This window comes from Zingiber officinale, chromosome 6A, assembly GCF_018446385.1.
Source record: "Zingiber officinale cultivar Zhangliang chromosome 6A, Zo_v1.1, whole genome shotgun sequence".
Classification (NCBI taxonomy): domain Eukaryota; kingdom Viridiplantae; phylum Streptophyta; class Magnoliopsida; order Zingiberales; family Zingiberaceae; genus Zingiber; species Zingiber officinale.
Genome location: NC_055997.1, coordinates 76,760,762 through 76,832,850, shown reverse-complemented (window position 1 = coordinate 76,832,850; position 72,089 = coordinate 76,760,762). Strand labels below are relative to the sequence as shown.

General features: G+C 40.1%; 3 protein-coding genes and 1 long non-coding RNA gene across 10 annotated transcripts; 2 read left to right on the top strand and 2 right to left on the bottom strand.

Moving 5' to 3' along the window:
* Positions 1–12,306: 12,306 nt before the first annotated feature.
* LOC121996638 (chaperone protein dnaJ 10-like) lies at positions 12,307–17,066 on the top strand. 2 transcript variants are annotated; one of them, XM_042550662.1, is made up of 10 exons: positions 12,307–12,480; positions 13,042–13,146; positions 13,653–13,712; positions 14,277–14,359; positions 14,470–14,635; positions 15,482–15,611; positions 15,823–15,981; positions 16,072–16,238; positions 16,438–16,518; positions 16,654–17,066. In XM_042550662.1, exons 2-10 carry the CDS (start codon positions 13,060–13,062, stop codon positions 16,732–16,734), a joined length of 1,014 nt encoding a protein of 337 aa, XP_042406596.1. In that variant the 5' UTR covers positions 12,307–12,480; positions 13,042–13,059; the 3' UTR covers positions 16,735–17,066. The 2 variants fall into 2 exon arrangements, with proteins under 2 accessions (XP_042406596.1, XP_042406597.1); XM_042550663.1 differs by having other exon boundaries at positions 16,072–16,263.
* Positions 17,067–22,153: 5,087 nt separating this feature from the next.
* LOC121996636 (26S proteasome regulatory subunit S10B homolog B-like) lies at positions 22,154–26,926 on the bottom strand. The gene is made up of 10 exons (XM_042550661.1): positions 26,740–26,926; positions 26,288–26,407; positions 24,275–24,411; positions 23,962–24,123; positions 23,682–23,768; positions 23,502–23,588; positions 23,199–23,336; positions 22,822–23,013; positions 22,592–22,690; positions 22,154–22,439 (listed from the first exon to the last, which is right to left on the bottom strand). The coding sequence occupies exons 1-10, from the start codon at positions 26,840–26,842 to the stop codon at positions 22,365–22,367; spliced, it is 1,200 nt and encodes a 399-aa protein (XP_042406595.1). The 5' UTR covers positions 26,843–26,926; the 3' UTR covers positions 22,154–22,364.
* Positions 26,927–27,075: 149 nt separating this feature from the next.
* LOC121996637 lies at positions 27,076–35,151 on the top strand. Of its 4 annotated transcripts, none has more exons than XR_006116127.1 (6): positions 27,077–27,300; positions 27,816–27,895; positions 27,968–28,152; positions 28,249–30,598; positions 34,473–34,680; positions 34,799–35,151. It is a non-coding gene; the product is annotated as an uncharacterized LOC121996637 (long non-coding RNA). The 4 variants fall into 4 exon arrangements; XR_006116128.1 differs by having other exon boundaries at positions 27,082–27,300; positions 27,968–28,321; positions 29,210–30,598; XR_006116129.1 differs by having other exon boundaries at positions 27,076–27,300; positions 27,810–27,895; positions 27,968–30,598.
* Positions 35,152–35,417: 266 nt separating this feature from the next.
* On the bottom strand, positions 35,418–42,941 carry LOC121996635 (DEAD-box ATP-dependent RNA helicase 14-like). Of its 3 annotated transcripts, XM_042550658.1 has the most exons (8): positions 42,347–42,941; positions 41,985–42,137; positions 41,327–41,395; positions 40,244–40,513; positions 39,788–40,138; positions 38,790–39,067; positions 38,317–38,682; positions 35,418–37,331 (listed from the first exon to the last, which is right to left on the bottom strand). In XM_042550658.1, exons 1-8 carry the CDS (start codon positions 42,650–42,652, stop codon positions 35,708–35,710), a joined length of 3,417 nt encoding a protein of 1,138 aa, XP_042406592.1. In that variant the 5' UTR covers positions 42,653–42,941; the 3' UTR covers positions 35,418–35,707. The 3 variants fall into 3 exon arrangements, with proteins under 3 accessions (XP_042406592.1, XP_042406593.1, XP_042406594.1); XM_042550659.1 differs by lacking the exons at positions 41,327–41,395; positions 41,985–42,137; positions 42,347–42,941 and adding an exon at positions 40,948–41,132; XM_042550660.1 differs by lacking the exons at positions 41,327–41,395; positions 41,985–42,137; positions 42,347–42,941 and adding an exon at positions 40,780–41,075.
* Between the last annotated feature and the right edge of the window lie 29,148 nt (positions 42,942–72,089).

Here is a 72,089-nt window from a genome sequence, read left to right as displayed (position 1 = left end):
TGTTTGAGATTAGCCATTCATGTCTGATGAAGTATCAGATCCGTATAACTATCTGAGGTATGGACTTAACAAAGCCCATCTACATGTAATCGAATCCTCACTGTACCAACCTCTTCAAAATACAAACATGAACATCAACCTCACAAATACCAACCACACACAACACAACCTCATATATCGCATCGCAATCAATTGTATCCTGAACCCCTAATGTGACTCCCAAGAGTCTCCAGCATGCATCCGTCACTGTCTCATCCAGTGCACCAAGCCAAGCATCCCCAACATCAATCACCACTATCAATGACCGCCATGTCATGTCGGCTCCTTTCTACCTCATGAAGGAGAGCTCCAATCAGCCATACAGTCATCATTGTCTGTTGTATCAAGCTATCGTAATGCCTCACAAGGCAATCAACTCCTAACAGGTCGTCGGACCCACTTTTAGCAAATGGTCAGCTATCAACGGATTTGTCGTGTCTTTACCACAAGTTGTTTGCTGTGGACTAGATAGATCATTCTGGTGGATCTATGTGTTGGGGATCGGTGGTTGATTAGAAGGGGGTTGAATAGATGTCACCCCCAATTCGCTTACTTTCTTTCTACGCTTGTTAGTTATGTAGTGGAATAATACAAAACAAACAAGCTAAATACTAAAGGAAAGAAAGTAAACCACTAACACGCCAATTTATATGGTTCGGATATAAAGTTCCTATTTCACAGCTGTCCATAAGGTGGATAATCTCGATTCATCAATGGATGACTCCCCGACAAACTCCGACTAGCTCACGTAGCTTCTTATGGGTGGAGAAACTTCACCATAACTCTCACAAGAACTCTTGAGAAGTTAGGGCACCCGTAGACTACTAATAGGGGTTAATCACCTCTATTTCATCTACCTTGGCCAAGCACCCTGAGCTCTCTTAAATAGAACTCGAGAATAAACACTTAGCTGTATTTCCCACCACCAGTCGACTGGTAAAAACATCATATGTGACAACACTAAATTTTTAACCACCTTGGCCCGCTCGGGAAGTCGACTGGTAACAACACGAGTCGACTTCCCTAAATGGAAATATGATTGTTACAACCCAATGACTCGATACCAGTCGACTGATCAAGCGACCAGTCTACTGCTCCACACTGGCTGAGCGAACAGAGACATTCTGTTTGCTCCCCCGTCGACACTAGTCGATTGGTAAACCCTAAAACCTAGGGGTTTCCATTTCGAGTACATTTCTCTCAACACTCGGACCCTCACGACTCACTTGACTGTTCTTCGCAGCCTTGACCTCTTGTTTTCAAGACTTCTTTCTTTGTCTTTCATCCCTCAGATGCATTCAAGCCCACTACTTGTCCCAATGTCATTCTTCGTGTATGCCTCGAAGTGTGCTTTCCTCGGCTCTTGTTCTTGTTGTCTTATCTATAGTTCCTTGGATGCTCCATCCTTCACCGGACCTGAAGCCATCAAGCTGAGTTATATGTGTATCTTGTAAACCTGCATAACTCAAATACATATATCAAATACAAGGATGAACCTAACTTAAACCCTTTTCCCAAACCATCAAAACTCATTATCACACCGGACCATCTTGAGGTAAGATTACTCCAATACTATGCACCCTCATGAGCTTTTTTGGCAAAGCCTTAGCCATCAACGGATTTGACGTTGTCCATACCGCGAGCCATTTGCTGCAGACTAAATAGATCATCCTGGTGGATCTATGCACCCTCATGTGTTTTTTAGCAAAGCCCCAGCCATTAACGGATTTGACGTTATCCTTACCGCGAGCCGTTTACTGTGGACTAGATAGATCATTAAGGTGGATATATTCACTATCCACACCCATGCCTCACCTCCCATGACTCTACTCAATGGCCAAAGTACACGGAGCCCCTCTCTCTCACCAACATGTCCCCTCTCATATATGAAAATTGAAGCAATCTCTCTATACACTCTACCATCTCACTATACTCTCAAGGTCGGAGTCTCACACTCATACATGAATGACTTCATCTCATAAAAAACAAACCGCGAGGCCCTCACAATAAGGCACCTAGGCTCCTCCGCACCAGTACAACTCTAGCAAAGACTCCTCCTAAGCAAGTTCACCCTGAAAAATTCCAAGACATGCCCATGCCTCCATGCAGGTCTCCATAAGTGACGTGACGTCGCTCCCAGGAGTGTCTCTCCATAGCTAACAGACTCTAAGAAGGTAGCCACATCTCTAGGGGGCCCATAAAGCATGTGTACAATCTCCAAAGGGAGCACCAAAGAGAGACCACAAGTGGAAAAGACGTAAAATCTATTTTTTTCTCATTTTCTTTTATAAAACTCACTCTCTCAATACTCTCAAGGATAAACCTCACTTTCCCACAACTTTAAAGGGCGAAAACTCACTCTCCAACAAGAATGACTGCACCTTACAAAATACCACTGAGGGCCCTCACAAATGATCTCCTATGCTCCGCGATAGTGATGTAGCCCCCACAAAAGCTCCTCCTTGGTGGGTTATTAAGGCGTCTGACACAATATCTGATCCGAGCGAGTGTCCAAGGAACAGTAGACATGAGTCTGGATCCTCTTGAAGACATGGTCCCCATCAAATAACTCACTCTCAAACCTCAAGCAATTGCGGGCCTGCCAAATGTTATGTATCAGCGTAGCTATAACAGCATGACGTGCTCGCATCAACATCCCTGTCCCTCGGTAATGGTGCACATAGACCCGCAACATCTGCTCGTATGTCATTATTTTGTGTGTCATGCACAACCAGTCTCTAATAAGGTCCCATAGTTGTCGTATCTGTAGACATTCAAAAAATAGATGCTCCTATGTCTCCTCCTCAATGCCACAGGATACGCAAACCCTCTTAATATCCCTTAGGAACTCTAACCGATCTCGGGTAGGCAATCTATGGTGCGCAAGTAATCATAGGTTAAATTTGTGACTGGGTTGAATATGTTTCTTCCATATTGTCCCTGCCCACGGTACGTAAACTCCAGTATCACAGAAGAAATCATATGTCTGACTGATGTTGTTGCGGCTCAAACCAGGCTGACTAAACCAACCGGCTATGGTCTGCTATACCAACTCTATGGATCAAACTGAAGTGACCATCTAGTCACATATTTGGGCTATCCGCTTAAAAAGCGGAGAATCAGTGAGCTTGACCCTCCATCGCCATATATATGTATCCTGTAAATATGTGTGGTGAACCCATCAAATCCGGAGGGTATCCTTTTTATCATGTATGCGCTATAACATATTGGATAACAAAACAGTGTTCCATGCAGTTAATTCTCTAAACCCCAACTCTCCTTTAGGTTTGCACATCTCTAACCAAGATATGGGGGGATACTTGGATGTTCAAAGAAAATTATGACATAAACTATAAATACGCTCCATAACTCTCATTGGTAATGGTAAATTGACATTCAGTAACATTTCATCCCCTGTTGGATAGACTGTATCAACTGTGCTCGCCCCGCATAGGAAAGGGTGAGTTTCAGCCACACATTGATCCTCCTGCTCAAAGCATCAATCAAGGGGATATAATCCGGAATCTTTAGTCTTTTTGAAGCCAAGGGAATTCACAGAAATCTATAAGGCATGTGTCCCTTTTGGAACATAGTGATGACACTTGGGGTGGAATTTCCAAATATGCTGATGATCCAGCGGTAAGGACAGGGAACCCCCTTTGAGAGGAGTCAACGCCACGTGGAGGTCAAAAGTCAAACGGCCGATCGGAGAAGAGTAGGGTCAACTGGCCAAACGGGTCCAAGCGAAATCAAAGACAACCCGACGAGGAGTCGGGTTTCCTACGCTCATGGTGAACAAGGTCGCCGAGCCGAGCGGGTAGAGGCATAAAACAACATTGTTGTGAAGGAAAAGTCTCAGCCGAGCACGCGACCGGGAATCCTCCCGGTTGGACCAATACCTATGCCTGGTCGGACGATTGGAGACTGCCGAGCGGCTGGACACTCGGCGTGGGAAAAAAGAAGACAAGGGCAAGGGGACATTGGGGAACATCTTCTAACAATAGGCATGTTCAACGATCAAGCCATACGCAGAATCTTACGACAGAAGGTTCTGTCGTCCCATCAGAGAGGTACTCGGACTGTAGCAGTATGGTGTCAGACATGCTCCTCTGGCAAGCTCATACTAAGGTATGGTAAAGGACACGTGTACACCTCGGTAGGCGTGCATACGCCTCCCCACAGCTCTATATAAGAGCCCTCAGACTTCGACGGAGGTACGCAATCTCTCATATTCGGAGTCATTTCATTATTTTCCTCTTGTCTGACTAGAGCGTCGGAGGGTCGTCGCCGGGAATCCCTCCCCGGCCCGACTTCCTTCCAGGTTCGCCTGAGATCCATACGGCCGGTTAGAGATCCACATCATCATCTGGAAGAGCGCCCCGTGCCCAGCGTCCATCGACTTAGCGTTCGGACAGGATCAGCTGATATGCAAAATGGGCTATTCTGAGCCCATGGCACTTGGGGTGGAAATGAAAATCCGCTCGTCGTGTCTGTTGACTTAGTATCCAGGCTAAATATTCAATGCATATCCCAAAGAGGTATGGAGAAAGAGGGTCACCCTGTTGCAATCCTATGACACCTCTGAAGTGGTCATACATGCCACCATTGATGGACAAAGAGAAACGGGTGGTAGTGATTCACTCACGTATCTAAACAATATAAGTGGGAGGAAACTGTAGCCCTGCTAGAGCCTCCAACAAGAAATTCTAATGCACTATGTCAAAAGTCTTCTGGAGGTCTACCTTCATGGCACTTTTGAGAGAAATTCACTTTCTTGTGTAATTCCGTGTAAGTTGCTGTGCTCAATGGATATTATCCGTTATAGTACTCCCTTTAACAAAAGTGGTCTGTGCTAGATGAAAAATATGCTTAGCAACATCTACAAGTATAGAGAATAATATCTTTGAAATTATCTCGTAGAAGATAGTGCAACATGATATAGGTCTAAAGTCCCCAACTCTAATGACTTGTGGCACTTTTAGTACTAATGATTTAAGAGAGCGATTCCATTGTTTGAGAAGCTTTCCATATCTAAAGAACTCATTTACTATAGTCACCAAATCGCCTTTGATGAGGTCCCATGAGTACTTGAAGAATTTAGATCCATACCCATCCGGTCCAGGAGTTTTGTGATTACCAATGCTAAAAAGAGCCTTCTTGATGTCATCTTCCATTGGCATGATTAGGAGGCTTTCTTGCTGTTCCAAACTTAGAGTTTTCCCAAAAGCTAGACATTCGGTTTGGAGAGGTGTCCTTTGGATGCTAGTGTCGAGCAAACATTGAAATGTCTCTAAAAATTCATTCACAATCTCATTCAAGCTTGTTGTGGTACCACTCTTTATTTTCTGTAACACCGCTATTTCTCTCAGTCGATTTGTTCTTTTAACTAAGACATGAAAGTAGGCGATATTCCGGTCCACCTCTCGAAAATATCGACACTTAGCCTTTTGAGCACAGAATAGGAATTCAGTGCTGCTCAATTGATCAACACATTTCTGGACCATTTGGTAGCTTCCCTCAAAAGTACCAATAATGTATCCCAATTCTTGCATTTGTTGGAGCTCCTCTTGTGCCCGGTGTGCCCTTTCTTTGATGTGCTGAAAATAGAATCTATTAAATTGTTTAAATATAGCCTTTAACCCTCACATCTTTTGCTTGAGCCTATACTGTGTCATGCCTTCCCTTGTACCCGAACTTAAGCTAGCCCATTTCTCCTCTACCATAACGTTATATGCTTCATGAGTGGTCCACATGTTGAAGTATTTGAAAGGTTTATTGATGTGTTCCATTTCTCCCATAATGGTGACCAAGCATAGTGGTGATCGAATATGTAACCTGGTGCTAGGAACTCAATCATTCCTCTCATGTCCTACTCTAACCACATCCAATTGACCATGCATCGGTCCAATTTGCAAAAGAACTCATTATTAGACCAAGTGTATGTGCAACCCACTTGAGGAAGATCCTCCAGTCCATTATGCATGACACAATCTTGGAAGTATGTAATATGGTAAGAAGTGATCGGCATACCACCTTTCTAGTCTTCAACTGAAAGTGGAGAGTTAAAGTCCCCAAGTAGTATCTAAGGTATATCTATATCACTACCAAGCATATTTAATCCTTCCCATAGTTTTCTTCTATTCTGTATGGTGAGCTGACCATAAATGAATGTGATCACAAAGGATTTTTGTGTCACTGTGTAAGTGAGGCTTTCATGTAGATATTGTTAGAGTGTATACTAAAAGTCTAGCTTTTTGTATAAATATTTATTTTGAAATAAAAATCATATTGGTCAAATGTCTACATTTATATGTTAAGTGTAGTTGTTCATTTAATTTATATTGAAGATAACATGGTATGTGGTGTCACACAGAAGATCATGTTATAAGTTCCTTATAAATTATAAATAGTTGCTCACAACCAAGATGGAATAGGACAAACCATTGGAATGGTTGTAGTGTAATTTGATATTTGTTTATCTTGACTATAAAATTATACTAGTACACTCTGAGTGTATTGAGTAGGACCATTTGAGGTTGTTCTTTTTATACTGACTGTTAAAAAGAACAAGATCTCTATTATTATGGAAGTATATACTCTTAATCATGATATAATAACAAGCATGTATACTTAATATTTATTTATGTAATTTATCAAAGGGTGTGATTTAGTTCGTTAAATCAATAGACCCGATAAGTTGGGAAATGATATTATTTATATGATGTGTTGTTGATTATAGAATGAAACTGTGTCCTAGTAATTTAGGTTGATAATATCCCCTTGAGGAGCTCATAAGGATTGTCATATAAACTCTGCAGGTGGACTTAGTCCGACATGACAATAAGGTTGAGTGGTACTACTCTTGGAGCTAGATATTAATTAAGTGAGTTGTTACTCTTGGACATGTAACGCCCGCCCCTCTACTACTACTAAAGATGGGACGGGGTTACTTACTTAGAACATGCATACCTGTATATGCATATGAAATCATGGCAGCGGAAGTGGGTTGTCTAAAATTTAATTCGATCATATGCATATGGACTAAACATGACATGTGAACCATATAATCATATAACATAGTAAACATGCTTAACATACTAATCCTTCAAACATAACATGTAACTTGATTTATCATCAACTACTTAAAACATGATTCATGGTATCATAAGCATACCAACATGAAACAATAAAACATAAGAGCATAATCTATCCATGCTAGTTCAAGTAGTTATCAAGCATATAGTTAAACATGGTCCACATAAAAGGTCAAGACATATATATAAGTTCTGAAACACAAAAGGATCTATTCCACCATGCCACTTCCACACACATTCTTGCCCTTCCTGCTGCTCCTCTTAGTTTAGCCACTCTTTTCCTTTTTCTGCAATACAAGAAAACATAAACTATAAGCACATAGGCTTAGTAAGTTCCTTTTTTTCCTACTCACAAAAACCATAACTCATGCATAGTCATAAAACCGTATCATAGCATGTGATAGCATAAAAATAAAATCATATCATATCATGTGAGAGCATAAACATAAAATCATATCATGAGAGCATAAACATAAAATCATATCATATCATGTGAGAGCATAAACATAGAGTAGTAACATTATCATATAAATATCATAGACATATTTTCAAGAGCATCTTAAATAAGCATAAGGGAAACCATATAACATGAACTTGTAGATGCAAGATGTTCTTTTGAAAACATGTATCATGAAATAAATATATGCAAGATGTCATTTTGAAAACATATATCATATACATACTTAAACATAATCTCAACATGAGGGTCCGGCTTGTACCACATACATACATAAATGCGCGCATCCTAAATAGATCCAAGGTAGCTAATCTTGAACCTACTAGGAACTAGGCCCGTTTCATAGACCATCGACCTAGGGGCAACTTAGGAGCTTATCCCTTTTACTAGGCCCGTTTCATATACCATCGACCTAGGGGCGTTTATGGAACCCACCCTTGGTACAAGTCATACAAAAATAAAATAGCATATCATGTTTCTTACATATCATATTTCTTGTCATATCATGGCATATCATGTTCTTGTCATATCATGAAGAGTGCTCTTGATCCCAACTTAAGGGAAGCATCTCTTAGGCTTTTCATCTTACATAAGTCTTTCATAAACATATCATATTCTTGTCATATCATGTAACATAGCATGTTCTTGTCATATCATGAAACATAGCATGTTCTTAGCATATCATGAAGCATAGCATGTTCTTGTCATATCATAGCATAGCATGTTCTTGTCATATAATGAAGCATAACATGTTCTTGTCATATAATGAAACATAGCATATTCTTGTCATATCATAAAGCATAGCATGTTCTTAGCATATCATAAAGCATAGCATATTCTTATCATATCATGAAGCATAACATGTTCTTGTCATATAAAGCATATCATTTTCATACATAGTTAGGGGTTTTGAACTTTCTACAAACCCTAAATCATACTTGGCCGAAACAAATAAGCATGGTCATAGGGTTCTCAAGCAACATAAAAGCATGAAATCAATGTCCTAAGTTCTCATAATTCTTAACATGACATGTGAAGCCTTTAGAAAACCCTAGGTAGCTCCTTAACTTCATCCTTCTTGTCTTGGCCGAAACTTGTGAGCATGGTTCTAGTTTTCTTTTAGCCACTTTAAGCATGAAACTTTTACACTATACATAGCCTAGCAAGTGAGACCTTTAGTAAACATAAGTGAGGTTCTAACCTTAATGTTCAACCTTGGCTGAAACATCAAAAAGCATGGTTCTAAATTTTTCAATGCAACATAAAGCATGGAACTTAACCTAACATTGTATAGGAAATCATACATCATGAGAAAGCATAAACAAACATAGTTTAGGTCTAAAAACTATCTCTAAGCCTTTATATTTTCTTTGGCCGAAACCTAAAAAGCATGTTCTTAAGTTTCTAAGCAACATAACATATGGAAAACTTTATACTAACATCATATAAGGGATTACATGTCATGAGGACTAATAATCAAGCATAGTTGAGGTCTTAAGCTTCCTCTAATCTCTTTATCCCTTCTTGGCCGAAACCCTAAAAGCATGTTCTTAAATTTCTAAGCAACATATAACATGAAAACTTTATATTAACATCATATGATAGATTACATATCATGAGGACCAATAACCAAACATAGTTGAGGTCTTAAACTTCCTCTAATCTCTTTATCCCTTCTTGGCCGAAACCCTAAAAGCATGTTCTTAAATTTCTAAGCAACATATAACATGAAAACTTTATATTAACATCATATGATAGATTACATATCATGAGGACCAATAACCAAGCATAGTTGAGGTCTTAAACTTCCTCTAAAACCTTTATTCCTTCTTGGCCGAACCATACAATAACCTAATCCTAGATTCTTTTTTTTCTTACATTATAAACACATGAAAACATTCGGAACTACTTGTACTGCAGGTGAGGAGGATACTTATTTCCTCTCGCTTGATTTCCTAAGAGAATACCGTTGCTTGTGGAGCTTTTCCTAGAGAAAAATCCTTGGCTTGAATTCGGCAAGGATGAAGAGGAGAGAGTTTAGGTTTCGGTGGGGAGGAGGGAGGAGGAAGAGAGAGCAAAAATGAAGTTTTCCTTCCCATTTTCTTATTTATTCTCAATGAAGGAAGAAGACAAAACCAACTTCTCATTGAAAGAAGAAGAAGAAAACTTGAACTTTTCCTTCTTAGTGAAGAGAGCCTTCACTTTCCTTACCTTTAACTATTTTGTCACTTTCCTTCCTAACAGCACACCCCTACTGGGGCTACTGGTTATGACATTCATGCATCTAACAAGAGGTCCAAGATTTAAACCTTGGTCATGCCTCTTTTTGGTTATATTTTTCTTTTATTTTTGGAAATATTCACATAAGGCTCATTTTAATCATTCATAAATCTATATGAATTATTAGAAATCCTATGGGTGTTACAGGACATGACAATAAGATTGCACATTCTATGATGCAATCTTTATGTGGAGGTAGACGATCGTGGTCGCCTTACTACTTGGTCTCTATCATTACATGTATATGCTATGGTGACAGAATATTCTCTGACGAGTAGCTATTATTTTCTGACAGGTTGTTGTGATTCTTTATCAATGTTATCTCTTGGAGGAAGTCTGATCGGCCTTGTCGTCAACCAATTCTATGATGGGAGACTGACATATGAGAAGTGGGGAGCTTAGTCCTATAAATCCACTTGACACTTTAGGCCGACTGGATACATGTTATGTGCCTCAGCGTTGAGAAGTGGGGAGTTGAGCTCCGTAAGTTCGATCGATTCTTGGGCCGATTGACCATATGGGGAGGTCGTTCCCTTGAAAAGTGAGGAACTGCACTCTGGAAGGTCCGACAGACACTTTGGACCGACCATATGTTATTGTGATTCTTTGACAATGTTATCTTCTGGAGACAGTTCGATCGACCGAGTAGACGATTGACTGTATGATGGAAGATTGACACATGAGAAGTGGGGAGTTTAACCCCATAGGTCCGCTCGGTACTTTGAGCCAACCGGATACATGTTGTATGCCTCAGTGTTGAGAAGTAGGGAGTTGAGCTCTGTAAATCCGACTAGCTCTTGGGTTGATCAACCATATGCAAGAGGTCGTGCCCTTGAGAAGTGATGAATTGCACTCTAGAAGGTCCAATCAGCACTTTGGACCGATCGACCATATGTTGTTGTGATTCTCTGACATGTGAAAAGTCTCCTGGAGGCAGTCCAATCGGCCTTGTAGCCGACCAATTGTATGATGAGTTTGACATGTGAGAAGTGGAGAGCTTAGCCCCATAGGTCTGACTGACTCTTGGGCCGACTGGCTATATGCTGAGAAATGTATTATAGAAGCTGGAAGTTGGGCCCCGTATGCCCATCTTGTACTAGAGCTAACCGAGTTTATACTGTATATCTTGGCACTGGGGAGTGGGGCGTTAAGTCCCTTAAGTTCGACTGACTCTAAAGCTGACCGACCATATGCTTGAGACTTGTGTTTGAAGAATAGGGAGTTGGGCCTCGTAAGTCCGATCGACTCTTAGGTTGCTCGACCATATGCAGGAGGTCGTGCCTTTGAGGATTGAGGAGCTGAGTTCTAGAAGATCCGACTGACACTTTGGGTTGACCGACCATATGCTGAGAATGACTCGTTTAGCTGTGTATACTCTGATTTTGACCGCCACCTTACCTTGACTTTAATTGCTACGTCATCTTGACCCTTGATCCCATATTACCCTCAGGATCACTCGCAACACATTGTATCATTTATGAATCATGTTCATTAGTAAAACTCTTATCAACATGCTAAATAAAAAAAAATTAAATAAGTTTGAATTATCAAGCTTAATAATCAATCAAACAAGTAAAAGTTTTAAACAATCAAATAAGTTTGAAATGAGAGCTCGATAACATCTAAAAGAACCAAGCTCAAACTAAGTTTAAACCAAGGGTTCGATAGCATCTAAACGAATCAAACTCAAGTCAAGCTTCAAACATGCTCAAATTTATAAAAAATAAACCAAGCCAAGCTTGAACAATCATTTCAAACGCTTAGTTCATTTTAAGTTCGGCTCGGTTATCTTATCAAACAATTTTGAACATCATTCGGCTTGATTTTTTTACAACCCTATGCAAAAGTAGGGGGAGGACACTCACAATATCATCCCGGAGAAACACTGGAGCAGGCGGTGTGATCGACGCCGGCGATGGCAAAGAAGGAACCGAGCGATCAAAGGAGCAAAGATGTCATTTCTAAGACCCCCAAGCTTAGCGTACGAATCCTCTAGTTGCAATTTACGGACCAGAGAATGATCCACTGTATGGATTAGTTAATTTTAATGGACTCTATCTATTTATCAGGTGGGGTCCATCAAAATTAGTCAATCAAAAAAACACGGACCATCTTCTGATCTGTAAATTATAGACTAGAGGATCCTGTCTACCAAGCTTGTCATTTTATAGTGAAGAGGTGGACTCAAACTTAGTTTTTCCAAAATAAAAAAAATATTTTATAAGTAAATTTTATTAAATTAATAAAAAATATTATTTAGAACCATTTAAACATTAGAAAAGAAGAAAATTTATATAGAACTATTTAAAAAAAAATAGAAAAAGAACAAACTTTTTTATATCAAATAACAAATGATGCAGGCCAGCGTACTATGTAACGGTCGACAGCGTAACGGAGTATAAAACATCCGATACGATGAGGCTGACGTCCATCCGCAGGTTCCGCGCTTGCCTCAGGTCGTTCATTATTTACAGCATTCGATGCCGATGCGCGTGCCCTTCTGCCGTTGAAGCCTCGTTCACCGTCGCCTCGATCGCAATTTAACTGAGGGAGCTGCGCCGATCTGCTTCCCATTCCCAAGCGGAGGTTCCACCACCTGGTTCCTTGTCGGTATGATGCCTTGGAATAATTCGTAAACAACAATAATGCCGTCGATTTATAGATCAGAACTTCATTATCCAGCTTCATGTTTTTTTTTTTAAAAAAAAAACTTTCCTTTCGTGTTCTGGTATTTGGCTCATTGCAATGGATGATTAATGATTTCCTAATCGCGATTATCTTATCTAGCTTCAATTTTGGATTGGGACGACTTCAGATCGAGGAGTAGAAGAACAAAATTAATCGTGGAACAAGCCCTATTTCTAGATTGGCCTTTTTATTCCTCCTTGAAAAAGAATAAATATTTTTGCTATTAGGAATGCAGTTTTTCGTCTCTTCTCATGGAAAAATGGGCAAATTGATTCTGGTAGTATTTTGGCTTTTAGTAAAGAAAAAGATCTGTGAGCTAAATAAACATTTGGCCTTTCACTGATGTGATGTAAGAAATGCATTAGGTTGTGCCTGCGCTCGCGTAAATCTTTATGTGATTTTTTATGTGGGGAATGAATTGCCTATCTGCGATGAGATGAACTGGTAGCATTTATAAATCCTCTGAAACACATTGTCTTGCAGGTAGGTGGATTTAGAATAATGGTGAAAGACACCGAGTACTATGATATCTTAGGCGTTAGTGTTGATGCATCTGCAGCAGAGATCAAGAAGGCCTACTACCTCAAGGTGACAGAGGCAACATACACTACTACTACCTTCAAAGTCTTTAATTACTTGAGCTTTAATTTCCATAATTGGAAGTGATGCTTTGAGGGTTTACTATATGAACTGTCTTATCATATGACATTCAAATCTTATTTGAAGAAATTAGTATGAGACACGTTTACTATATCAGAATTGTATCCTTTCAAAATTGACAAACCTCTGCCACATGAACAGTATTCCATTCTACAAAATTTTGTAGAATTGAAGTGTTATCGTCAAAGACACAATGACAGGATCATGCCTAAAGTGGTAACAATTCTTGATTGGATCCCCATGATCGAGTATTCATCATGGCAATATGTCCAGTTACGCACCCATGTGTAGACTAGTGGGCATCAATTTTCCTCTCATACATATAATTTGTGGCACGACCTTTTAAACCAAATGCCGATCTTAGTTACCTTTTTGTTTTGCTTTTCTAGTAAGATTACTCTGGCAGATGACATTTTCTTTTAATCATTGTGTAGGCACGAATTGTGCACCCTGATAAGAATCTTGGAGATCCAAAGGCTGCTCATAATTTTCAGGTACTTCAGTTTGTTTTGATTGTCTCTTCATTGCACATGGTTAGAAGTTAGAACAGTATAGATCCAACTAGGGAACATAACAGCCTTAAATTGGTTTCTCTAGCTTGTAATCATCAAATTAAGATTTGAGCTATTTATCAACCAATTCCCTTAGAAGGATTTCCTAGTGTCTAACACATTCATTTAATTTCTGTGAGATGTTCACTATCATATGTTATGTTCCATTTGTTTGGCACATTGCTTCTTCGTCTACCTTGTCACCCTCAGTCATATATTGATCTAACGCATCAAATGTGAAAAGTGTGAAGTGAAACGACGGAGCAGAATTTTTTTTTTATTTGACAAACTCTAGAAGGGTATTTGGCAGAGTTTGCTCTATGAGATGGCATATTTTTAACCTAACAAACTTGTAAGGCAATGCAGCAAACTGCAAACATGATGTTATGCCCACGACAAATTAACCAAATTTGTTTGCAAGTTAAAATTAAATACAGCTAAATTTCTGTCGAGAAGATGCATGTTTGTCATTGTTGTATTATCAATGGAACAAGTTCTAATGTGAAGGTACTCGGTGAGGCTTATCAAGTCCTGAGTGATCCTTCAAAACGTGAAGAATATGATAAGCATGGAAAAGAAGGTCTTCCCCAGTAAGTTCATAACTGCAAAAATTCAAATCAATTACAAAGATTCAAATATCTCGGTTTACAATATTGTCATAAATGGATCTAGAAATGGAAGTATCTTTCATGTATTTCAGAGATTCAATGGTAGATCCTGCTGCTGTCTTTGGGATGCTTTTTGGTAGTGAATTTTTTGAAGATTATGTTGGACAACTAGCTTTAGCAACCATAGCTACGATTGAATCCGAAGAAGAATCAGTTGTCCCTGAAACTCGGAAGCAAAGAGTGCAAGAGAAAATTAGGGTATGATGCATTTTAGAATAACTTCTATACATAATTTTTCTAAAATCAAGATTGTTTTGTGGCATACAGTTTGTTCAAGCCACTTCAAGGCTTATCATGTTGCGTCCAAAAATGTAAAGATTTATTGATTAATTGATGCATGAGACCTACCTTTGTTGCTCATCAACCATCATGACCTTTCAAACAACAACGTTAAAATCATATAAAAGAGGATAATGTTTATAATTCTAGATGTGTTCTCAATCTTTAAATCTTGATTGTATATTCAGATGGATTATTTTAAATCCATCAAAAAGAGCGCGTCAACAATGACAAGATGCGAGCCCCAACCATTTTGTGTCCATCTACGAGGATCTTGTTCTTCCATTGAACTAAAAAGAAATAAAAACAATGGTGCTAACATTTTCTAGAATTGACCTAGCCTTAGAAACATGAAAATAGGACTTCTCTCCTTACATAGTTCACGAATGGCTCTTTTTTTCTTTTTGGCTGAAGCTATCTTTTCGGATTGACATCCCTTCTGCATGCCTTTCGTCGAAGCTTTAATATAATTTTGATGCTGGTATATCTCCTTCTATATTTGAAAATTAACAAAAGAAATGCCAAACATTGCAAAGCTACATCTTACTCAAATCTGGCCATTCATTTATGCTGACTTATTGTCCACCATCATTGGAATAAGAATAGAGACAAAAAAAATATTCCCCAGTTCTGAAACATGCCACCTGTGTTATGTTATTTAGACACTGTCACAAGTCTTTCAAATATATTTTTCTTTTGTTCTGATCTGAAAGATTTTTTTTCTTCCAAATCTCCATCTCAAGGACTTTTGATCTGTTAATGCAGGAGTTGCAAAAACAAAGGGAGAAGAAACTAGTAAAAAGTCTGAAACAGCACCTTCACCTATATGTTTCTGGACTAAAAGATGAGTTTGTAAATTGGGCAAACTGGGAAGCTTGTCGACTATCTCAAGCTGGTTAAGTTTTTCAAAAAGTTTCTTACTCTTAATTTGTTTCTTTGATTTGTTTATTACTCATTTGATCCCTTTAAGTAGGTAAAGATTGTTAATGAAAAGGTAATACATTTTATGGTCCATTAGTATAATTAGTAATCAAAATATTTAGGTAAAATTAGTCGTTAAGCAGGTAACTTAATCCATCTGCAAAGATAATAGTATTTTTTTTCAGCTTTTGGAGAGGCAATGCTTCACACAATTGGATATATATATTCTAGACAAGCTTCAAGAGAAATGGGAAAGAGCAAAAGATACATGGGCATGCCCTTTATAGCTGAATGGGTCCGCGATAAGGGTCATCAGATTAAATCACAAGTTAATGCTGCATCAGGTTCTTCACTGGTTTACTCATTCTTCATTTTCATTATTCAGACAGTATATCCTTCCTTCAACATTGTCCAAACTTTTTTCTGCAAATCAGGTGCTGTTTCATTGATACAACTTCAAGAAGGAATGAAAAAGCTTGAAGGCCGTGAAGACGAAGACCCTGTGAAGATTTTCGAAGGGAAAAAAGATGCGATGCTCAGTTCCTTGTGGAAAATAAATGTGCTCGACATAGAGTCAACCCTCTCACACGTCTGCCAAGCGGTAGGCAGAATTGGAGTAACCACATGTAAACATTTTTTAAAAATAACCACATTCGGATCCACATCTATATGGAATACTAGTAACCGAATTGGAGTAATACACAGAATGAAAAGCTAGTCTTGACGCATTGTCGGTAATTTATTTTTTAAAAACACAATCATTTACTTGTCCAACTAACTTCAGCTCCCTACAAACACAGGTTCTCAAAGACAACAGCGTTTCCAAGGATGTGTTGAAGCTAAGAGCCAAAGGGTTGAAGAAGTTTGGAATGATTTTCCAAGTAAGTGAGAGTTTTGGAAAACAATTTCACTATTTTCATTCTGGTCCAACTGTGTGTTTTTCTTTTCCAATTACTTTGGTCTGTATTTAAAAAAATAAGACTAACGATTGTCCTTATCTCTTTGTTTTTGATCAGGGCGTTAAATCGCTTTATAGGAGAGAAAACAGTCTTCGTGTTGAGATTGGCACGAGTGGAAGTGGTGGCACCGTGCCATGAAGAATAGGTAGATCCTTTTGAAGCCAATGAAGAATAGGTAGATACTATACAAACAGTTTGGCAAAATGATTTGTATGGTTTAGTCCCATTTAGTTTCAAGATGATTGCCTTTACAATGCTCCTAGGAATTTTCTTCCTGCCTTTTCTTTTCTCATAACTTTTTTTTGTTTCGTTGTATTCAAAATTCTTTCTTGCCAACAAGTTTGATTCGACTCTACTGATCTGGTTCTGAAGGGACAACCACTCTGAAATGCTTTCGAGCAAAAAATTTTTATTTGTTATTTTGATGCTGTAAATAAACCTCATGAAATGGATTTTATGGAATTAGTTTACTTCAAATTCTTTAATTCTTTCATGTGTTGGATCTAACAATAGAATATGACTCCTGATTTATACTGTTAGCTAATTGGAAAAGAGGAAATAGGAGGAAAGTGAAGTGAAAAATAAAAGTAATTAAAACAAGGTATCTTATTTTGTTATTTTATTATTTTTGGATGAGGCGGGTGGCGTTTGATTTAGCGGTATGAAAATGAAGAATTGAAATGATTTTTTTTTGTTGTGTTTGATTAATGGGAATGAGAATGAAATCTAAATTTGTGGAAATAGATGAAATTCATCCCTCCCCAAAGGTTTGTTATCTTATTCCAAAAGTAGAGTTTTTTTTCAACTTTCAACCAATTTCAACTTCCAACTAATTAGACTCGTCGATATATTCACCAATCACCATGTCGATGGAGTTTTGCTCTTGGGCTCTACCCAAAAGGCCTCATGCCAATGGAATCTTTCTCTTATAAACCCATGATCTTTTCCATGTGTTTTCAATATGGGACTATGTTTGCAACCTTGCAACCCCAACAATCCCCCCCTCAAACAAAGGACCATGGGCTTCCCACGTCCGATCCTTGACCCACCAGGTCTTTCTGCCCCTCGGTCTACCCGACCTACTAGGACTTCCACCCGACCTACCATGATCTTTTCCATGTGTTTTCAATATGGGACTATGTTTGCAACCTTGCAACCCCAACAATCCCCCCCTCAAACAAAGGACCATGGGCTTCCCACGTCCGATCCTTGACCCACCAGGTCTTTCTGCCCCTCGGTCTACCCGACCTACTAGGACTTCCACCCGACCTACTAGGACTTCCTGCCTGGTGTCTGGTCCTCTTGATCCGAACATAGGAGCCCCCACTTTCTTTGTTCGAGGTCAATATTGTACTCACATGGTTCAATCAGACCATAGCTCTTGTGCACAGTCGGCGGTTAAACCTTCTGGCAGTCCGGGCTCTGATACCAATTTTAGGATCGAAAAGAATTTAGATATCTCCACAATGACATGATATTGTCCACTTTGGGCCTAAGCCCTCATGGTTTTGCTCTTGGGCTCTACCCAAAAGGTCTCATGCCAATGGAGATATCTTTCTCTTATAAACCCATGATCTTTTCCATGTGTTTTCAATATGGGACTATGTTTGCAACCTTGCAACCCCAACAGATGGTGGTCTTCAAGGTCACAATTTGATCGAGATTTCATCATTTAGGTTGAATTTTTTTAACTCCGTCGTGACGACGACAAGATGTTACTGATCTAAATAACGGAAATGTTCTTCCACGGATCTAACAAACATGGCATCAATGGTGTTGCCGCCGTTGTCAATGGCAATGAATCCCATTTTACCCCCTTTGAAGTTGATGACGTTGACGAAGTCAGAGGAGCCAAGCACGTTCCGGTAGCTTGGTACATGGTGGAGATTGAGGCCATGACACGTTCCGGTAGCTTGGTACATGGTGGAGATTGAGGCCATGACGTTAATAATTTTGTGAAGCTTCTCAACGCCGAAATAGTCGAGGATGTGGACGGAGCGGACATTGTTTGAGAGATGACAAAGCATTTTTGAGAGAGGAGGGTGTGGACGGATGGTGGTCTTCAAGAGTATTTTTGAAATTTCAATTGATTTTCATTTCAGAATATCAAACTAACCAAATACATCAAACACATTCTGATTCCTATTCCTAAAGCACAAATCAAACGCCACCTAGAGCTTTAAACAGGCACCTCTATTTTTCATTTTGATTTAGATGAATATTAAATAAATATATATAAGCGTGCAAACTAAGCAACAAAGCCCCGGGCTATAGTGCAACAACAAAATATTCAAACAATTTCTCAAATATTCACAATTTGAATCCTAGTTACTACACAATGCAAGATATTTTTCTCGTCAAAATTATCAAAAGATAAAATAAAGATTGAGAACTAAGCAACGAGAGTGCGGAGGTTAGGGATGGCAATTTTCCCCGCGGGTTTGGGGCCCCGCGGGGAAAACCCGAAATGGGGATGGGGATCCCCGATTTTTCGGGGATGGGGCGGGTTTGGGGCGGGTATGGGAATGCTATCCCCATCCCCGAACCCGCCCCGAATATTATTATTATTAATATTAATAAATAATAATATGATTTTTTAAAAAAATACTAATAATAGTGTTAATATTAATATTAAAATTTTCGAAAATATTATTAATAATAATATTATTGATATTGATATTAATATTAATATTATTATTAATAATTATTATTAAATAATAATAATAATAATATAAATTAATTTAGAAATGGGGCGGGGATGGGGAATCCCCGAACCCGTGGGTTCGGGTTCGGGGAATCCCCGAACCCGAAAAAATGGAAACGGGGCGGGGATGGGAATGGCAAACCCGACCCCGCCCCGCCCCGTTGCCATCCCTAGCGGAGGTGCTTTAGGAAGAAGAGAGAGAAATTGTATGCCCACCAACAAAGAGGACTAGTGTAACAATTTGAGCTAAATAATGTTAGTATTTTTGTAGGCATGTAAATGAAGATAATAACAACTTTATGTGTGTAACCATTTGAACAAAATAATGTTTAGTATTTTTGTAGGGATATAAATAATGTTACTATGGTTGATGAGTTTTTCAATACAAAAAATATTGATTAATATTTAAAATTATTGAATTCGAGTTAAATTCAAACATTTGTCATAATTTTTCTAAATTAAATTTAAATCTATAATATTTTATTCGATTGTTCGTGCAATTGTTCACGAGTCACTTGCAAATTAAATTTGAATTGAATTTTTTTTTTACACCATTTATGTTCAAATTAAGATTTAAATAACTCAAATCATGTTCACATTTAAGTTTTATAGTTCGAGTCTCTTTGAATTAAGATTCGAACAATTCAAACCACAATTATTTATATTTTCCAATTTTGAATCGAATTTGAATATTATATATACTTTTCAAATTCTAATTAGGATATCAATATTTTCAGATTTGATTTCATTTATTCCCTTATGGTCTGTTTGGGAGGAGGTGAGGGAAGGGAAAGGAAGGGGAAATAAGGGGAAGAGAAATTTTGAACCTCGTTTGGGAAGGAGTGAGGAAAGAGAAGGAAAGGTAAGGAAGGGTAAGCTTTAACCTTTGTTACCCATGAAAAGAAAGATTTTCTTACACCCCGAATTGGGGTGTAAGGAAGGGGAAGGGAAAATAAAAAAAAAATTATTCCAATTTTATCCCTGTTCTTAATAGTTTAAAAAATATTCCAATATCTAATTTTGCTATGTCGTCAGAGTTCAATTTCCTCGCCTTCTTCACAGCTCGCTTACTGCCAAATTATTAGAGGAGAGGATCTGACAAGTCTTCTAACTGAATTGAAAAGAGAAATTATTTTTGTCGTTAAAATTTAAGAGGATATCTACTATTTTTAAAATTTTCTATTAAAATTTAATAAGTTTTTAAAAAATAGGAATTCTCGTTATCAGCGTTATCTTTCAAATTTTTTTATTTAAAGTTTTTAAAATTATTATTTTCATTATTTCTTATTTAATTATTTAATTATAGCTAATTCATTATTTTGTTATAAATAGTATAAAAAAATTAATTTTTTATTAAAAAATAACTAATTTAAATGATAATATAAAAAATAAATTTTATTATAAAAAATATCTAATTTATATTTATAAAATAAATATTAATATTATGAAAATTTTCTAATTTAAAAAGTAAGAGTATTTTTGTAACTTTATCTATTTAACATTCATTCCCCTTCCTTTCCTCCCAAACAAAGTAACACATGTTACATTAATGAACCTTCCCTCCCTCCCAAACAAGGAGAAGTTAAATACTTTATTTTCCCTCACTTCCCCTTCCTTCCCCTTCCGTTAATGAACCTTCCCTCACTCCATCCAAACAGAGGGTTAATAGTTTGAGGTGTATCAATACCGATAGATCGTATTGTAACGACCCGGCCCCTCGGTCCCTTGAATGACCCATTTGACGACCCCTTATGTCGTCGACCGACAACCCTCGGCCGTACCGTTACTCACTAGATCTTCTCACCCCTGACTAGTGGATTTTTACCTTCCTCAGGATTCGAATTCTAGACCTCCAGGCTAAGTACTAGTGTTTATGAATCCTGGTAGCCAAGTGAGCGCTGCTTGACTACCAGGATCACTCACTTGGCTACCAGGATTCATAAACTCTAGTACTTAGCCTGGAGGTCTAGAGTTCGAATCCTGAGGAAAGCAAAAATACATTGGCCAGAGGTGGGAAGACCTAGTGAGTAACGGCACGGTCGAGGATCGTCGGTCGACAACATAAGGGGCCGCCAATTGGGCCACCCAAGAGGCCGAGGGACCGGATCGTTACAATAAAAAGAGGTCTTTCCATCCCTAACCAGTGAATTTTTACCTTCCTCAGGATTCGAACTCTAAACCTCCAAAATAAGTACTAGAGTTTATGAATCCTGGTAACTAAGTGAGTACAAAACCAATCATAAATTATCAAATTTTAATACATGTAATTATCTCGTGTAGTTGTGACAATATAATCAACCCTCTTGATATGCTACAAATTGTACTAAAATAAATTGAAATAATATTTATTATTTTTTATAACAATGTTAAAATCATTTTAAATGTAATATAAAATTCAAAGTTAGGAATGGTTATGCTCTTTTATTTTTATTTCATCACCTTCCTTTTCAATTCTCCATCTCCCTACATGCTGAAAAAACAATAAGGTACCTAAATACTATTGTTTCAAAGTCCAAAAATTTAGTATGATTGCTCTTTCCTAATCCCAACCTCAACCAACCAATTAATAGATAAATTTTACTTAATAGACTGTTGAGCCAAGAACTAAAAAAAAATTAATATCGTTCAGGATTTAAAATCTTAAGTTATTTAATTACAATGAAATGAATAAGTCAACCATATGCACAAATTAATGAGAAAACTAACAGTGTGTCAACATTTTAATAGATTTAAAATTTAGTAGAACAAGTACACTTTGCAACAAGTGAAATATTGATAGATAAGATTTTTTTGGTTCCCTATTTGGGTTGGAAGTATGGAAATACTCAAATCGCATCATATTGATATAGAAAGTTTACCAAACCAGATCCACAATAGAATAAATATAGGAATGAACAAGGTATCCATGAGTAAGCACCATTAATCAGTTCATGATGAAGATCAATTTTTTTTAGCAAATTGGTTCTCAAGCAAGCAAGAAGTAGATTTCATACGTGAAACGGGATGAAGCCAAGCAAGTTGCTTATCGAAGTTCCATCATGTTTTCGTCTCTTGTAAAAGTGCCTTAATCCTTGCCGAAATCAGCATTGTAATGAGCACTTGATTCTAGCTTCTTTGCTTCATTCAACTTCCTCACAGCCTAATCCACAATAGACAAATGTCAACATTGTGTCGCCAGATTGGATGGCTATCGGAACTTAAAGCGTTGACGCGGTTTCGAAAAGCATATCTCGATGGTATATACCCGCCGCTTGAGTATTGCATAGTACATATGTGGTAAAGAAAAGTTACCTTCATAAAGTCCTCATGAATAACATAGTCGCGTTCGGCACGAATTGCTGACATACCAGCTTCTGTGCATACATTACGAAGATCTGCTCCATTAAAACCCTAGAAAATGGAAGTTGCCAGTGAAATCGAAATACAATTAGTGCATAAGCAATTTGTAATGGAAGGATTCAAATTAACTAAAGGATGGTCATAAATTCACAATATGATTTTCAAGGATGATGAATTCTTACTTCGGCAAGTTTTACTACCGCTTCGTAATCAATGTCACCATGTTTTGCTATACCTGCAGCATGTATTTTAAGGATTTCCATCCTCGATTGTTCATTTGGTAAAGGAATCTCAATTTTCCTATCCAGCCGGCCAGGGCGAAGAAGAGCTGGATCCAGAACATCCGGTCGGTTTGTCGCCATAATCATTTTAACCTACAACCATCATGAAATGATAATGTGACTTTGAGTCCAAGTATTCTATCAGAAATTATACTAGTCATAATTTCAGATAGCTTCCACTGGAATGCTTAACTCAGTAAACTCTTGAAAAAAAAGGAACCAGCAATCTTTATTATTATAGCAAACTATAACTTGGACATTGAGATACTAGGATTTACCTTTCCTAATTGATCAAATCCATCCAGTTGATTGAGAAGCTCCATTAATGTCCGTTGAATCTCCCGATCAGCACTGGTTCCCTCACTAAAACGACGCCCCCCAATGGCATCAATCTCATCCATGAAAATAATACAAGGCTGAAGAGACAAAGATTTAGAAATGTCACTGTCAAGAATTGGATAGCTTTTTGTGAAAGATGCAGACTGCAGCTATCTTGTGGAGAATCAGTCATTTATTGCAGAAGGTTCAGCTACCAAATGTGGAAAAAATAGATGATAAAGAATGCAGAAAGGAAATTTTACTTGGTGTTCACGTGCATAACCAAACATCTCCCTTATCAGCCGTGCACTTTCACCTATATATTTGTCAATTATAGCACTTGACACGATCTACTCATGAAGATAAGATGGTTAAAAATTTGAAGAAATAAATGATAAATTAGACTTCCCAGCATCCTAATAAGAACCACTATATCATCCCACCTTCAGAAAGTTTGCATCTATGTTGCTAGCGATTGCTCTGGCCAGTAGTGTCTTTCCAGTACCGGGTGGACCATAGAGGAGGACTCCCTGTAATAATAGAGTTTTATAAACAACTAGAAGTAACAACAAATAAATAGATAAAACAATAAAAAAAAAATCCAATTTCTTATCTAGACAGAAGTTAGTTTAACACTGAAAAGACCACAATGTGCAAAAAAGAGTATGAAATAACCAGAGTAGAGATCTCTTACAATGGCCATATTTAAGTATCTTTACCAACCTTTGGAGGTTTAATCCCTACTCTGAGAAAGAGTTCTGGATTCATAAGGGGCAGTTCAATTGACTCTCTCAGTTCCCTTATCTGGTCAGACAGTCCACCAACAGCTGAGTAACTAACATTTCCAGGATCTTCATGGAGCATGTTATAGACAACAGGATCAACCTACAAATTTAATGGATGAGGCAAGGCATGCAGTTCTGATGGCATTGCTATCTAGTTTAAACGAAGAAAAGGAAAAGGTACCATATTGCAAACTCATGGTGTTATCTCAATTATCTTAACTGGAACACGAAACCAAAAATATACAACCAACCTCACGTGGAAGTGCGCGCATAATCGTTAGAGTAGTCATGTCTAGAACCACCCGTGTTCCCGATGTAAGTTTCTCTTTGTCCACTTTGCTGCGACAACCAACGACATATCTTGGTCCGCTGCTTGCCTTTACAATAACTAAAAAACACAAAGGTGTTGCCTAAATTCAAATAAATCTAGACACAATAAACAAGGTAAGAATACACTTGAAGTAAGAAATTAATATACAGAATCATGAGCAAATAGAGTTATAGAGGATTAGAACCTCAACTGCTTATTAGCATCTTGGAGCTCAATTCAATAAAAAAAAACACACCTGCTCAATACTTACGTGAATGAAGTATGGGATTTATAAACTCAATCTCTCAATTGCATCCTGAACAGGCCAAAGATTGGTTCTTTTATGTTCACGAATAAACCCTTTGATGCCATCAAAACATTAGTTTACAAGCTCACGAACATACTAGTATTCACTAATTCTGTTCTGGCTTGACTAATTCATGTTTGGACTTGCATAGAAACTTGCATGTAAACAGTTTGCCACAGCCATACATGCTCACCTATATGCATAGGTTTTGAAACTTATAATCTACATAACATTGTAGACATCATCATTTCCAGATTTACAAACGTGTTCATCCATCGATTCACGGAATATGTCTAACCGACACCTATGGATCATATTCTTACAGTATTATTTCCAACAAAGTCAGCTTAAATTTGATTATAGCTATAGATCGAGCTTGTGAACAAGACAAAAATTCAGTTTAAAATGTGTTCAAATTTGTATGAACTTCAGCGCTCAAGCTCCTTCACATGTGCCAACTAGCCAAACTGGAGATTATTTAACCACATAAACAAGCTACATTCAAGCTGACCACAAATTGAGTAATGTTAGAGATTCAAGCAAAACGAATTTTGTAGTTGAATAAAACAAGAGCTCAGTGCTGATTTGTCAAGTTGAGCACTATAAAGGTAAAACATGTTTGTTCATTTTGTTTACCTTACAGCCACATAGATGAGAAAAGCATCAGACAAGTTCTTTTATCACACATCGATTACATTAGAATGAGAAATCATGTTGTCTATATGTTTCAAGAATAGAATTCTATTATTGAAGCAAATAAAAAAATTCCCTTGCTGAATCTCCTTTAAGTTTAAACCTACCATGTGATTACATTTGTTTTAGACGATTGACTGAGATATTAAATCAACAGTGGAAACCAGTGTCATCTAAAAGTCAAGCTAGCTTGGCCAATGTCTGGACCTTATCATTTAAAGTGAGTAAAACCTATATACTTATTACTAAATTTAGCTAATTTCAGCCAATTTTTTATTATTTGACAAGGTTTAAAGCAAAGAGAAAAGAAGAGTAGAAAATAAGAATGAGATAGAGAAAAAAGAAAAAGAACTGTGAAAACAAAAGATACATTATTTATACATTCCATTATCAAAGGGAAACATATAAACTTGTCAAAAAAACTAAGAAATCTACATGCAAAATAACATATGTAAACCAGATCTAAAAGTAGGAAATGGAGTGTGCCTACCAACTCCAGAAACAATGGTTCAACAAACTCAGGCTTCACCTAATTGCAACTACTTGTGTATGTTTCATATTAAGGGTTAGAGTTGGTCTTAGAAGAATATTCAGAAACTCTTTCTTATTTCAAAGCAATCATTTTTTTCACTCACTTAAAACCTACCAAATACATGCTTTCTTGTGATTGGCTGTATAATGCCCCATTATAATGCTTTTATTTGGCTGAATTAAGTAGATAGGTGATGTATGCAATTTGAAATGAGCAGGAGATCTTTTCTCTTCCACTGAAATGGGTTATTTAAGATTCAAATGTGACCACATAGTTGAACGGAAAGAGCTTTTGTATATACATGTATACTTACAAATAAAAATATAAATATGCAGGGAAATATAGAAATCAAATGAATAAAGAATTGAAATATAAGACTTTTCAAGTCATAATAGAGAATTTACAGATACATGTATACTTACATCGCTCCTTATCGAGTGGCCTAAGTACCTCACCAATAATTTGCCCTACACTTTGGAGAGACTTCAGATCATCCTCAGTTTTATTAAACTCCTTCTTTGAGGCTCTCAAATTCTCCCTCACTACATTTTGTTTCTGATAAATCGTTAGGATACAATCAAAAGGGTTTTGAATGATTATTTCTAGATGCACAAAACATAAGTTAAATCATTACGGAAAATGGGGGGAAAAAACAGCTGTCTTTTATGTACGCAATAATCGACAAAGCTTTAATTTTTTTTTCTCCCAAAAAATTTGTAAGAGGCCGATGTATCAAACAAGAAGAAAGAACAGAAAATATATATATATTTTTTAAAAAAGCACAAAATCTAAACTTGCTCGGCATCGAACCACAGAATTATCTATTCCAAATAAATTAAAATGAAGAGGGATCGTAGCAGATCGAGATACGAACGCGTCCTGAGCCTGGAATCGAGTTCCTTGTGCTGGAGGAGCTTCTTCCTGTAGTCAGCCACGGCGTTCCGCCTCCGAACAGCATCTTCTACGCCGTCGCTCATCTCTTTCCTCCTCCGGCACGGATCGATACTGCGTCGCTGTCGTCGTTTCTAGGTCCAACAGTGTAGATTTGTGGAGGAGGTGCAGATGAAGTGGACTCGAGTAGTGATAGAGATCCGTCGGCGGTAGCAATCCGACCCGGTAAGGGTATCTTTTTAATTCATGATTCTTTGGATCAAATTTTTCCGACCAGGCGGAAGCAATCCGACCCGGTAAAGGTATCTTTTTAAAACATGATTTTATGGATCAAATTTTTCCGAACAGGAGGAAGCAATCCGACCCGGTAAGGGTTTTCGAGTTGCAATCACAACGACGGGAAGCGAAGCGACCTCTTCTCCTCTTCTTTCTTCGCCATCGCCGCCGCTAGGCGACTGCCCCTCCGCCTCCGGCCACTAGCTTCTGTCCAAGAGAGCTCCTTCCCGGGGAAGACGCGTATTCCAAGGACGGAGGACTGATTCAGGTGCTGCAGCTTTGTTATCTGTTCGGCCTCGCATTTCTCATTACCTCTCGCCTCTTTCTCACTATGCTTGCTTTCTTCATCCCTCATGTGACTTCGGCGCACTGCCGTTCATCGCGATAAAGATTTTTACCAGAGTGAAACCCGTTCTCTCTGTTTGTGATGACAAATTTCACTATACTGTATTGATCACACAGTGTGTCAATTTCATAGAACGAAAAAGAATAAAAAAAACATTGCTTGCTTTTTATTGGTCAAGATATTATCAAACAGTCTGATGATTGGAAAACTACAATATCATAACAACAGATCGTATTAAGTTTGATAGATGCAAGACTTTTAAAAATTAGTATACTGTAATTTTTTGTTAGTTACCGACTGTGAACATGGTTGAAACACCACTTTTCCTTTTAAAAAAAGGTTGTTCTTTTCTGGAATGAGTTGGTATTTTGAACAAATTTCCTGTCCATGCTTACATGGTTCTTACACGTTTACTATCTGTCTCATGTGAGATAAAGAATCACAACTGTTCGATTTGCTGATGGAACTGTGCTCGTATTGTTCGTAACACAAACGGACTAAGATTTCTGCTTCCCAGGTATGATCTTGTGATTGTGGGATGCAAAATTTGATAAATTAGCACTTTCTCGTCTAACTAAGTTTTCGGCAGCTTTCTGCCATCTTACAACTGGTTGCAGTCCACACAATGGGCAGCCTGTATTTTCTGCATTGACATGGCGACGACATATATAGTTAGTCATTTTCTCAATTAGGGCTGGATTCTTGACTGCAATGGCTTCCTGTCTGACTCAATTTGGCAATGTGCTTAGCAAGAAAGTCATGGTCAAGAAAGAGGTCATAAATCTTGACAGATGAATATGAATGCAACATAACATTAGTTTTTTAGTTAATTTCGAACATTTCTTGTGGTAATTCGTTTTTTTATTACAGCAATCGTTAGACACATAAATCTCTTCTCAATCTGCAATATTATTTTTGAAGGGAATGCAATCTTCTATATGCTGTAAGTGTACCTTGGAAATATAATCTTTTATAGATTTTGAATAAGTTTGATTGGATGAGAATATAGGAAGAAGAGGGGGAGAGAGGAAAAGACTCATAAAATTGCTTAAGAAGATGAATCATTTGTGAGTCACTTACCCTTCCTCTCCTATCTTTCCACCCAGGTAGTACACCCATCCTTACCATTAAGTCTGACGTGGATGGCCACCTTCCAACTTTAGTACGCAACGGAGTGGAGTCTTGTAATAAGTTTGCAGTGTGCAGTTACTAATAGAAATCTATGAGTTTTTCATATCTTCTCCTTATTTTCTTTAGTTACTGCTTAAATTCCGCAAGTAAAAAATCCTGGTATCAAAGCATTGGTTATTAAAGATATGGCTGTAGCCTAAGTTAGTTAGGGTCAGGGTATTCATGGGGAAAAGGTAAGGGGTAACCGTATCTATCTCATAGAGAAACCCTAACTGGGTCAAAGGCATTCCCATCTGCTTGAAACCTCAAAAGTAAAAACTCATATTGGCAAAAGGCGAAGGGCAAGTCCAGTGAACCCCGGAGATGAGCCGAGAAGAGTGATTAACTAATGAAGAATTAAGCAGTAGGGGTATGTCTGAAACCTGGGAAAGGGCTATCCAGGAGTGGTATGATCATTCCCGAACCTCAAACCTAGAGTACCTTGACCTTGCCTCCACTACCAAAGTCAGTCTCAACCATTTAGCTCACAACCTAGCAGTAGTATACGATAGAACCTGCCTATCCTCCTGAGTGAACCTCAAAAATTTTAAAACCATCCTAGAAAGGGGTCAAGTTCTTGAAAGAGAAATTTCCAAGTTAAGGGTTGCTCTGAAGAATCTTACAACTGTGTTTTTTTTAAAATAAGCTCTTGACAAAGCAGGAAGTAAGAGAACTTGTGGCAGAAATTGCTAAACAACCAAAGCTCGTTAAAGAGGAAGCCCTTAAGCTTACTGAAGACCTCAACAAGAAGTTAGAAAGAGCAGAAAAACTCCTCCATCGAATTGAAAGGTGGACCACCGCATGAGCAACTACGTCATCACAAAAAATACACATACCTATAAAGTGGCGGTTCAAGCAACAGAATCCATTGAATCTCCTGCTATTGGTTTTGCGAAGCCAAGCGAATATCAAGGAGCTTTCTCAGGCAACTCTGCAGTTATTAAACAAAATACTACACAACTTTAGCTTTTGATGCAGATTGCTAAAACCTTGAAGGACATCCAGTCTGATCTAAAGACGGTGGTTGAACAAACTAAGAAAGGAAGCGGCAGCACAACAACAGCTATTCCAGACTCACTAATTGAAAAGTTGCGAGGACTAACTCTTGGAGCCCAAGAGAAGCCAAAGGAAGGAAAAGGAAAACTGCGAGTTTACAAAGATCCCTTCAAAATCCTCAAGGAAGAACAAGAAAAGCTAAAGGGGTAATGATGACCTCAAGACCTTCAATCTCAGAAAGGACAACACAACGGGAGCAGGCGTTATTTGAGGATCAAATTAGAAGATATTAGGGCAAAGATGCCTATTTAATGCAAGAAGAATGATGAGAAGATTCACTGGAGGTCGTTATAATCAGACTCTGGAATAGCAGGTAAATTTAGAAGCTCAACTTCAGCTTTCCATGAAGGAAAGGGTAAACCTAGTACCGCCAGAAGTGCTATACAGATTCAGAAGAGATGATGCAGACCATAGGGTCTACATACATGGATCGGAGGAAGCCATAAGTTGTATAGATGGCCAGCAGATAGACAGAAGTGTAATACAACCAGAAAGTTTTAAGGAACTGCGACAAAGTGGTATGCAGTTTGTACATATTGGCCTTGTGCAGTTAAGGCTGCAAATACTACACCGACGAGAGGAGGGGACCTTAGCCCTTGTGATATTCAGAGGCAATCGATGGCAAGGGGACCAAGCTATTTTTGCCACCATGGAGGTTGATTTGGCCACAGGCAGTCAGCTTATTTATGTGGTTCCTGATATTATTACCACAATAAGGGATTTCTATCAGAATATCCAGATCTCAATACAAACAAGGGGCTATGATAATTGGCAAAATGGAGAGGCCAATTTATTAATTATAAGGGGAATTGTAGGGCGACTCTCCAACACACCCAATGTTGGTTTTGCCTATCAAGTCTAGCATGTTGTAGATTACCTGGCAAGTCGAGGTGTACGAGCTCTCCCTGGGAGAAGATATAATGCTAATGAGGCACAGGGACACAATTGGATTATCCAGCAACCACAAATGGTATTCCCAAGGATACTTACGGAGGTACAATCTCGAAACTTATTAAACGGCACTATCAGCATTAATTTTGATAATTATGTTACGACACCACCTCAATATAACCAACATAATGAAGAAACGACTAGTGATGAAGAAGAAATCAGGAGTGATTCACAAATTGTAGCAGTACTTACCAAAAATAAGGAAATGTGGGACACTTTAGGAGAACCAAGTGATAAGTTTGACTACTATGTTAACTATACCCCTCTCGAAGGAGATAACCAATGGGAGGAGAGACCCTCTGTTCGGGTCAAAAGACTATCACATACTGCCATCATGCCGCAGAAAAGAACTCATAGAGCTGCTGGTTATGACCTTGTTGCCGACAAAGAATGTATTATAGAGCCCAGAGGGCTAGGCCTTATACCTACATGTCTCAGCCTGGAACTTCCTTGGGGAACGTATGGAAGAATAGCAACAAGATCCAATGCTGCATGGACACGAGGCCTGGATGTTGGAGCCGGGGTCATTGATGCCGATTATCGGGGAGAAGTTACGATTCTTATATTTAATCATTCTGACTATCAGGTATGCATCCAACTTGGTGAATGCATTGCTCAACTAATAATCGAGCAAATATTATCACTTGATATTTATGAAGAAACTGAACTATCGGAAACCACGCGAGGAGATGGATCTTTTGGCTCTACCGATAAAGTATTTTTTTTATCTCACAATGGATCATGAAAAAGAAACCAGCTTTAATCAACTCCAACCTATTGACCAGTCTAGTGGTCAAATGGACTACCCATCCCAACGACCTACTAAGGATAAGCATCCATTGGAAGGACTCAACTCTACAGAAGAATTTATTAACCCCTTTTTCAAAGAAGTAACTTTTTCCTCTGCAGGTATCTCTAACATTATTGCAACAGGTTATGAAGAAGAAGAGCCAAAAATAGAGTTGGAGTATCCAGCCATGAAGAAATTGGCGAGCAACTCTATTCCAGTGCTATTACTTCCGCAACCTCGCCTTACAAACCACCTGCCGACACATCTATGCACCCCCCTAGCTATCCACTAGCAACAAATGTCAGACCTACGCCAACGTTTGATGAAGGAAGGAGACATGGCAAATTCAAAGGAGGGTATAACAATGAAATGTGGGCCCTGCCATCAGCCCAGCAAGATGGGGGTGCAATGTTTGTGATCCCTGACCAACTGGGATTATTTGATGATACTTTCTCCCGATGGGAATCTATCACAAGGAATCATGTGGCCAGCCAAGGGTTAACTGATACCCGAGACAAAATAGAATACATGAAGAATCTCTTAGGGGAAGTTGAAAAACTAACATGGATCTAGTGGCACATGCAATATGGCAATGAGTACCAGGCACTAATTGAATCCGGTGATGGAAGAGAAGGAACACAAAATATTTTGTCTCAGAGACGAGTATTTTCCCTTGAAGATCCTACACGGGGTTCTACTATCATCCAGGACACTGCTTATTGTGACCTGGAAAGATTATCATATGAGAATGTTAAAAATATTATCCAATACATGAACAAGTACATGAGGCTAGCTGCAAAGACTAGAAGATTCTACATCGACAGTGAGCTATCCGAAAAATTCTGGCTAAAAATGCCAGGAGATCTTAGCCGAAGAATGAAAGAAGCCTTTAAGCAAAAATATCCAGGGGTAGTGATTGGGGTAATGCCACGAATATTATTTGCTTACCGATATATAGAGAATGAATGCAAAGATGTTGCTTTCAAAAGATCTTTAAAGGATTTATCATTCTGCAGCAAGATTCTCATCCCAAGCTATTACAAAGGAGAGAAAAAGGTTTGGAGTCAGAAAATCAAAAACATACAGAGGTAAGCCACATGATACCCATGTACGAATAGAAAAGAGAAAATATTTAGTGCGCAATTAGCGCTGTAAATGTTATCTTTGTGGACAAGAAGTATATTTTGCCAGAGAATATCCTAATGACAAAAGAAGCATCAAATGAGTTGCTATTTTTGAGCAACAGGATATTCATTAAGACTGTGACATTCTTTCAGTACAAGAAGGGGAAGAGCAAAGTGATGTCATTTACATCATCTCTGAAGATGTAGGCAAAGAAGAAATGGGAAAAATCTCTTGAGACATGTATCTAGGAAGAATATATTTTCATGCTGGGAGAAATTGATGGAGGATATCAACCACAGGTACGGTTGCCTGACCATCAAATGAATTGCTTACGATTGGCAGCATAACATTTTTGTGCAACCTCAAGATGAGACATGTGTATGCTGCAAAAGAAAGTCAATGCAGAGGGCAAGGATTCATTGTTCCAAGTGCTTGGTAACAACCTGTAATCTATGTGGACCTTACTATTTTAAAAAGGAAGTATCAATTGCATCATCCACTCAGCGCCCTTCTTCCCACAGAGACTGATACAAGAACAACAATACTATATTACTTGGTGTGAAGGAGAAATGGAAAGACTGAAAAAGGAAGTTGAGCACTATAAAAGACGAGTGGAAGAATTGGAAATGGAAAAGACCCTAATAGAAGACTTTGCGAGCCTCAACAAAGGCAAAGGAATTCAAATGGAAGACCCCAATCCAACTCCAGTATTGGTAGAGGATGAGTATGCAAATGCTCTTTACCAAGAAAGCGTACTCAAAGTAGCCGCTGAAGGAAAAGTAGGACAACAACATAGTCCAATTCCCAATGTGCCCAGGTTCAAGGTGCGCGCAATTCTGGATACGGATGCTACTACATATTGCATTGATGAAGGTTCGGTACCCGAGTAGGCATTGGAACGAAATAATATTATTGTTCAGTTTAGCGGCATCAACTCTAAGTAAACAACTAATAAAAGGATGAAGAATGGAAGGATGCATATTTGGGATAATATCTTTCGAATCCCATACACATAGCTTCAAGATGAAACTTGGAGACAGAATCCAAATGATTATAGGATGCAATTTTATCAAGGCCATGCAAGGAGGTGTTCGAATAGAAGGTATTGTAGTAACTTTCTATAAAAACAGCAACTATCAACACAGCTCCTGTTGTAGCCATTGAAGAGATGGAGCTAGAAGAGGATGAATACCTAAGTATCAAGGAAGTGGTATTCTATAATGAAGAAGCAACCAAGCCAGATTTCTGGAAAAAATTTAGCCCTTTAATACAAAAGCTAAAGGAAGCAGGGTTCATTGGAAGCGAACCCCTGAAGCACTGGTCAAAAAATAAAGTCGTCTGTCAACTGGACATAAAAAATCCGGACTTTATAGTTTCAGACAAACCCCTGAAACACATTACTCCCCAATTACATGAGGCCTTTAAACGACATGTGAAGACCTTGTTATATCTGGGAGTAATTAAGCCCAGTAAGAGCATACATCGTACAACGGCAATCATCGTTAACTTGGGAACCAGCATAGACCCAAGAACAGGAGCAGAAGTCAAAGGATGCCTTAGCTTTATGTCATCTTTATGTCAGTCAAGATGCTTTACCTTTATGTCATCTTTATGTCAGTCAGTGTGCTTTATATCATATAAAGAATCTGCTTTAAGAGGACAAGAGGTAATGTGATGGGGCCCAATGAACACCCGGTTTCTCTTTGTAATCTTATATAAGCAGGTCATATCTCATTGCAAGACATCAAGCAATCTTTGAGTCTTACTCTGAGCCTTGTAAGGAGTCTTGTAATAAGTTTGCAGTGTGCAGTTACTAATAGAAATATGTGTCTTTCACATCTTCTCCTTATTTTCTTTAGTTACTGCTTAAATTCCGCAAGTAAAAAATCCAAACTCTAAAGTCATATTCTGTATTTTTGTGGAATATTACTAGTCCATGTGTGGTTGAATGAGTTTTCATAAACATCTAAGTTTGTGGTTATTGTTTGGATTATTGTTTCAGGGTTTGGATCTTAGACAGATCGATATACCTGAGATCTCTTCTTGCTGCATTGTGCTTTATGAATTATAAATCTGTCATACATGATACTTGCAAGAGCAACACCCATATCAGCAGGCGTATATGGTTATAAACTTTGTGAAGCGGGTCGTGGTCATTGTCAGTTCAATACTCTTGTTCATGACTCAGTTTCCACCCATGAACTCCCTTGGTAAGACTTTCATTATAAATTTAGCTATCCAAGCCAGCTACATACATGGGCCATTCGCCTCATCAGTTATGCTCGTCTCTGTTCCTTTATCGAAAAATGAGAAACGTTTATGTTTCAGGTACTGGCCATTGCACCAGCAGGATTTGTCTTCTACTCGAGCAAAAAGAATCAAGTTAAAGATTGTGTAGTTTTTTTTATTTTTTATTTTTTATTTTTGTACGTCTTTGAGGAAATTCTAACTCATTCTAGAGAGTATTCATTTTTGTGCTCGTGATGTTTGGATGGGTTTGGGATGAGAGCAATTGTTTGCCTCTTTTATATCTGGAGGTTGAATCTAACTGGGGCTCTTTTAGGATCCTTTTATTAGGGATCGAACCACAGTAAATCTATTATACGCTGTCTTATATTACAGTCTGTAAGAGATTGCTTTTGCAAAATGAACCCTGATCTCAGGATCACATGGCAGCAAAAGGAAGGAAAATCAATTGGTAACAAAAGCTTAATTTTCTATCATGCCAAACATTCAAAAACTTAAAACCCACAACAAAATGTCAGACTCCTAGACTAATTGCAGTTTCAAGTTTGGAATTCTGATTAATGAAGCAGTCTTTGAAAATTACTTCAAGGCGCACAAAGAGATCAACTCCATCAGTAGTTAGGTTCAACGCAGATCAGCGCACAAGTATCTGCAGACTTCTGTTATTAAAGATATGCAAAACAATGCAACTGTGCGACAATTACTAAACACGCAATTGTTGGAGAAACAGGAATTGGAAACAAAGTTACAGTTTCAATTGTACAAATTCAATACCAGTCTCAGCAAGATCTAAGAGGCAAACTAGCTAGTACACCATATCAATCAATGGTCCGATATAATCATCTTCGTAGGGAATATTACAACAATACCCAAATCACCAAACTATATAGGAAGTTGCAGCATGGTAAATAGGAACAGGAAATGCCGAACCACTCAGAAGAAAAGTAACACTAAATAGTTATCTGAGTTAGGTCGCTGGGTAAGATAGAGCTATGGTGAAGTCCTACCATCCTCCTGAAAAATTAAACTGTCCTCATCTGCAGGAATCATGCCTTCTTCCTCCTCTACATGGCTGTTGAGAGGCAACACTGGCAACTGGGCAGGCCTTGGAACTGACAGCTGTGGATTAAAATCTTCATTTTTAAGTGGAGACCTTTTGTGCCACTGACATGGGCTATCTGAACCATGTGGTTTTCTGCTTCTCTCATCCTGACCGTGTGACTCGTTGAGTTCCACCGCTGCTATGTTTCCCCCATCACTTGACTGCGATCTTTGGTTGTCGTATGGCATCACTGAATGGTTTGGGTCAGACGTGCGATGAGATGCTAGTGCTGGCACTGTTATTGGGAGTGGCAAATCGACATGTGGTTCCTGTTCACTTCCCTGACCATAATGAACATCGCCCCGACCAGGACTGTGGCTAAGGCTCCTGCTTCGACTTGGGCCACGGTTGCTGATAGGGGGGCTTGCATGGCAATCTATTGGTGACAGGCCCCTCCTTGAGAGTGGTGGGCTCGCACTAGCAATCTGCCCAGCTGACCCATGAAAACAATCAGAGCCATGGTTAGGACTGCGACTTCTGCTTCGACTGCAGACATGGTTCCTATGAGGATTTTCACGCCCAGCTGCTGGTGATGGCATCCTCTTTGGGAATGATGAGCTCACTTGTGTCACCTCCTTAGATCCCTCACCATGAGCATCATAGCCATCATTAGGACTGTAGACGTGGTTAGGACTGTGACTGCGACTCCTGCTTGGACTGCAGCCAAAGCTCCTGCCTGGAGGGCTTGCATGCATAACGGTTGGTGATGGCATCTGATTTGAGAGTGGTGAACTCCCATGTGCTGCATCCCTAGTTCTCTCACTATAACGATCAAAGCCATGATCTGAACTGCAGCTGAGGCTCCTGCTTTGACTGTGACCACAGTTCCTACCTGGAGGGCTTGCATGCCTAGTAGTTGATGATGGAATCAGATTTGGCAGTGCTGAACTCCCATGTGTCGCCTCCCTATTTTCCTCGTCATGACAATCGAAGACATGGTCAATACTGTGGGGGCTCTTGCTAGGAAGGCTTGCATGTCTAGCTGTGGGAGATGACATCTTCTTTGGGAGTGGTGAACTTGAGCGTGCAACCTCATTAGTCCCCCCACCATAATGATCATATCCACGGTTAGGATTGGGACTGCAGCTCTTGCTTGGACTGCGATCATGGTTCCTGCTGGAAGGATTTACATGCTTAGCTGTTGGTGATGGCATTCTCCTCGGAAGTGAACTTACATGTACCACCTCCCTTGTTCTCCCACTGTGACGATCATATCCACGGTTAGGGCTGTGACTGCGCGACCTGCTTCGACTGCGACCTTGGTTCCTACTAGGAGGGCTTGCATGCCTAGTAGTTGGCGATGGAATCCTCCTTGGGAGTTGTGAACTCACACGCGTCAACTCCTTTGTTCCCCCACGGTACCGATCAAGGGCATGTTTAGGACTGTGACTGCGACTCCTGCTACCACGGCTCCTGCTAGGAGGGCTTGCAAGCCGAGCCCTCTTTAAGCTGGGATTGTTCTTCCGATCACGGCTATGACTGCGGCTGCGGCTACGAACCCGGCCCCTAGATCTGCACATGATAAGAAACTTAGAAACTTGCAAGGTAGCACACATACATTTAGAAATCATTTGATGGAACTATATAGTTCAAATGCCATCAAATAAAGTTCATAAAAAATGTTTACAAACAGTAACAGTGTGCATGCTACTGACAGGCAGCAAATAATTGGAGAATAATGAAAATATAAGCATCACATGCTCTTGCCCAGCTGGTAGATATAAGCATCAAGAACATTTTTATAATTTTCATTTTCCGGAAAGATGGAATATGCATCTTGGTATAACTAAATTATGGTTTAAATTTTGGTGTCATTTACTAGGCAAGACATCCTATTATGCTCCCACAAGGAAATGTGATACAACCATGACACATGGCAACACAATGAAAGCTGCATTCACATAAGTGGCAATGCTCTGGTGAGCTAACATGGTAGTGTCAATCGTAACCATGTTCTATGGTCTCATAGCCTCCCTCTCCCCATCGTTGGTAGTAAACATGAACAATTGAGCGGTGCTCACATGTATCCTGTGTTGGCATCGGTCAAGAACAATTTGTAAACATTTTGGCCTGGGACCGAAATTGGTTCCAGCACCAATACTGTAAGCCTGTCACATTGATTTCACAGATGTGATGTATACTCCAAGTGGCATAGACAGTATAACCCGATTGTATGAGGATTCCACAAGTCTAATTTACTTGATGTAATAATTGCTGATAATATTTTTCCAACATGATATTAAGTTTGTCAAGGCAGCTATTACTGCCACCAGAGACTGCATCCATGCCTATCATGGCAAACATATCCACAATCTATTTTAGCAAGTAAACACTTGAGAGATTGAGCTAGTAGCAATTCTTCAAAATGTTGGCTCTTGCAGCATGAAATTTCATATCATAAAATTCTGCATATGTAAGCCTTGAAAGTGTGCATGATAACAAAATTTGAATTCCAGTAAGGCAGTATATATTACTATCCCACAGTATCACTAAATACCTGTCAAGTGGCTCGCGGTCATTGGTGCCATGACTGCCAAGATAAGAATCTGATCTACTTGGAAGTGATAGCAAACCACCCAAATTGCTTTGCCCAGTAACTAAGCGGCCATTATCCTTGGCATCCGAACGGGAAGCCCAGCGCCGTGACCTGCCACCATGCCCACCACGTGAAACCATGTCTTTTAGCTCTTTTGGAACCTTCTGATTAGCACCTTCGAGAATTTTAACAAGATCTGAAGCATATTTGGAGTCCTGTTGACAAAAAAAGGTGTAGGAGACTCCAGTTGCACCAGCCCTACCAGTTCTACCAATTCTGTGAACATAGTCTTCAACTCCTGTGGGGAAGTCATAGTTTATGACCACCCTAGAGAAAATTCAAATTTGACAGGTTAATAAGAAACAAATTAAAAATTTTAAGAAACAGAAACTACCAGGTTAACTGACTGCTAACAAAAATCAAGCATCTGTAACCTGATATCCTTAATGTCTAGACCGCGAGCAGCAACATCTGTGGCTACTAGTATGGGAGATCTACCCGTGCGAAATTGGCTTAAAACCCTATCCCTCTCGGCCTGAGACTTGTCACCATGAATAGCAGCAGCTTTGAACTGACGTGCAAGTGTTCGAGACAGCTGGTCACACATTCTCTTTGTGGTGCAAAATATGAGAACCTTGGAGCCTGCATCTTGATTGCGCAATATTTGCTCCACTCGGCGTTGTTTCTCCACAGGAGTAATTACTTCTACATACTGAGTAAACACGATGAGCATATTAGTTTTTTACCAGAATTATCAAATCAGTCAATATGAATAATACCTGGATAGAAAAAAGGCATATAGTGCCCTAGAGATACGTGGACATAAAAAACTCAATCATGTTAAATTTATGAGGGGAGATGAGAACAAAGTTGGAATTGCAACACCAGCATCAGTCAATTAGAAGGTCTGTATTTTACTAGTCTTTTTTTTGTGTGCACTGCAAAATTAATTAGTGGTAAATAGCAATGCCAAGACGTGGAAAGGGTATTTCCATCATGAGTTTTTGAATGATCAATAAAAACACGTGCGGAAAACAATCGACACATGTAGTCCTTGCAAACATGAACCTCTTTAAGCAATAAAAAAATGTGTCTGCATAGAAGAATGCTAAGAATCAATAAATGAAGATTCAAACATTGTTTGGGCACAATTCTTTTCTGCAGTGCAAGTATGAAGAAACCAGAATACATTTTTAATGCAACATCTTGACAGACGGATCATACTTCTATAATATTAAGACGTCATTTGCTATCATCCCTCATTCAATAGGTTAACTAAACCAACTTGATTGAATATACCAGGACATAGGAAAAGACGAATCGCTGCAATTTGAAATAAATTTATTTTCTTCTAGAAACACAAGATGATCCCTTTAGTAACAAACAAATACAAATTTCAGTTTTTTAAGTGAAGCTCTACTGGATTCAATACCTGTGTGATAGAAGTGTTTGCAACAAGCTCATCTGAACTGCCAATGTTGACCTGAACAGGATGAACAAGTAAATCTGCAGCAATTTTTCGAACTTCTTTAGGCCAAGTAGCAGTGAACATAAGTGTTTGGCGACGATGGGGTACTTCTTTCACGATTTTTCGAATTTGTGGCTCAAAACCCATATCCAGCATTCTATCAGCCTCGTCAAGAACTAAATATGAAACCTGACGGAGACTCACTCTTTTCATTTCCAAAATGTCATTTAATCTTCCTGGAGTTGCAACAATAATGTCCACTCCTCGATCAAGATCCCTCAACTGGGGCCCTTTAGGTGCTCCTCCATACACACACTTTAACAACAACAAAAATTCACATTCAAAACAAAACATCTAAAGACAGGAGATTGTATTTGAATAAGCATATTGGTTGGCCTAGAAGAAGATATATGAACAAACCGTGCTTAGAATTCTTGATGATCTGCCAAATTTTAAAGCTTCGTCCTGTATCTGGGTTGCCAATTCCCTTGTCGGTGCCAATATTAACATTGTAGGACCTAGTTTACAGTCGTTTCGAAGGCGCTTGAGGTGCATGAACCCAGGAAAAAGATATCCTAATGTTTTTCCAGATCCTGTTTTTGCAATAGCCACTATATCATGACTCTGTAATGCAATTGGCCATGACTGAGCCTGAATTGGAGTTGGAGCAGAAAAACCAGCACGGCATACCTGGAAACAAAAATCATCAAGTCCCATGAGAATTATTGGTACACAACTAACTAAATACAAAATTTACTGAGCATATTTTTGCAAGTTAAATTGAGAACTAAGCTTATGCCAGAAGTGCATCCTTGAAATGCAAACTGTTGCTTGATAGATGCAAACTGAAGCAAGAGAAAGGGACGTATATCCTTTGCACCAAGGTAGAAGCTTAGACAATCACTGCAGAACCAACTGATGTACAAGAGACTCACAAGTCCCTTTCCAGTTGGTACCTGCTCACGGATGCAAGCTGTACTGAACAAAAGGCCTTCTTTTTTGTTGGACTCAAGTAGCAGCACAAAACAAATCAAGGCAGGCAGCTCAAGTCATGAGCTAGTTGCTCGGAGAGCCTATTCAAACATTGCAACTGCTTGCAAATGCGAAGCTGGAGCAGAAAGGACCTTGAATTCTGAAGACCTGAGTGGCATCCTCAACCATATCACCATAGGCAGGCTCACCCACAAATCAGTAAGTGGGTCAGCCCTTCCCAGATTCAGCCCTCCATAATGGGCCCTCCAGCTATATAGCAGCTACCCATTAAGAGGGTGGCACAACGTAGCACAGCGTACGACATTAGCTCCGCCCTGGAGCAAATATCGCACCTGCGGCAAAGTACAGAAGGGAAAGAAGACAGAAGAGGCATGAGCATCTAGATAAACCAAATCAACAGCAATTGCAAATTTCATGCAGAGCACAAGTAAGAAATACAGCACAACAAACTTACATATGTTTCATGTACAAACGTGTGCAAGATAAGATAATAAAGATAAGGACAACTACCTCTTCCAAAATCTCAGGTGGGAAACCTGCAGACTCAAATGTCATGAATGGTGCAGGCACATCTTCTCCCTGTGCAAAATTAGCAGCACTATATAGAATCAGCAATGAACTAAAAGATATCACTGTTATAGTGATAAAAGAGAGTTTAGATTATAAAATAACTTGGATACACTATGAGAAGACAACAGGACCATTTTATACTTATGGCACGAGCCTGACCAAGCAGGACACATGACAAATAATTACACGGGTGATCCATTTGAAATGATATTTTAACAGTCACCAACAATCCAATGTCATGAGTAGCCATGTAAGAATATTTTTTCTCATTCTTCCCTCCAGATAATAAAGTAACTAACAAAAGCTAGGTCTGTTAGATGAGTTCCACCATTAGGACAGTATCATAACATTATAAAAATAAGATTAAAAGTTTCACAGCAAAATTCCCCTCTATAAACTTCTAGAATAAACACATGTTCTGAGAAATCTCCAAAAACCTTATCCTTTTGTGAATAAAATCTAGGCAGGTGTTAGATGTGCAAAAGCTTAGTTGTTTGGAGATAGATACATAATTGAACATTCTCGATAAAAACTTGTTGACAACAAAATACTTTCAAAAAGAATAGTGATTCACACTTGGATGCCAGAACAAACATACCGTCACAATTATTTCATTTTGACGACGATAAGCTTCTACAGGTATGGAAGAAGCCCTTCCAACATTGACAGATGATCCTTGGCCTCCAGTTGAGATCTTCCCTTCTCTTTTTTCCTTTGTGCTATGTCCGTTCCTGCTTCTGCCATTTCCATCCTAAATCACAAAAAAAAAAAGGAAAAAAAAATGTTAACGCATGATTTAGGATAGTGAAGGTGGGAAGGAATAATCCATTTGACAGTGATCTCCCAAGGAATAGTCCATTTAAGCAGAGTTCTCCCACGGATCCAAAATAATGTTTCGCCTGATCTTTTATAAAAGGAAATAAGGGAACAGTTATTCCATACAGCGTGAAGAAGCCAAACCTGGTGGATCCTTGAACGATCATGGCGATCGTCATCGTCGTGACGATGACGGCGATCATCTGGATGATGACGGCTAACGGCGATCACAGAAGCGGATTTGGGAGGAAGGAGCGGTGGGGGCGGGGGCAAGAGTGGAGGAGGAGGAGGGAGCTCATCGGACGGGCGTTCGTACTGGGTGACGTTAGTTTCCGGGTTCCAATAGTAAAGGTAGCCGGTGCTTCCGTCCACCAGCGCCCGCCAAGGTTTGGGCAGAGTCGGATCATCCGGAGCGTACCGCGGCCGGCTCGATGTGCTTCCGCCGGCCATAGAGTACGGATCAAATCGAAGCCCCCTCACTGCTGCAATTTGTTCCTCGGGAGGATTAGGAAACCCTAGCCCAGGAAAGACGCCTCTTCTCGATACGAAGAAACAGAGGAGGGCGCCCCGGTAGATGGGGGCGGCGGATCTGGCTCTCCGGCAGAGGACTTAGGGCTGCACCGGAGGCTCTTCGAGATCGCTGGACAAGGGCGGCGACCGATCTGATTCGGCCCGAAAGGGTTTCGATGCGGATGCGTACTCGTTTCTTTTCTCGTTCCGCGTTTTTATTTGCCGACGTGCTGTCTTCGGGCAGGTATTAATGCCCCCCAAAAATGATTTCTATGGTTCGGTAATATTGCAAGAGGGGAAAAATCCAACCAAAAGTGAAAAAAAAAATGATTATTAAAATCTTAAAAGAGTATTTTTTGAAAGAAAATCAAAATAATTTAGATAAAAATAAAAAAGACATTCCAAATTTAGAAAAATATCTGTTCTTTTCCAAAAAAAAAAAAATAATTAATTGGGTCTCTTTTACTATTTTATTTCAAAAATATCTCTGCATCCAATATTTACTTTTATAATGTATAAAATTTAAATAGTTTATTTAGAGGTCCTAAATTTTAAAATATAAATCTTAAATCTTTAACTCTTAAATTTAAACTAAACACATTTAGAGGGCTTATAAGTTCGTACAGTTTATAAGTTATTTTAGGAGCTTATAAGTTATTAGGTCTTATTTTAAAAATAAGTTGTTAAAGTATTTGGATGAACTTATTACAATCAACTTAAAGATATTGATGGGTTTGATATTATAAGATCTTTTTATTAATAAAATTATAAAAAGGCTATAATATTATTAATAGAAGGTTTTGAGATTTTTATTAATAGAGGATTTTGGGCGAATTTCTGCATTGGGGGAGAGAAAATTAGAAAGAGGCGTTGGCGGAGAAGATGACAAAACGTTGGAAGAAAAGTCGGTGGAGATAAAAAGATATTAGACTTATAAAAATTTATGCAGGATAAGATGGGGATTTATAAAATTATATAAAGATATTTTAGATAAACAAATTATTAAAATAAGATTTTTTTAAAAAAAGTAGGTCTTTCATACTTTTTTAAAAGAGCTATGATATTCATAAGGAAAATTCTTAAGGATAGACACATAAATGATGAGATCCACCATTTCACTTTTGTGGGTCCCATCATTTATGTGTCTATCCTTAAGAATTTTTCTTAAGAATTTTCCTTAAGAATATCATTTCTCTTTTTAAAATAGCTTATAAACTTCAAAATAACTTATTTTGACAGCTTATAAGTCGTTTGAAAAAAAATTTACCAAACAAATTTGAAGAGCTTATAAGCTCCAAAACATCTTATAAGCTATTTTAGAGAGCTTATAAGGTCGGTCAAACACTCCATTAGTAGCTACTAGATTCATAGATATTTTTAGAATAATTCATTTATTTTTTTAAAAAAAACACACAGAGCGTCCTTTGGAAAGATTTGAGAATTATTTTTTTCCCAAATAAGTTCTCATCCAAAAATACTCTTATTTTAATATAATACATATAACAATTTTAAAAATTATATATGTAATATTTTATCTAAATTTTTTACCAAATTAATCAAAATTATTTAAATTTAACCAAAATCACTACAACATATCTTTAAAAAATATAATACTAATTAATCATTACAATAATATTATAATTATTATTATTACTATATTATTATAATAACTATTTAATAAGTGTTACATTAATATTATATTTTTTTATTATTTATTTAATTAAGTTTAAATCATTTTAGGTAAATTTTTAAGGAGTATAAATTTTTTAATCAAATAAAATTGATTTATTTTTGCAGTAGCTGTAAATAAGGATATTTTCGTTATGAAAAATACAGTGAGAAACTTTTTGATTTTTTTTTAAAAATATCCTTTTGATCATTTTAATAATTAGGATGTCGGATGTCCTTTCTATTTTTACTCCAAACTAATTAGGAACGAAATAAAATATGCCATTAGTTATCATAATGGTGAAAAGACACCTTTTTTTGGGAAAAAAAATCAAATCAATATATTACCGCGAAATAGCTATTGTAATTTATAATAGTCACGTAGTAATTATTCAATAACAAATAATAACAGCATAGTCCTATCCGATCATCCCATTAGCTCGGACAAATTATATGAATCTTTTATATGATATTCGACTTTATTTCTTATTATATCATTATATGTATGTAAATAAATATTATTTTATTATTATTAATCATTTTTTTTCTTTCTCATCCTTAACTATTACAACATATAAAAATATTTTATGTTAAAAAATATTTAAATTTAATCAAATTTTTTTCAACATATTCAAAATGATTGTAAACTATTATACACACTGTAACAACTAATTAATAGTTACTACTAATCGGAGCACTTAACTGCTACAATAATACTATAATAATTTTAACTATATTGAAATGATTTTAATTAAATTTAAGTAATTTTGTTAAGTTAAAAAAAAATAAAAAATATATTCCTTTTTTTATTGATTAAATTATTTTTTCGCATTGAAATAAAAACATGTTCATTGTAAAAATATAACATGGTGATAAAAAGGAGTCCACTTGTAATGGGTTAATTGATACGGTATCAGTTAAAGTCAAGGCGGCTAATGTCGGGGCTTACGGAAAGAGCCTTGGCCAAAGATGATTGTTTGGTTATCCAGGTCGGCAAAGGAGTGGCCGAGTGGATCACCTGGTCGGTTAGACAAATGGACATCATGGGCCGGTCGAACGAATGGACAACCCGTAGTTGGTTGTTTCGGTAGGCAGGAAAATGAGCCGCTCGGACCGCCCACCCGATAGGAAAATGAGCCGCTCAGATTGTCCGTCCGACGCAAGAATGACACTACATAAGAGGAGACGAGAAAACAAAAGAGAACACTCCGTCTATCATCATTAAATATGACGAAGTCAAGACCAAGAAAAATAATATATTTATCATTATGCATAGAAGTCAAAACAAAGAAACCTCCTCTGACAATTAATATCATTAAATAAGGGCAGATGAACGAGCACAAAGAAAGATATAAAAGGGTACGCCAGATATGAGGAAAGACAAAATTGATCATTTTCTTGATTACTCATTCTCTCTTCCTGATTTGACTTGAGCGTCAGAGGGTCAATGCCAAGAACCCCTGCCCTGGTTTGGTTTTGTTTTGCAGGATTGAAGTCTTCATCCTGTCAGTGGTCACCCCATCCCTGGTTTTCCAGCTTCTTTCATTCGAACAGGATCAATTTAGCGTCATCTGTGGGAATCTAACTTGCATCTAAATAAGAAGATGAAAGACGTTAGACAACTCACCACAGTGATGCTGACACAAGAGAATCTTGATACACTAATACAAGCTCGAGTGACGAAGATATTGGAGCAACAACAACAGGTGTTGGTCGATCGGCCAACACATGAGTCTGCTACCTTTGCAGCAGGTTGACAGGCTGGAAGAGGAGATCGAGCGGATCAACTTTTCGCTCAGGAGATAAATAGGAGATCGATCGACTCGTATGGGGATGGCCGTAAAGTGCCCGTCCCCTTCAACCAAGCACTATTATAGGCTCCCTCAGAAGAAAGAGGCCGAGCGGATAGAGACAGGGGATCTTCCTCGGATGGGGCGCTCATACGGGATGCACGAAAGGGAAAAGCGCCAAGAGAAGACAACTCACACGAGCGAGTCAATCAACAATTTTCGGAGGGGATCATAAATGACCCTCTGCCAAAGCATTACACCTTGCTGACGATCGGGGAGTACAATGGAGCAACCGATCCCGATGCCCATTTGGCTAAGTTTGACAACGCACCCACCCTTCACTAGAACACGGACGAGGTGAAATTCCAAGTCTTTCTTACCACTCTATCTGGGTTGGCGCAACGATGGTTCAAACGATTGCCGAACAGCTCGATCCACAGCTTCAAGGACTTCCGAGCGACATTTCTACATCACTTTGCTAGCAGTCGCCGTCACCAGAAGACGAGCATGAATTTGTTCTCGCTAAAGCAAGGGCCCCGAGAGGCCCTGAGGCCCTGTATCCAGCGCTTCAATCAGGTGGTGATGGGCATTCCAGCAGTCTCCTTAAATGTGTTGGTGAACGCCTTTATCCAAGGGCTCACCGAGAGAGAATTCTTCCGATCGCTCATTCGGCGACCATCGAAGGACTTTGGTCATCTCCAAAAGAAGGCCAATGAATACATTAATGTGGAAGAAGCCCAAGTAGCAATGAAGAAGGAGACGACCATCGAGCCCACAGGAGTATTCGAGCAGCATCAACCGAGCAGTCATCAACCACCTAAAGGGCCTCGGTCGGGAGCCACTCCATACCAGGAGACTTGGCCACATGTCGTACAGCTAGTGGCGGTCACTCATCTAAGAAGCAAGAGTTGGACACCAATGTTTTGCTCCTTCCACCAATCGATGATACACAACACCAGGGATTGCTACGACCTGACAACTAGCAGGTCAATTCCACGCAGATATCGCTGACGATGGCGACTTTCGGATTGACGTCACCAAAGATGATCTGCAGAACGAAGGAATTCGGAAAGGACAACCGAGCAACGCCACCACCAACCACAAAGGGACTGAATCCCTGCCCAAGCCTCCTCTAAACGGACCAGGTCGTCCGCAAGGGAAGCAGAGAATCGAAGTAACACCACTCAGGGGGAGATAGGAATGATCGTCGGTGAATCGACCGACAGAGATTCTAACTGAGCAAGGAAGTTGCATGCTCGGCGGCTCGAGATCCACGTTGTTGGCTACAACAAAGAGAAAGCTGAGGGACCCAAGATTAGCTTCGGTCCTAAGGATTTGGAGGGAGTGGAGATCCCCCATGACAATGCATTAATCATCCGAGTAGTAATTGCCAATTATACGGTCCATCAAACTTTTATTGATACAGGGAGCTCGGTGAATATCATGTACAGGAAGACATTCGTGTTAGTATTAGCTCTAGTACCAATTATGAGATGATTGTAAAGGGCTCCTTTTGTATCATATTTCATTATTAATAAAAAGCAAAGTTGGCTATTATATTTATTTTAACTTAGTGCCGAATGAATAAGTATAATAATGTCCTAGAGTAGGAGGTTCTAATCTACAATATATCAATTGGTTGAATTGATAGTGAGATATTCTAGATATACATAGAACATTATTCCTAGTCAATTATTAATATGCAAGTACAATATTAATGTGTTGAGAATAGCATGTAGGTCAATATATAATTTAATCTCACAAGTCATGGATATGAGATATCAGGTTGACACATTGGTATATATTAGAGAATATATACTGAATGACCCACTGATCCGGCGGTAAGAATAGGGGACCCACTTCCTGAAGGGTCCTAGCCTGAGGACGGATGGAGGGCTGACTAAGCGGGTGAGGGCCGCGTCGAGCAGTTGAGCAGGTCCGAGCGGAGCCAGATATAACCCAGCCATCGGCTTGGGTTTCCGACGCCAAGGCGGGTGTCTGCCCGGCTGGATACGAAGGGCCGAGCGTGTTGGTTGCTACTCGGAAAGCCTAGAGGTTCCACTGTACAAAAATTTTGTACAAAGGTCTGAACCTTTTCCTAGCTACCATGTGTTCTTTTAAATTAAATTTTGGATCGCCTGCGGAACTTAACACGTTTGATCCAAAACTTAATCTATTCGTTCTTTTAGGTTTTGACTTGGGTCTCCTGCGGAACTTAACACGTTCGACCCAAATCACCTTAAGTTATTAATTCCATTAAATATTAATTTCCATAATCGGTTCCCAGTACTGACGTGGCGAGGCACATGACCTTCTTGGATATGGGAGCAACCACCACCGACTAGACAAAACCTTTTATAGAAAGCTAATATTTAATTTCCTAAAATAACTTTAGGTTAACCGAAAAGAACAATCAAATCACAAGGAAAAGAAAAACAAAAGAACACTATATCGAAAACAAATTCAAAACACTAGAATCGTATGCCTCTTGTATTTAGTATTATTTCCAAAAATAACTAGTATGATGCGGAAAGAAAAATTACTAGTTATACCTTTTAGAAAGACCTCTTGATCTTCTACCGTATTCCTCTTCTAACCTCGGACGTTGTGTGGGCAACGATCTTCCGAGATGAGAACCACCAAGCACCTTCTTCTTCCTTGCAAGTTTCGGCCATCAAAACTTCTTCTAGGATGAAGAGGTTCGGCCACCACCACCATGCTCCAAGGGATGCTAGAAAAGAGGCTTCTTTTCTCTCCTTCTTCTCCTTCTTAGATCCGGCCACCAAAGCTAACTCCACCATGAGAAAGTTTCGGCCACACAAAGGAGAGGAAAGAAAAGAAAGGGCCAGCCACACCCAAAGAAGAAAAGAGGGAGAAAAAATAAATAGAGACATTTTTTCTTGAAGCCTCCTCTACCCCCTCTTTTATAATCCTTAGTCTTGGCAAATAAGGAAAATTTAATAAAAAACTTCCTTAATTCTTTTGCCATTAAAAAGGAAAATTTATTTAATTAAAAATAATTTTTCTTTTCTATTTGTAATGGCCGGCCACCTTAATCCCTTTAATCAAGGAAATTTTAATTCACACAAGAATTAAAACTTCCTAATTTGCTTTCGGAAATTTATAAAAATTTCTCAAATAATTTTTCCCTTCATGGTGGTTAATAAAAAGGAAATTTAATACAGTAAAATCTTTCCTTTAAAATGTGGAAAAAGGAAAGTTATCTCTAAAAATTAAAATCTCTTAATCTACAAATAAGGAAAGATATCAAATCTTTTCTTAATCTTTTTAGAAACTAATAAAAGAGAATTATTAATTTTAAACTTTCTTTAAATCATGAACATGGTTAAAAGGAAAGTTTTCTTAAAATTTAAAATCCTTCTTTAATCAACAAATAAGGAAAGATTTCAAATTTTAAACTCTCTTTTAAACATGTAGATGATTTACAAATAAGGAAAGTTTTTACCAAAAATTAAAACCATCCTTTTAAACTACAAATAAGGAAAGAGATTAATCTCTTCTCTTAATCTTTTGTAGAAAGCTATAAAAGAAAATTTTAATTTTAAAACTCTCTTTAAAACCATGATATCCACATAAGAAATAATTTTAATAAAATCCTTTATAATATTCTAGTGGCCGGCCACCTAAGCTTGGGACCCATGCTTTGGCCGGCCACCTACATCCACTTGGTCTTGGCCGGCCTTAGCTTGGGTTCCAAGCTAGCTTGGCCGGCCCCATTGGATGGGTAAGAAGGTGGGTATGCGGTGGGTATAAATCTCTATATACTAGAGGCTACGATAGGGACCGAGAGGAGGAATTGGTTTTGGTCTCCCGATGAAATTAAGCATCCCGTGTTCGCCCGAACACACAACTTAATTTCATCAATAATAATTCATTCCACTAAAGAACTATTATTGAACTACCGCACCAATCCCAAATTACATTTTGGGCTCCTTCTTATTATGAGTGTGTTAGTCTCCCTGTGTTTAAGATAACAAATGTCCACTAATTAAGTAAGTTACTGACAACTCACTTAATTAATATCTAGCTCCAAGAGTAGTACCACTCAACTTCATCGTCATGTCGGACTAAGTCCACCTGCAGGGTTTAACATGACAATCCTTTTGAGCTCCTCTTGGGGACATTCTCAACCTAGTATCTCTAGGACACAGTTTCCTTCTATAATCAACAACACACACTATAAGTGATATCATTTCCCAACTTATCGGGCTTATTGATTCATCGAACTAAATCTCACCCATTGACAAATTAAAGAAATAAATATCAAATATATGTGCTTGTTATTATATTAGGATTAAGAGCACACACTTCCATAATAATCGAGGTCTTTGTTTCTTTATAAAGTCAGTATAAAAGAAACGACCTCTAATGGTCCTACTCAATACACTCTAAGTGTACTAGTGTAATTATATAGTTAAGATAAACTAATACCTAATTACACTACGACCTTCAAATGGTTTGTTCCTTTCCATCTTGGTCGTGAGCTACTGTTTATAATTTATAAGGTACTGATAACATGATCCTCTGTGTGTGACACCACACACCATGTTATCTACAATATAAATTAATTGAACAACTACATTTATCATAAATGTAGACATTTGACCAATGTGATTCTTATTTCTAGATAAATGTTTATACCAAAAGCTAGGCTTTTAGTATACACTCTAACAATCTCCCACTTATACTAAAAGACTAAGCTGTCATATCTGCTGCCATACATCTGATTCCCATCTCTTCAACATGCCCATCAAAAGCTCTTGCCTTAAGGACCTTAGTGAAAGGATCTATAGGTCATCACCTGATGCAATCTAGGCGGCAACAACTTCTCCTCGTTTATACGATTCCTCGTATTGGGTGGTACTTGCGCTCTATTGTGTTTACTTGCCTTATAGACTTATGGTTTCTTCGAGTTTGCTACTGCACCAACATTATTACAATAAATTGTAATAATTTTTGGACAAACCAGAAATCATATCTAAGTCTATCTTGAGGTTATTGAGTCATTCAGCTTTTATGGCTACCTCAGAGGCTTGCCATATACTAAGCTTCTATGGTGGAGTTCAGAAAAACACCTATGCTTATCACTCTTCCATAGTTATGACTTTACCTCCTAAAGTAAACACAAAACCCCGAGGTTGACTTATTATTGTCCCTATCCGATTGGAAGTCAAAATCCATGCAACCCACAAGGACTAAATTAACTGCCTTGTAAGCTAGCATATAATCTCTAGTTCCTCTAAGGTACTACAATATATGCTTTACTGCAGTCCACTGTCTTTGTCCAGGCTTACTTTGATATCTGCTAACTATGCCCTTGGCAAAACAGATTTCTAATCTCGTGCATAGCATACATTAGGCTTCCAACAGACGTAGCATAAAGAACTGCCTTTATTTCCTTTATCTCCTTTGATGTCTACAGAGACATATCTTTAGATAAAGTTACTCCATCCTGAAAAGGTAAGAAACCTTTCTTGGAGTTTTGTATGCTTAAAACGAGCAAGGATTTTTCTGATGTATGAAGCTTGGGATAAGTAAAATATTCTTTTCTTGCGATCCCTTATTACTTTGATCTCAAGAATATATACATTCTCCCAAGTCCTTTATATCGAATTGTTTGGACAACCATACCCTTACTTCTGACAACATTTTGATATTGTTTCCAACTACCAAAAATGTTATCTAAGTATAGTATAAGAAATACCACCACGTTTCCATCACATCTTTTGTATACACAAGACTTATCCGGTTACTAAATCCATAGATCTGGATTACTTTGATAAACCGGATGTTCCAAGACCTTGAAGCTTTGCCTCAGTCCATACACTGATTGAGCTTACACACAAGATGCTCTTAGCCCTTTGCAATGATCCCTTCTGGTTGCTTTATATGGATGTTTTCTTCAAGACTTCCATTAAGGAATGCTGTCTTGACATCCACTTGCCAAATAGATAAAAGAATCCGGATAGACTTAAGCATGGCTACCAGTGAACAAGTTTCCTTTTTCATCTAGCCTTGCTTTGAAAGTTTCTACCTTCCTGTCTATCCCTCTTTTCCTAATATAGACCTTTTTACACCTAAAGGCTTTTATACCATTTGGTGGTTCTATAAGCTTCCAGATTTTATTAGAATACATATATTCTAATTCTGTTATTCATTACTCTTTGCCAAGATATTGCATCTTTATCTTGGAGTGCTTCGTCATATGTCCGGAGATCAGGTTCATGTCTTCCAGGGATCGAGTCCAAAAACTCTCCCAAAACATAAATCTTTTTAGGTTGCCTAACAACCCTCCCACTACGATGAGGCACTTTCTGCAATTGTGTATCATTTTGGATACGTGTTGCAGTTTCTTGTGATATTTCATCTTGTACAGTTGGTACTAGATTAGACATGTCCTTTATTATTTCCTTAAGAACAAATTTACTTATGGGCATGAGGTTTATTACATAGTCCTTTTCTAAAAATCGGTCATTAATGCTAACAATAACCTTCTGATTTTTAAGACTATAAACCTACTTTCATTTCTCTAGGATAACCCACAAACAAGTGAATTCCTGTCCAACTTATCATTGTCTCTCTTCAGCATATGTGCTGGACTATCCGAATCCGAATATGCTTCAAAATAGGCTTACACCTATTCAGCAATTCTATATGAGTAGAGAGTTCTGACTTTGGAAGGTACTATGTTCACTTTCGTTTCCAGAGTATATCCTTAAAATGAATTTGGTAATTTTCTAAATAACTCATCATCAATCTACTTATTTCCATAAGAGTCCTATACCTTCCTTTTTCTACACCATTCTGTTGAGATATACCTAGGTGTAGTTAGTTGGGATTGAATCCCTACTTCTGATAAGTGACTCCTAAATTCTCCCAAGAGGTACTTGCCACTACGATCTCACCGTAGTGTCTTGATACTTTTACCTTGACATTTCTCCACATCAGCCTCATACTCTTTGAACTAATCAAAGCACTTAGACTTGTGGCACATCAAGTAAATGTATCCGTATATCAAATAGTTGTCTATAAAATAGACGAAATATTTGAAACAACCTCTTGCTTGGATAGTCATAGGATCACACAAATCAGAATGAACCAATTTCAACATATCTTTGACTCCATACCCCTTAGACTTGAAAGCTTCTTGGTTATTTTTCCTTCCAAGTAAGACTCGCAGGTTAGAAAGATTTCCACTACTAATGAACCCAAAAATTCATCAGCTACCAATGAATCATACTCAAGTTAATATAACCTAGCCTTAGATGCCAAAGATATAATTGGTTCATTTCTGAAGGTTACTTTCTCTTAAAGTTAGAAGATGTGTTACTAATTTCCATTTGTTGTATCGTGAGAGTTATTGGATTTTAAATTTTCAACCAACATACCAGAATAGATAACTTCCCTATTTTTCTTGATAACAACTTTGTTATCAAAAATAGACACAATATCTATTCTATAATAGTTTAGAAACTGAAATCAGGTTCTTTCTAAACTTAGTATGTAAAGACAATTTCTAATAATCCATATTTTATTCCTTTTAGAGAATAAACCTCTCCCACTGCAACAGCTGCTATTTTTGCAGTAATGCCCATGTGGACGGTGCTTTTATTTTCATTTAGTTGTCGGGCTTCCTGGAACCCTACAATGAATTACAGACATGATTAATGGCATCTGTATCTACACTCCAGGTTCTGGTAGATAACACCACTAGACATGTTTCAACTAATGAATTAAATACACCTAAATTGTTCTTAGTTCTAAGAGGACAGTCTACCTTAATGTCCAAATCCTATTTCCAATCAATTATTATTGGGACCACTAAGTCTATCCCAAAGTATATCAGCTAGGGATTGACCATCATCCTAAGAATCACAAAAATATTTGGTTAAGACCAACTCCTTAAAAATCCCCATGAATTTTGTATGCCACGTATACAAATTCAAAGAGGAAATTTTATCATTTAATTTTATTATCTCGTCAACCTTACTTTATGACGAATAAAATTAATAGTTGGTCTATTTTTAATCAAATATTTGGTCAAGACTCTAAATTTAAAATAATATTGATTCCTCTAACAATACTATTTAAATTTACCAACACCTCAAAACACCGTGAATTTTGCATGCCACGTTAGTGTGGACGTATACAAAATCAACATTTGTAAGAGGAGGGTTTTACCCATTAACTATCTTGTCAACGTAACTTTATGACAAATAAAATTATCTCAAACACCGTTAATTTTGTATGCCACGTTAGTGTGGACGTATACAAAATCAATCATTTGTAAGAGAGGTTTTAACCCTTTAATTTTATTATCTTGTCAACCTAGTTTTATGACAAATTAATAGTTGGTTTCATTTGGTCACACAAATAATAACAGTGACTCCGATGGGGAGGATACTATTAGATGTGTCTAAGTGTATACCATTACTTGACACTAAGTTCATTAATAAGATTATGCCCCTTCCGTTGGGGAAGATCACACGCTCTTAATTAACTTCCTATAGTCATCCAAAAATGGAAGTCTGTTCTAGTGATCTGCAAACTAGCTCATCCGTTATGGAGAAAGGCACTCAGAGCCAACGCGCAAGCTTGTTTGCATCACTTACAAACCAGTAATGGAGACCATGGGATTTACTTAAAAATCCCTCTCCCACTTAGTTATTTATTAATGAGGAATTTTAACTATGCTAGCCTACTAAACTTGTAAACTAACATGCACACACAGCACAATATAAAAGCAATAAATAGAAAATCTAATTTTCAACTATTATGGCTTTTATCTCTAGTTGTCCTCCGTGTGTTGTCATCCCAAGTCTGTCATATTTGGCCACTGTCGCATCCATCTTGCTCCTTGTTCCACTGCGCCTCGGTCCTTAGAAGGTTCCACGCTTTGCAAGATTCGATCCATGACATAAATAGAATTTTACAATTTTGATCCTATATTCCATAAAAGGAATGTACATGTATCTAGATCAAAAATAAAATCCTAATAAAACTAAATACGACCCGTATTTTATAATACAATCATGCACACACATATAAATGCCCTTGACATGTCCAAGGGTCCAATCACACACATAAAACTATAAGCCATAATAGTTGGATCCTCATCCACAAAGTTAGCACATCCTACTATTATCCCGCCTAAATTATGTATGACATGTGCATAATTAAACTAATACCAAATACACAGGCAAAACCCTAGCTCGATACCAATTGTTGGTTGCTACTCGGAAAGCCTAGAGGTTCCACTGTACAAAATTTTGTACAAAGGTCTGAACCTTTCCTAGCTACCATGTGTTCTTTTAAATTAAATTTTGGATCGCATGAACTTAACACGTTTGATCCAAAACTTAATCTATTCGTTCTTTTAGGTTTTGACTTGGGTCTCCTGCGGAACTTAACACGTTCGACCCAAATCACCTTAAGTTATTAATTCAATTAAATATTAATTTCCATAATCGGTTCCCAGTACTGACGTGGCGAGGCACATGGCCTTCTTGGATATGGGAGCAACCACCACCGACTAGACAAAACCTTTTATAGAAAGCTAATATTTAATTTCCTAAAATAACTTTAGGTTAACCGAAAAGAACAATCAAATCACAAGGAAAAGAAAAACAAAAGAACACTATATCGAAAACAAATTCGAAACTCTAGAATCGTATGCCTCTTGTATTTAGTATTATTTCCAAAAATAACTAGTATGATGCGGAAAGAAAAATTACTAGTTATACCTTTTAGAAAGACCTCTTGATCTTCTACCGTATTCCTCTTCTAACCTCGGACGTTGTGTGGGCAACGATCTTCCGAGATGAGAACCACCAAGCACCTTCTTCTTCCTTGCAAGTTTCGGCCATCAAAACTTCTTCTAGGATGAAGAGGTTCGGCCACCACCACCATGCTCCAAGGGATGCTAGAAAAGAGGCTTCTTTTCTCTCCTTCTTCTCCTTCTTAGATCCGGCCACCAAAGCTAACTCCACCATGAGAAAGTTTCGGCCACACAAAGGAGAGGAAAGAAAAGAAAGGGCCGGCCACACCCAAAGAAGAAAAGAGGGAGAAAAAATAAATAGAGACATTTTTTCTTGAAGCCTCCTCTACCCCCTCTTTTATAATCCTTGGTCTTGGCAAATAAGGAAAATTTAATAAAAAACTTCCTTAATTCTTTTGCCATTAAAAAGGAAAATTTATTTAATTAAAAATAATTTTTCTTTTCTATTTGTAATGGCCGGCCACCTTAATCCCTTTAATCAAGGAAATTTTAATTCACACAAGAATTAAAACTTCCTAATTTGCTTTCGGAAATTTATAAAAATTTCTCAAATAATTTTTCCCTTCATGGTAGTTAATAAAAAGGAAATTTAATAAATTAAAATCTTTCTTTTAAACCTGTGGATAAAAAGAAAGTTATCTCTAAAAAATTAAAATCTCTCTTAATCTACAAATAAGGAAAGATATCAAATCTTTTCTTAATCTTTTGTAGAAACTAATAAAAGAGAATTATTAATTTTTAAACTTTCTTTTAAATCATGAACATGGTTAAAAAGGAAAGTTTTCTTAAAATTTAAAATCCTCCTTTAATCAACAAATAAGGAAAGATTTCAAATTTTAAACTCTCTTTTAAACATGTAGGTGATTTATAAATAAGGAAAGTTTTTACCAAAAATTAAAACCATCCTTTTAAACTACAAATAAGGAAAGAGATTAATCTCTTCTCTTAATCTTTTGTAGAAAGCTATAAAAGGAAATTTTTAATTTTTAAACTCTCTTTTAAAACCATGATATCTACATAAGAAATAATTTTAATAAAAATCCTTTTTAATATTCTAGTGGCCGGCCACCTAAGCTTGGGACCCATGCTTTGGCCGGCCACCTACATGGCTCATCCACTTGGTCTTGGCCGACCCTAGCTTGGGTTCCAAGCTAGCTTGGCCGGCCCCATTGGATGGGTAAGAAGGTGGGTATGCGGTGGGTATAAATCTCTATATACTAGAGGCTACGATAGGGACCGAGAGGAGGAATTGGTTTTGGTCTCCCGATGAAATTAAGCATCCCGTGTTCGCCCCGAACACACAACTTAATTTCATCAATAATAATTCATTCCACTAAAGAACTATTATTGAACTACCGCACCAATCCCAAATTACATTTTGGGCTCCTTCTTATTATGAGTGTGTTAGTCTCTCTGTGTTTAAGATAACAAATGCCCACTAATTAAGTAAGTTACTGACAACTCACTTAATTAATATCTAGCTCCAAGAGTAGTACCACTCAACTTCATCGTCATGTCGGACTAAGTCCACCTGCAGGGTTTAACATGACAATCCTTTTGAGCTCCTCTTGGGGACATTCTCAACCTAGTATCTCTAGGACACAGTTTCCTTCTATAATCAACAACACACACTATAAGTGATATCATTTCCCAACTTATCGGGCTTATTGATTCATCGAACTAAATCTCACCCATTGACAAATTAAAGAAATAAATATCAAATATATGTGCTTGTTATTATATTAGGATTAAGAGCACACACTTCCATAATAACTGAGGTCTTTGTTTCTTTATAAAGTCAGTATAAAAGAAACGACCTCTAATGGTCCTACTCAATACACTCTAAGTGTACTAGTGTAATTATATAGTTAAGATAAACTAATACCTAATTATACGACCTTCAAATGGTTTGTTCCTTTCCATCTTGGTCGTGAGCTACTGTTTATAATTTATAAGGTACTGATAACATGATCCTCTATGTGTGACACCACACACCATGTTATCTACAATATAAATTAATTGAACAACTACATTTATCACAAATGTAGACATTTGACCAATGTGATTCTTATTTCTAGATAAATGTTTATACCAAAAGCTAGGCTTTTAGTATACACTCTAACAGAGCGGGTGTCTGCCCGGCTGGAACATAAGGGCCGAGCGGGTGGTCCGTTCGGCCAGGATAAGGGCGAGGATACAAAGGTTAGCCGAGCGGCCTATTTGTTCGGCTCGGGATATGGGATGTCAGCAGAGACATGTCTAATGATTATGTCGTACACAAGATTTCATGATAGAGGATCTTGCCGTCACATCATGGAGAGGTTGATATAGTAACGGTATGGCTTTATGGATGCCCTTCTGACAGACCCATACCTGGGCATGGTCGAAAGCAGGTGATTGCTTTGATTGGCACGCCTAGGCTCCTTCAAGAGGTCTATATAAGGTCTCCATTTCTTCACCGGAGGTACACACAAGTCTTCTGTTTCTAAGCCACCTCTTTGTTATTCCTCGCCTGACTTGAGCGTCGGATGGCCGTCGCCGGGACACCCCCCCCGGCTCGGTTTTGTTGCAGGTTCGCCGGAGCACTCGAGGATCCAGCAGGGAGCGCCACATCCCCAGCGTTCGTTGACCCCTGGTTCGGACAGGATCAATTTGGCGCCGTCTGTGGGAACGCACCTGCATCCGAGCAGAGGCAATGGACGAGGCTGGAAGAATACATACCGTGGCACTCTCAAAAGAAGAGTTGGACGCTATAGTCGAGGCGAGAGCAGCTAAGATAGTGGCGCAGCAAAAGGAGAGAGCACAGGCTGAGGCAGCGCAAGCAGACCGCCCGGAATATGTTTCAACAGGAGGGTTCCCTCAGGCACTCTTCCGTACTCCCCCAGAAATCGCGCCCGCTCACGGGGAGCAAGGATCTTCATCCGATGAGCCTCCCGTTCGGGATCATAGGAAGGGCAAAGCTCCCCGAGCGAACGCACCACCCGAGCAGGTTCACCGACAGTTCTCTGAAGCCATACATCGGGATCCGTTACCAAAATACTATACACCACCGCCGATCGGAGCTTACAATGGGACGACTGACCCCGACGATCATTTGGGGAAGCTCGACAGCATCGCCACCTTGCATCAGTACTCCGATGGCGTAAAGTGCCGGGTATTTCTCACCACTCTATCAGAATCTGCACATAGGTGACTCTATCACTAGTTTCCGGGAGTTCAACGACATTTCTTCATCACTTTGCGAGCAGCCGACGTTATCAAAGGACAAGCGTCAGCCTGTTCACCATCAAACAAGAACCAAGAGAGTCTCTCCGGGCGTATATCCAGCGATTTAATCAGGTAGCGATGGACATCCCCACAGCCACCTCGGAGACAATGGTAAACGCCTTCATGCAAGGCCTCGCAGAAGGGGACTTCTTCCGCGCGCTCATTCGCAAACCGCCCAGAGACTACGACCACATGCTACATCGGACGAATGAGTATATAAATGTGGAAGAGGCGGAGGCTGCCCGACGGAAGGGAACTCATGCCGAACGTCCGGCCCATGCCGAACGGAAGCAGCCCGCTGCCCATCAGCCACCAAGAGGACCTAGAGTTGAGGCATCCCGGGCACATCATGCGAAGTCCCCGGTGGTCCAAGAGGTAGCGACCGAGCGGTCAAAGATGAAGAAAAAGAGGGTATGGACCCCCATGTTTTGCTCTTTCCATAATACTGACTCCCACAACACCCGAGACTGTCGGGGCCTGCCTTCAATCACCCATCCCGTACGACGGGGTGGCCCTCGCCCGACCGCCGGCTACGACATCAAGAGTCCGGTCGGCGAACATATAGGAGATCTCCCGAACAGCGCTTCCCTCCAAGGCATGAAGATCGTTCTCGGTCCAATGAGCGACCTAGGCAGTCCGCTCGGGAAGAGGAGAACAGAAACAACATCTCCCGGGGAGAAATCAATATTATTGCGGGTGGGCCGACCGGAGGAAATTCACACAGGGCAAGAAAGGCAAGCGCCCGGCAGCTCAGAATCCATGAGGTGGGTTGCAGTCAAGAAAAGGCGAGCGGGCCCGAGATCAATTTCGGGCCCAAGGATCTTGAGGGAGTTGAAGTGCCGCAAGATGATGCTCTTATCATCAAAGCGGTGATAGCCAACTACACCATCCATCGTATCTTCATTGATACTGGCAGCTCGGTCAACATCATTTTCAGAAAGGCCTTTGATCAACTACAAATCGATCAAGCCGAGTTGCGCCCATGACAAGGCAACGAGGTTCTCCGGTCGGACAGGTAAGACTGGCTATCTCCTTAGGGAAGAACCGCTCCAAGAACAAGGACAACAAACTTTGTGGTGGTCGACTCTTCATCCTACAACGTGATCATCGGGCGACCGCGTTTAATTCCGAGCTGTGTCGACGCTCTACCAAGATCAAATTCTGGCCGAGGACAAGATCGGTGAAGTACGAGGAGATCAGCTCGGAAATGCTATGTGGAAATGGTCCGAGCCGAATCCAGCGCAGCGCGAAAGGCTCCACGGATCGAGGTACATGCCATAACCGAGAGACCTCCTGCTTTAATTTATGATGAAAAGGAGGAGGTTCAGATCCATCCGAGCCGATCGGAGGCTACAACCTATATTGCCGCCGACCTGGAGGACGAACAGAAAGAAGAAGTGGTCAAATGCCTCCGGATGAATCATGACGTCTTCGCCTGGTCGACGCATGAGCTGCCCGGTGTCTCCCCCAGCATAGCCCAACATAAGCTTCACGTCCGGCCGGACGCTCGGCCAGTAAAACAAAGGAGAAGAGATTTCAGCGCCGAGCAGAATATTATCATTCGAGCGGAGGTAGAAAGACTCTTAGAGGCCGACCACATACGGGAGGTTCAATTCCCAAGCTGGTTAGCAAATGTGGTGCTCGTCTCCAAGCCGAGCAACAAATGGAGGGTGTGCATCGACTTCAGAGACCTGAACAAAGCTTGCCCGAAGGATTTCTACCCTTTGCCCCGAATCGACCAGCTCGTAGACTCTACAGTCGGATGCGAGCTTATATGTATGCTGGACGCCTACCAAGGCTATCATCAAGTGTCGCTCGCCCCGGAGGATCAGGAAAAAGTTAGCTTCGTCACACCGGACGGGACGTATTGCTATACGGTGATGCCGTTCGGGCTGAAGAATGCCGGAGCAACATATCAAAGATTGATGAATAGGGTCTTCCGCGAGCAAATCGGACACAACCTGGAGGTCTACGTAGATGACATCCTCATCAAATCCTTCCGAGCGGCCACTTTATGCAAAGATATGGAAGAAACCTTCCGTACACTCAGAAAATATGGGGTCAAGCTAAATCCTCATAAGTGTTTGTTCGGCGCCAAAGGAGGACGTTTCTTGGGCTATATTGTAACCGAACGGGGTATTGAAGCTAATCCTAGCAAGGTGAAGGCTCTTCAGGACATGCCACCGCCCAGAAACACAAGGGAAGTACAGAGGCTGACCGGTCGGATTACAGCGCTATCACGCTTCATCTCCAAGACTGCCGACCGGAGTCTTCCGTTCTTCAAAATCCTCCGCAAAGCTGCAAAGTTCCAATGGAATGAAGACTGCGATCGGGCTTTTGAAGAATTGAAGACGTACTTAAACTCCCTACCTGTGCTGGCCAAGCCAGCTGTCGGCGAATCGTTGTACATTTATTTATCCTCAACCGAGCAGGCAGTGGGATCAACGTTAGTTCGGTCGGGTAGTGAGGAGCAACCTGTATATTTCCTTAGTCATATCTTGAAAGATGTTGAAACCCGCTACACCGGACTCGAGAAGTTGGCCTTTGCTATGATCCTTGCCGCTCGGAGACTACGTCCTTATTTCTTGGCGCACACGATTATTGTCAAGACCAATAGCCCGTTGGGACGAGTGCTTTTAAATCCAGAAGCTTCCGGACGGCTCATCAAATGGACAACCGAGCTAAGCGAATTTGATATCCAATATCAGCCCCGCTCGGCCATCAAGGCACAAGCCTTAGCCGATTTTGTGACGGAGGTGCAGGACCCGGAACTCGAAGCTGTGTGGAAAGTGTTTGTGGATGGATCGTCCACTAGACACGGGAGCGGAATTGGCATAGTTTTGCTGTCCCCACAAGGAGAGCGGATGCAGCTCTCCGTCCGGCTAGATTACCGAGCGACCAACAACGAAGCAGAATATGAAGCCCTTATTGCTGGATTGCAGGCCGCTCGTCATGTTGGAGCCGTCCGGGTCATCCTTTATTCAGATTCCCAGTTGGCTGCTCAGCAAATCTCGGGAATTTTCGAGATAAATAGTACAAGGCTCAAGCTCTATGTGGAGGCCATTGAAAAACTTAAGCTCAACTTTAGGGAGGTGATTATTCAGAAGATCCCCCGGGCGGAGAATCAAGTGGCGGATGAATTGGCCAAGCTGGCAAGCGCATTATCCCCGGTCGGCTATCAGAAGCCGATCGAGCAAGTATCTTTAGTAGCACATGTCGATCGGATGGAGGACATCACATACCCGAGCGACTGGAGGACAACTATTGTAGAGTTTTTGCGCTCGGGAGCTACCCCCTCCGACCGGGACGAAGCTCATTTGCTGAAGAGAAGGGCTAGTCGGTTCACCCTCGTAGGAGATCAACTCTACAAGAAGGCCTTCTCCCGTCCGCTCCTAAAATGCGTCAGCTGGGAAGATGCCGAGTACATCCTTCGAGAAGTGCACCAAGGTGCATGCGGTGGACATCCAGGCGGACGGTCCTTAACCAGGAAGATTTTGCTAGCCGGGTATTTTTGGCCAACACTTCAAAAGGATGCCGCCCGGACCGTTGCAAATTGTCTATCCTGTCAGAAGTATCACAGCATGTCCCACCGACCGGCAGAGGAGATGAAAGCATCAACTGTGGCCTGCCCGTTCGACCAATGGGGGATGGACATCGTGGGACCCTTCCCCATGGCTACCGGGCAGCGGAAGTTCTTATTGGTGGCGGTCGACTACTTCTCAAAATGGGTAGAAGCTGAGCCACTTGCAAAAATATCCGAGCAGATGGTTAAAAAGTTCATATGGCAAAATATCATCTGCCGCTTTGGCATCCCAAGATGACTCGTCTCCGATAACGGACGTCAATTCACTGGGAAGCTGCTCGGGAAGTGGTGCGAAAGTTATGGCATCGAGCAGCACTTCACATTGGTGGCATACCCCCAGAGTAACGGTCAAGCCGAGGTAACCAACCGAGAGATTCTCAGAATTTTACGAGCTCGGCTCGACCATGAAGGAGGCAACTGGGTAGACGAGCTGTCGGGCGTCCTATGGGCTCTCCGCACAACACCAAAGGAGGGAACGGGCGTCACTCCATTTCACTTGGTATATGGAGGCGAAGCAGTCATCCCGATTGAAGTTGGGGTGGAATCCGTTCGGGTACAAAATTATGATGAAAATAACGCCGAACGGAGGAACATGGAACTAGACTTCGTCGAAGAGGAAAGAGCTAAAGCGTCAGTCTGGTACCGGCAACGTATGAAACAGAATTACAACCGACGCGTGATCCCAGAGCCTTTCAAGTAGGCGATCTAGTTTGGAAGAAAGTCAAGCCAGTCGGAGATGTCGGCAAGTTGGAAGCTCCCTGGGCAGGACCCTTTGAAGTGGTGGAGAAGCTCCGTTCGGGCGCTTATTACCTCAAGGATGCGGAAGGTCGGATGCTGGATCGGCCATGGAGTGCAAATCACCTTCAGCCATATAGAGCTGGGTGAGAGGTGCACTTTTGCTCTATTTTGTGTAAATTCAAAATAGCTGCACTCCTTTTATCGCAGAAAACAAATTATTCCCAAGGCATTCTGTGTTCATAGCTGAACGGTTTGTTATCCGAAGGCCCCGAGCTGCTCAGCCGGAGGTATATTGTACGAGCCAAAGGCTCGATTCCGAAGACCCTGTGCCGTTCGGCCAGGTAAACGTTGTCCAAATTAGGCTTAAAAGCCCGTCGAGCTCCGACGTTAAAGATCGAGAGCCGCGCCGACTGGCTATAAATATCCGCGCCGTCGAGCTCCGACGTTAAAGATCGAGAGCCGCGCCGACCGGCTATAAATATCCGCGCCGTCGAGCTCCGACGTTAAAGATCGAGAGCCGCGCCGATCGGCTATAAATATCCGCGCCGTCGAGCTCCGATGTTAAAGATCGAGAGCCGCGCCGACCGGCTATAAATATCCGCGCCGTCGAGCTCCGACGTTAAAGATCGAGAGCCGACGGCTATAAATATCCAAGGCCAAGGTCTAGCCAGACGTTAAACCAGAGCCGCCGGCTATAAATATCCGCTCGGGCCGGTGATTAAACCGTGAGAGACGAGCCGTTTATAAACTCTCGAGCGGAAGACCGTCTAGCCCAGACGTTAAACCGTAGAGATGAGCCGGCGTCAAACTCTCCGCGCCGTCTAGCACAGACGTTAAACCGTAGAGACGAGCCGGCGTCTATAAACTCTCCGAGCGGAAGACCGGCTAGCCCAGACGTTAAACCGTAGAGACGAGCCGGCGTCTATAAACTCTCCGAGCGGAAGACCGTCTAGCCCAGACGTTAAACCGTAGAGACGAGCCGGCGTCTATAAACTCTCCGAGCGGAAGACCGTCTAGCCCAGACGTTAAACCGTAGAGACGAGCCCTATAAATCCCCGACGAGCCCCCTCGTTAAAACGAGAGCCGCCCGACCGGCTATAAATATCCGTACTGCCAGCACTGACGTTAAACCGTAGAGACGAGCCTCTATAAACTCTCCGAGCGGAAGACCGGCAGCCAGACGTTAAACCGTAGAGACGAGCCGGCGTCTATAAACTCTCCGAGCGGAAGACCGTCTAGCCCAGACGTTAAACCGTAGAGACGAGCCGGCGTCTATAAACTCTCCGAGCGGAAGACCTTCTAGCCCAGACGTTAAACCGTAGAGACGAGCCGGCGTCTATAAATCCCCGAGCAGAAGCCCGTCTAGCCCAGACGTTAAACCGTAGAGCCGCGCTGACCGGCTATAAATATCCGTACCGTCTAGCACAGACGTTAAACCGTAGAGACGAGCCTGCGTCTATAAACTCTCCGAGCGGAAGGCCGTCTAGCCCAGACGTTAAACCGTAGAGACGAGCCGGCGTCTATAAACTCTCCGAGCGGAAGACCGTCTAGCCCAGACATTAAACCGTAGAGACGAGCCGACGTCTATAAACTCTCCGAGCGGAAGGTCGTCTAGCCCAGACGTTAAACCGTAGAGCCGCGCCGACCGGCTATAAATATCTGCGCCGAAGAGCGTTCGCAAGTACTAAATTGATTAGGGCCGATCGGCCATCAGTTTGCCAATACTTCGCGTTCACTGAATGCAAACAGTATAGCCAAGCGCTAAACGATTTCGAGGAGAACGAGTCAATTGATTAACCTGATCGGTCGTCTAGTAGAAAACACGTGGAGCTTAACTGATTCTACGAATAGGCACCAAACAGACTAAAAAGGGGCAATGAAGGGCAAACAAAAATACAAGCAAAGGAACATAATTATGCCGAACGGCACGTACAAAAATTTTACATCCGCAGAGCGGATGAAATACAGAAAGTACTTGGAAGAACTCGCCTCACTCCGGGTCCTCAAAATTAAAAAAGGCGTCTGGGATATCGTCTATCATGGCCGCCAGGTCGGAGGCGGGAATGTGCATTCCCGCAAAGTACGCCATGGTGACCTTGACCGCCTCGGCAAAAGTTGAGGAGACGTTGCCACCGAATTTTGTGCCGAACCGCTCCGAGCGGAGGTATTCTTGGCGCGCTGCTGCTAGGCGACTCGGCTCTCCCTCCTTATATTTTCTGAGCGCCGCCCGGGAGGCAGTTAGTGAATCTTGAAGAACTTTCTGGTCCACCTCCGCTTTGGTGCGTTCAGCGGAGCGCCCATCTCGTTCGGCAGCTAGTTGGGCTTCCAGCTTCTTAGATTGTTGATCTAGGGCTCGGACTTCAACTTTCATCTTGTCCAGATCAGCAATCGCCCGCCTTTTCCGGCCACTGGCGTGCTTCACGTCTCCGTCGCGCTTCTTCACCAAGTCTTCCAGTCGAGCCACCTCTGTAGACAGGTCGGCGGCCTTCTTCTGTTCGGCCTCGAGGGCTTGTTTATCCCGCTCGGTCGATGGACCCCCCGATACTTGGAGTTTTTTCATGAGATCCTCCAGCTCGGCTAGCCGATGGCTAGTGGCGATTTGCTCGGCCCAATGATATAAGGGAAATAATAAAATCAGAAACCAAATAGTAGCAGGGCACGAGAAGAAAAATGAACCTACCTGAGTGGCTCGCATGTGGTTATCACTGTCGCTAGCGCCATGAGGGCCAATTAACTGAAAGGCCCTCAAAAGCTTGGCGAGCGGACCCTCAAGGTTATCTCATGAACGGGCTTGAAGGCCGATCGGCAGACAATTAAATATTCCTTCGATGGGAATCGAAGGGTAGTCTTGACGGGTGGCCAAGACTTCCTCACCGCTCGCCCGAGGACTCCCAATGGTTGAAGTTTCGCCAACCATCGTAGCGACGACGAGTCCGTGGAGGAGAGCCGGAGGTGCGGTGGGCGAGGCCACCGAGGTCCCAACTGTGACTGCGGCGATCCGGGCGGCGACCTCGACGGCGCCTGGTTCGCCCTCTGGGTTGGCGGAAAGTCGGGTCTTCGACGCTTCCGCCGAGCTTCAGTGGTGAATCCCCTGGGGGACTCCCAACCCTACCGGGCAGGAATGATCCGCCTCAACCTCCGCTGAAGCGGATGGAGTAACTGCTTGTGGCGACCGCCCTCTCCTCGTAGCCGCTTGCGTCAGATTAGACCTGCGAAGTTCTTTTGGTAGCCGCCAATCTCCACGGCCAATTTCGATGATCAAGAGCCTTGAGCGCCACATGACTTCACCGCAATGGAAGAAATTAAAATCAGCTAGACAAAAAGGCGAAGAGAGTAAAGGTCCTTACCCATGAGGGGAGATTGGTCCGAACGGGAGATAATCCAAAATGTATAACACCCCTTGAGAAGCAACTGATCGATTTTGTACCGCTGACCGGACAACCAGTTTGCCGCATGAAGGTAGGTCGGATTGCTTCGAATTTGCCGAGCTCCTACTGGCTCGGCACAGCGGTCCGCCATTTGGTTCGGAATCTGGCCGCTCGGAAGTCGATATAGAAGAAAAATTATCAAAAAATTTGAAGCCTATTCTACTTTGGAAAATAAAGGTGCCCAACTCGGATTGTTTGGGGTAGAAGAAGAAGTGGAATATTTTGGGATCAAGTGGAATACTATGCAGCCTAAAGAGGACGACCACCCCGCTCAGCAGCCTAAAGGAATTCGGCACAAGTTGGCCGAGCGGGATGCGGAAATAATTACAAACTTCCAAAATAAATGGATGGGTAGGAAATCTAAGGCCGCCCTGGAATTGGTCTAGAAAAAAGCAAATGGTACCGATCGGCGGGTTATGGGGCCGATCGGTCGGGTCGGCTATAACTATTTCATGGTCGTCCGGGATCCCGTACGTCCGAACAAGACGTCGAGCGCCCTCCTCGTCAAATTTACTTTCCATACTCGTATACCATGGACCGTGAACATGGGTAGCGGGTTCGGAAGAGCTCGCCATCTCGAAGAGACAAAAGGATAGCAACGAAAGAGAGGTAAAACGATTAGGGAAGACCCGGTAAGCGAGGAAAGAAGGCTCACTAAGAAGGAGATGGGCGGAGAAGATTGCCGGTGAGGTGGTAGCCGTCGAAAAATGGGAACTGGATCGCCGGAGGCCGCAGTAGCAGAGGAGTCAGGAGGACAAAGCACGAGCAAAGGTGCGGCAGAGGAGGAGGACTAAGGCTTTATACGGCCGAAGTCAATTGGCCTCCACCGTCCGATCCAGGTCGCGAGAAACAAGGACGCCATTGGGCCGTCCATTTCAAGCGGTGACGTCCCATCATAAGTAACGCTGCTGCCACGCGATGGTCGACGCGTGGCACTGAGCAATCTGGCGCATTTAATGTGCACCATACCGCGCATGCTTCGACTTAATGAAAAGGATTTGCGTGATTTTCGAGAAGATTTAGACAAGCAAATATCCACGTTGAGCGCCAAGACATTCAAAACGAAGAGCCGAGCGGCTGAATTTGGCATAAGGGCCGAACGGCTCAAGGGATATTATAAGCGACGGTAAGGCGACGACCGCCCGCTCGGACACATAGTCCAGTCAGTCGGACTCACTGCCTCCTTCGACTAGACTTGAAGGGGAGGCAAGTGATCCGGCGGTAAAAATGGGGGACCCACTTCCTGAAGGGTCCCAGCCTGAGGACGGATGGAGGGCTGACTAAGCGGGTGAGGGCCGCGCCGAGCAGTTGAACAGGTCCAAGCGGAGCAAGATATAACTGTTGGTTGCTACTCGGAAAACCTAGAGGTTCCACTGTACAAAAATTTTGTACAAAGGTCTGAACCTTTTCCTAGCTACCATGTGTTCTTTTAAATTAAATTTTGGATCGCCTGCGAAACTTAACACGTTTGATCCAAAACTTAATTTATTTGTTCTTTTAGGTTTTGACTTGGATCTCCTGCGGAACTTAACACGTTCGACCCAAATCACCTTAAGTTATTAATTCCATTAAATATTAATTTCCACAATTGGTTCCCAGTACTGACGTGGCGAGGCACACGACCATCTTGGATATGGGAGCAACCACCACCGACTAGACAAAACCTTTTATAGAAAGCTAATATTTAATTTCCTAAAATAACTTTAGGTTAACCGAAAAAAACAATCAAATCACAAGGAAAAGAAAAAACAAAAGAACACAACATCGAAAAACATATTCGAAATTCTAGAATCGTAAGCCTCTTGTATTTGGTATTATTTCCATAAATAACTAGCATGATGCGGAAAGGAAAAATTACTAGTTATACCTTGTAGAAAAAAACCTCTTGATCTTCTACCGTATTCCTCTTCTAACCTCGAACGTTGTGTGGGCAACGATCTTCCGAGATGAGAAACCACCAACCACCTTCTTCTCCTCCAAGCAAGGTTCGGCCACAAAGGAAAAACTTCACCAAGGAGGAAAACCAAAATACTAACCAAGCTCCAAGAGATGCTAGCTTTCTCTCCTTCTTCTTCTTCTTCTCCGAGTAGTATCCGGCCACCACAAGAGCTCCAATGGAAGAGAAGGTTCGGCCACCACAAGAGGAAGAGAGGGAGAGGATGGCCACACCAACGCACACAAGAGGGAGAGGAATAATAGATGTTGTGTCTCATGAAGGCACCCCTACCCCTTCTTTTATATTCCTTGGCCTAGGCAAATTAGGAAATTTAATTACAATAAAATTTCCTCAATTTCCTTGACATGATTTAATTGAGAAAAATAAAATAAAATTTCCCAAATTACAATCTCATGACCGGCCACATCATTGGAGAACAAATTGGACAAGTTTTAATCAACAATTAAAACTTCCTAATTTGTTTCCGGAAATTTTAAAAAATAAAATTTCTCTTTAAAATCTCTTCATGGTTGATAAAAGGAAATTTCTATAATTTTAATTTTATCAACATGTGAATAATTTTAAAGAGAAAATAAAACATCTCTCCAATCTACAAATAAGGAAAGAGATCTAATCTCTTTCTTTAATCTTTTGTAGATCTTTTACAAGAGAGATATTTTAATTTTAATTCTCTTTAAATTATATCTTCCACATAATAATAAAAATTAAAATTAAATTTCTTTTTTAATTTAATTTGGCCGGCCCCACTAGCTTGGGTTCAAGCTAGGGCCGGCCACCCAATTTTATACCTAGGCCGGCCCTAGCTTGGTTCCCAAGCTAGCTTGGCCGGCCCCTATTGGGTGGGTATAGAAGGTGGGTATAGGTGGGTATAGAACTCTATAAATAAGAGGCTACGATAGGGACCGAGAGGAGGAATTGGTTTTGGTCTCCCGATAAAATTAAGCATCCCGCCCCTAACACACAACTTAATTTTATCAATGATAATTCATTCCACTAGAGAACTATCATTGAACTACCGCACCAATCCCAAATTACATTTTTGGGCTCCTTCTTATCATGAGTGTGTTAGTCTCCCTGTGTTTAAGATATCGAATGTCCACTAATTAAGTGAGTTACTGACAACTCATTTAATTAATATCTTAGTCCAAGAGTAGTACCACTCAACCTTATCATCATGTCGGACTAGGTCCACCTGCAGGGTTTAACATGACAATCCTTATGAGCTCCTCTTGAGGACATTATCAACCTAGTATCTCTAGGACACAGTTTCCTTCTATAATCAACAACACACACTATAAGTGATACCATTTCCCAACTTATCGGGCTTATTGATTCATCGAACTAAATCTCACCCTTTGATAAATTAAAGAAATAAATATCAAATATATGTGCTTGTTATTATATTAGGATTAAGAGCACACACTTCCATAATAACCGAGGTCTTTGTTTCTTTATAAAATCAGTATAAAAGAAACAACCTCAAATGGTCCTACTCAATACACTCTAAGTGTACTAGTGTAATTATACAGTCAAGATAAACTGATACCTAATTACACTACGACCTTCTAATGGTTTGTTCCTTTCCATTTTGGTCGTGAGCTACTGTTTATAATTTATAAGGTACTGATAACATGATCCTCTGTGTGTGACACCACACACCATGTTATCTACAATATAAATTAATTGAACAACTACATTTATCACATAAAATGTAGACATTTGACCAATGTGATTCTTTTATTTCTAGAATAAATATTTACAAAAGCTAGGCTTTTAGTATACACTCTAACAATCTCCCACTTATACTAAAAGACTAAGTCGCTATATCTGCTGTCATACATCCGATTCCTAACCCTTCAACATGTCCATCAAAAGCTCTTGCCTTAAGGACCTTGGTGGAAGGATCTATAGGTCATCACCGATGCAATCTAGGCAAAGACAACTTCTCCTTATTATGATTTCTCGTATTGGGTGGTACTTGCGCTCTTTGTGTTTACTTGCCTTTATAGACTTATGGTTTCTTCGAGTTTGCTATCGCACCAATATTATTACAATAAATTGTAATAATCTTTGGAAACCCGAAATCATATCTAAGTCTATCTTGAGATTATTGAGTCATTCAGCTTTTATAGCTACCCCGAGGCTTGCCATATACTAAGCTTCTATGGTGGAGTCCAAAAATACCTATGCTTATCACTCTTCCATAGTTATGACTTTACCTCCTAAAGTAAACACAAAACCCCGAGGTTGACTTATTATTGTCCCTATCCGATTGAAGTCAAAATCCATGCAACCCACAAGGACCAAATTAATCTGTAAGCTAGCATATAATCTCTAGTGCTCTAAGGTACTACAATATATGCTTTATTGCAGAATGTCCTTGTCCAGGTTACTTTGATATCTGCTTAACTATGCCTTTGGCAAACAGATTTCGATCTCGTGCATAGCATTAGGTTTTCAACAGTAGTAGCATAAAGAACTGCCTATATTTCCTTTATCTCCTTTGATGTCTACAGAGACATATCTTTAGATAAAGTTACTCCATCCTGAAAAGGTAAGAAACCTTTCTTGGAGTTTTGTATGCTTAAAACGAACAAGGATTTTTCCGATGTATGAAGCTTGGGATAAGTAAAATATTCTTTTCTTGCGATCCCTTATTACTTTGATCTCAAGAATATATACATTCTCCCAAGTCCTTTATATTGAATTTGTTTGACAACCATACCTTACTTTCGACAACATTTTGATATTGTTTCCAACTACCAAAATGTTATCTAAGTATAGTACAAAAATACCACCACGCTTCCATCACATCTTTGTATACACAAGACTTATCCGTTACTAATAAATCCATAGATCTGGATTACTTTGATAAATCGGATATTCCAAGACCTTGAAGCTTTGCCTCAGTCCATAGATCGATTGAGCTTACACACAAGATGCTCTTAGCCCTTTGCAATGAACCCTTCCGTTGCTTTATATGGATGTTTTCTTCAAGACTTCCATTAAGGAATGCTGCCTTGACATCCACTTGCCAAATAGATAAAAGAATCCGGATAGACTTAAGCATGACTACCAGTGAAAAAGTTTCCTTTTCATCAAGCCTTGCTTTGAAAGTTACTACCTTCCTGTCTATCCCTCTTTTCC

Excerpts from the sequence above, each read along its gene's own strand:
- LOC121996638 (XM_042550662.1), top strand. The coding sequence starts at position 13,060 with ATGGTGAAAGACACCGAGTACTATGATATCTTAGGCGTTAGTGTTGAT. Across the intron at positions 13,147-13,652 it reads AGAAGGCCTACTACCTCAAG|GCACGAATTGTGCACCCTGA; the intron begins GTGACAGAGGCA and ends ATCATTGTGTAG. Across the intron at positions 14,636-15,481 it reads GAGTGCAAGAGAAAATTAGG|GAGTTGCAAAAACAAAGGGA; the intron begins GTATGATGCATT and ends CTGTTAATGCAG.
- LOC121996636 (XM_042550661.1), bottom strand. The coding sequence starts at position 26,842 with ATGAGCGACGGCGTAGAAGATGCTGTTCGGAGGCGGAACGCCGTGGCT. Across the intron at positions 24,124-24,274 it reads TGCGCGCACTTCCACGTGAG|GTTGATCCTGTTGTCTATAA; the intron begins GTTGGTTGTATA and ends TTAAATTTGTAG. Across the intron at positions 23,769-23,961 it reads TAGGGATTAAACCTCCAAAG|GGAGTCCTCCTCTATGGTCC; the intron begins GTTGGTAAAGAT and ends CTATTATTACAG.
- LOC121996635 (XM_042550658.1), bottom strand. The coding sequence starts at position 42,652 with ATGGCCGGCGGAAGCACATCGAGCCGGCCGCGGTACGCTCCGGATGAT. Across the intron at positions 42,138-42,346 it reads ATCGTTCAAGGATCCACCAG|GATGGAAATGGCAGAAGCAG; the intron begins GTTTGGCTTCTT and ends TTTGTGATTTAG. Across the intron at positions 37,332-38,316 it reads GACCGCGAGCCACTTGACAG|ATCTAGGGGCCGGGTTCGTA; the intron begins GTATTTAGTGAT and ends TATCATGTGCAG.